Below are 58499 nucleotides of genomic sequence, written 5' to 3' on the forward strand. Positions count from 1 at the left end.
TCATCCTAATAGCTTTAGTTTTCGAATTATTTCAAATGATAAGATTTAGTAACTAACAAAGGAGATATAAATGATTTTACTCTTATGATATGTTTGGGTAATGATAAAATTGATGGAAATCTAAATTCCTTGAGAAAGTAATGATTTTCTTTTATTTGGATATTTATTATGAGGTGAAAAAGTATAGACTCAGGGAATTAGATTCCCATTAATGTAAAAAAATATATGTAAAGTTATTCTCATATATAAATGTTTCATTTTAAAAATCCCAAAAAAATAGTTTTAATTTTTTAAGAATACGTATTTACCTTTAGTTTGTTATATAATATTAAATTTAGTTACTTATAAGTTCCAACTGTATTACTCACTAAATATATCAATAGAAAAATTAATTCTCATGAAACTAAATTATAGAAGACTAAATCTCGGAAATCAATTTTTTTTTTAATTTTTGATACTTTCCAAACGGAACCTTAGAATGTTTTAATAGAAGAATGATTGTATACAGCTGGTGCCAAAATATTACTATTCATTTTTTACCTACCTAAAACTATGAAAGCCTCCATTGTTTAAAACGTTAACATGATATCATTTATTTATTATATAGACGAAATATCACAGCAAGAACCTAACCAAAATTGGAAGACTTTAAAAGAAGTAAGTGTTGACTATTACCTTTTAGGATAAAGAAATTGACCAGGAAAAAACACATAAAAATCTACTACTGGAAATATTTAAAAGGAAAAGACAAGGAAGGGTAGTGAACCAATGTGCGCATGTTAGAAGTCCACAAAGCCTTTTAAATTAACAATGAACACCACGTGAATTAGGGAAGAAGGAAACATCCTTGACGCTAGGGGTGCGCAATACACCTTTTTATTAGATAGGGAGAGGAGGGTCTTAAAAAAAGTTTCACGTGGAGAGGTTATTTTATTGCATGGAATGGACTTTTTGACTCCAAAACGTGAGGCAACAAAATTTAAAAGCTAAGTGCTGGTTCTCACTTTCCTTGTACCTTCCCTTTACTTCCACGTTTGCTCCACTTTTAAACACCTTTGATGTTCTATTATTTAATTCTCTCCACCCAAACACACCTTCCATTTTTGGGACACTATAAATTCTTCCGTTGGGCTCCATCCCTCACTTTTCTCTCACTTGATATATAGGACAAATGGTGTATAATAGTATCGATTTTTTTATTAAAAAAAAAATACTGATTAACTCAATTTGTAGTGAATTAGGAATATATATATATATATATTCATTTTAGTGAATTTTATACAAGAATTTTGAGAAAATCGAGATTAGCAAGTAAAGGTTCGACTTGGTAGTACGGACACTAAATTATGTACGGCCAGCTATGCCAACACCGAAAATATGTACGGGTTTGATTTATATATGTTTTAATGATTATACACATAATAAGTTTTTTTTTTTGGCTTAACATACATATAATAAGTCTTTTATCATATTAACATGATAATTGATATTAAATTAATTATTATTATTATTTTTTTTTAATCACAACCGTTGTATTTATTTAAATTTGTTTAATTAGTTTGGATTTGTATTTTTAAAATTATTTTTGAATGCTGATTTAATAGATCTTTTGAATAATAGTAATAGTGGATCCATAAGAAACCAACTTTATATATTAATCTAAAATTTTGTTTTGAACTATGTTTTAGATATATTATTATAGAAGACATTGTAATGTAATAAGTGTTATAGCTTACTACTTTACTATATATGTACTTTATCATGTACTTATTGCAGTGAAATTCATATAAAAACTATATGTATATATTTATACTGTGATAACATTTGAATTTTAATTTTACCATTTATAGAAAATCATTACACCAGTATCGAGCCCTTCATTGTTTTTAAAAAATAAGATGTTATGTATGTTTATTATTGTTTAATTATGTGATATGAAAATTGTTTGTCTTAGTATGCGTATGTATATGGGGTAGGTTTTCTTTTTACCAAGATTTTTTATCAATATTTATAACAAGTAATCATAGTTATTAAAATGATCGAATTCAATGGTGGATAAAACATGGAAGTTTGGTCAAATTATATATATATATATATATATATAGATATGATTAAGAATAGTTTTTAATTTCTTTGGAAAGCAGGAATTCTGACCAACTTGCAGTTTGTACCTTGTGAATACAAGATCAACAAAAGAAGGAGGTCAAACGCATTATAGGTAAGCAAGCTTCCTAGTCAGGAACACCTCAATAACTTTGTGCCAGAATATTGACTAACCTCAACTTCCCAATGAGCTTGCTAGCTTTACGAATCACGGACAAATTATTAATTTATTAAAATTACTCTACTTTGAATATTCATGTGCTTTCCATTTTGCAATAAGAAAATACTTCTTCACAACACAAATCAAGAATAATTCTTATATAATCACCTCTTATTTATATATTAGTTTTTTATTAATGATGAAGCTGTACATGAAACTATACATTTTTTCTTTGGTTAGACAGGTGTACGTTTTATATATAATGTAATGCTAATTTTGTCTTCTTTGTAAAAGTAATAAATTTCTTCTATTCGTATACATCTTTAATAAGTAACACTATATTGTGAAAATTAGATCGATCCAAATGGTGTTTAATTCGAATTGTTATTTCCATAATAAAGATAAAAACCAAACTATATATAATATTTTATCAATTTTTTTATTAATTTCTTCAGTTTGTGAAACATAAAAGGTTAGTCAGTCTACTTCGGATTATTTGATCAATTCAAAACAAGACAGTAGTCAGAGCAATCTATGATGGTGATAGTGATATAAGCTTAACTCAACCTAATTATGCAACATATTCAGTGGACCCCATAACCCAATTTGTTTCAACAAACAAAAAGCAAAACCCCTTTCTCTTTTAACAATGTCTCTTTGCTCTTCCTAAAGGATGACTGGATGAGCTGTGTTGATAAGTCATAAGTCAATGTCTTCAACCCATTTACTTCAATTCCATAAAAAAAAACCTAACCAACAATGCAAAACACAAATTCTCTCTATTCTCCCAAATTAATTAAATAATAATGCTTTTCTTTTGAAATTAAAGATGTAAGAATTAAACTTTTAGATTACTTCTTTGAAAACAATGTACATTGCCACTGGATTATTTCCATGGAGATTTACAAGTAATGTTAGGACTACTAAATTTGTATCAAATTTTGTTTAGAAAATGATGCAGTAAAAAATTAGTTAATAAAAAAATATATCCCATATTTACAAAAAAAATACGAACTCATTTACATCATGTTCAAATTTAGTGACCATAGCATTATTGTAAATTTAAACATTTTCACCTATGTTGAAAAACAAAAACCCAAAAGGTGGTAGCCAGCTAGGTTTGGAAAATCTGAATAGGATATGCCTCCAAAGATTTTGACATTAGAGATAGAGCTCTTCAAAACCGGCAAGAAATCGACCCAGGTGCAGCTGTTGGTACGTGCACGCCACAGCAATTACATAATTTCTGCACCGGGTGTGCACCAAAAAAGTAGGTTAGAAATAATAAAAATAATAATAATACTAATAAAAAGTCTATAAAAATTAGTTATCCGGATGACAATTTTTGGAGTTTTTCACCCAACTTTTTTCAAATATATATAAAATATATTTTTTGGATCTTCCGTGTATTTCTTTTATATGGAAATTCATACGCATATTTTGGATACGTACAAGCATTTTCCACAATTTCGTGAACAATTAAATCTTTCCATGCGGCATTCGTTACACAAAGTCATCCAAAACTTAGAAAACAAAAACTAAAATTGGTATAAATTAATTAATTAATTGATTTATTTACATATATAATATTTATACACACAAAACTCAAGGAAAGAGAAAATGAAATTATTAAAGAGGGGGAGTTGGGAGTGAGGTCACATGGAAGGACTAGAGGGATAATGTAATGTCGGTTGAACAATGTTATAAATTATACGTTAGATTCTTCATTTTGTTACCTAACAGGAAAATAAAAAATAAAAAAAATAAAGATTCTTATTTATAATATATATATATATATAGTCTTATTAAACGATATTATTATATGATAGCGACGGTTGCTATACTAATAGTCTGTGCTATTATAATCAACTGTATTGTCCCGTGTACTTTTATTCTTTTCTCTCGTTTCTTTTTTATTTTCTGGGGCATAAGCCATAAAGTCCCTTTTAATTACATAAACGTGATGGGTGAACAGTTTTAAGCTTTAATTGTATCTGTTGGAATATAATATTTCGTGTAAATACATATTTTATGGGACACGTCTCGATAGTTTGAACTTTTAGATAATAATTTATTATGTATGTTGGTTGTATGGTAGAAAATCTATATTTTGTAAAAAAGTACAGTGTTTTTCTTTATATATATATATATATACATATATAAATATATATAATATGATTGGCCTGGGAAAACAACAAATATTTCCATTCCAATATAGTATTTTTTTTTTAAAACAATAATTTCTAAACTGCAATATAATAATATAAACTATAAAGTTTTATAAAAAAAAAAGTATTTTTGCCATTAAACCTTTTTTATGCACGAATTTGTAATATTATTATGAAAAATTAATCATTAATTGTTTAAAATATGATACAAATCTAAGCAAATTTAAATTTAATATATACGTCTTTGAATCTTAATTAATCTTCTAATGAATTTATCACGAGATCCCAAAAGATAAAAAATAAATAAATAAATAAATAAATGAAGAAGCAACTTCCCAAATGGAAGGAAGTAGTATATATATTGTCACACATCTCTTTTTCTTGATAATTAGTTTCCAGTTTTGGACAAAAATTAAAATTAAAATTAAAATTAAAGAAAACGGATATTTTCATTTGTTTTCAAATTTTGATGTTCCTTAATAAAAGCCTGCTTTTAATTTTGGCTTCAATAAATAAGATTGAAAAGATCAGGTGATTGATTTATATCATATAGAATGATTGCTTAGAATTTTAGCACATAATTATTGTACCGCAAAACAAACAACAGGTCAAACACTGAAGGAACCATGGAGGAACTAACCCACACGTGGTTCTCCTATCATACAACAACTTGCGAATCCTGTGAGTCCTATGGCGGTTCTTTTCCAACTCACTCTCTCTATATATATATATATATAATTGAACTAATAAAGATATTAACATAATATTTAAAAAATAAAAATAAACCCCCCTCCCCACCCAAAAAAAAAAGAAGTAAAAATACAGAAGATTATAAAGAGTATATAAAAAATCTAAAAAGTTGAAGCTCAATTAATAGTATGCAAAATGTTGGTCACCTAAAATAAATGCATACTGCTCAGTGGTCCTTCCTCTTTTAAAACACATATACCGACATTTTTTTTATTACAAAAATTAACTTGTACAAGTTGTTCCCAAACGACATTTTTTATCATTGCTAAAATGCCATAAAAATAAAGATATTTTTCTAATATAAATTGAAACAAAAAGGCAATTTTGTTTTTGGCAGCTCTGAAATCATTTTCAAAACCATATTTGAGTGAGATACCATTTCTAGAAAAGTTAGAATTGATTTTGGAAGAGCTAGAATTTGGATTACTTTTATCTTCAAATTGTTTTAGACAACGTATGACCAAAAAAAACAAAAACAAAAAGAAGTTTGCCAAATTTAATTAGTTGGTATAAGCTTTCATGACAGAGTTGAAACAATCACTTTTTGTAATTGTTTACTTATTTAGTGCTTGTTTTTTTAATAAGAAAAATTAAAATAAATAAAGTTAAAACAGCTGGGAAGGTACGGTGAAGTGAGAGAGAGAGAGAGAGAGATAGAGGAGGCACAGGCACCAATTGAAGCAAATGGCTCACGTGGAAGGGCTGCGAATACAAAAACAAGAGGTGCCTGGTACGCCGGCATGCCATCGCTGTCGAAACCCAACACTTTTACCAGAAAAGTGACGCGTGGTTGGGGCTGACGCGTAACACCCTTACAAAATTTCCCGCTTGTAATCCCTTTTGCTCCGCTGACATGGCGGTCATCTTGACCCCACATGCCTTCCTCATTTCAGGCCCTGTCTACGTGTTGTGGACCCCACTTTGTCCCCTTTCTTCCCTGCACCTTTGGTCTTTATGTTTTTTTACTCTCCCTCCTACCCCTACCCCTACCCCTACCCCTACCCCTACCCCTACCTCCAATCCAAAATTTCAATCATCCTTTTGCTCCTCCTAAATGGAAACCCCCCCATTTACGTGGCGACACATGACGTGGCACTTCTCACACGCCCTGCTCCCTTATTTCTCCCCCTATTAATACTCCCTCCCACCCCCACCCACTTCCTCATCAACCTAACTTTTCAACTCTCTCTTCCAATTTCAATTTCTCTCTCTCTCTCTCTCTCTCTCTCTGAAACACTCTCTTTCTCTCTCCCTCTCTGTTCTTTAGATATTACACGCATTCTCTTTTTCTCATAAAAGAAACCTTGCAGTACTCGTTACAAATGGCTGTTGACTCTGCTCTTTCTTCACCTCTCGGCCCACCGGCCTGCGAGAAAGACGCGAAAGCTCTTCAATTCATCGAGGAAATGACTCGCAATGCCGACGCCGTCCAAGAGACGGTGTTGGCCGAAATCTTGAGCCGTAACGCCAAGACTGAGTACCTGAAAAGGTTCAAACTCGACGGTGCTAACGACCGCGAAACTTACAAATCCAAACTGCCTGTGATTACCTATGAGGATCTTCAGCCTGAAATTCAGCGAATTGCAAATGGAGATCGCTCTGCTATTTTGTCGGCTCACCCTGTATCCGAATTCCTCACCAGGTGAGAATATATATATATAACATTGACTCAGTCATATTGCTCAGATTTCTTTATTTAATTTTGATTCTGATTTTTTATTGAATTATTTTTCACACAGTTCGGGGACTTCGGCTGGTGAAAGAAAGCTCATGCCAACAATTCAGGAAGAGCTGGATCGTCGTCAACTTCTGTACAGCTTGCTCATGCCAGTGATGAACCTGTAAGTTAAAGAAAACTTTTTTCAGCGCATTTAACGGATTTTTTTATTTTATTTTATTATTTCTTTGCTGTTTATTCAATTTTTCTCCTTTTTAATTATTTTTAAAAAATAAATGTTTGACCGCGTAATTTTTTAATGGAACAGTTACGTGCCGGGTTTGGACAAAGGCAAAGGGCTATACTTCTTGTTCGTGAAGTCCGAAACAAAGACACCGGGAGGGCTCTTGGCCCGACCCGTCCTCACCAGCTACTACAAGAGCGAACATTTCAAGACCCGACCATACGACCCGTACAATGTCTACACAAGCCCAAATGAAGCCATCCTCTGCGCCGACTCTTTCCAGAGCATGTACACCCAGATGCTCTGCGGCCTCTTGGAGCGCCAACAAGTCCTTCGACTCGGCGCCGTTTTCGCTTCTGGTCTCCTCCGAGCCATCCGGTTCCTCCAGCTCAACTGGCGGCTACTCGCCGACGACATAAGAACTGGAACACTGAACCCCAAAATAACCGACCCGGCCATAAAGGACTGCATGGTCCGGATCCTTAAACCCGACCCGGAACTTGCGGAGTTCGTTTCCAGCGAGTGTTCCAAGGAAAATTGGGAGGGAATCATAACCAGAATCTGGCCGAACACCAAATATCTAGACGTGATCGTCACCGGAGCAATGGCTCAGTACATTCCGACCCTGGATTACTACAGCGGCGGATTGCCGATGGCGTGTACGATGTACGCGTCGTCGGAGTGCTATTTCGGACTCAATCTGAACCCGATGTGCAAACCCTCCGAAGTCTCATACACCATAATGCCAAACATGGCCTACTTCGAGTTCCTCCCCCACGAGCCTACTAACTCGTCCGGGGACTCGTCGCCGAAACTCGTCGACATGGTGGACGTCGAGATGGGAAAGGAATACGAGCTGGTTATCACCACCTACGCCGGACTCTACCGGTACCGGGTCGGCGACATACTCCGGGTCACCGGATTCCACAATTCGGCGCCGCAATTCCACTTCGTGAGGAGGAAGAACGTCTTGCTCAGCATCGATTCCGACAAGACCGACGAGGCCGAATTGCAGAAGGCCGTCGAGAACGCTTCCAAACTCCTCACCGAATTCAACACCAGCGTCGTCGAGTACACGAGCTACGCCGACACGGGGACGATTCCGGGGCACTACGTGATCTACTGGGAATTGCTGGTGAAAGACCAAGCCAACTCGCCGAGCGGCGAGTTGCTGAACCGGTGCTGTTTAGCTATGGAGGAATCGCTGAACTCGGTGTACAGACAAGGCCGAGTGGCGGACAACTCGATCGGACCGCTGGAGATACGTGTGGTGAAAAACGGCACGTTTGAGGAGCTGATGGACTACGCGATCTCAAGAGGGGCGTCTATCAACCAGTATAAGGTGCCGAGGTGTGTGAATTTTACTCCCATCATGGAGCTTTTGGATTCTAGAGTAGTCTCGGCGCATTTTAGCCCCGCCTTGCCACATTGGACTCCAGAAAGGAGACGGTAAAAATATATAATAATAATAAATTTCACTCGAAACTAATTAACTGTTATGTGTCTTAAGTCAACAAGGTGGTCAATTGTCATACAGGTTTTATTTTTCTATAAATTTAATTTTTAGGAAAACAAAATTTACATTTTAGGTCTTTTTTTTTTTTTTTCTTTTTTCTTTTTAATGGGTAGGAGTATTATTGTGGAAAAAAGTAGAGTATAAAAATGTAAGTTTGATTAGGACGTTTGTTGTTCAGGTTTTGTATTTTGGGTTCAATTAAACTGTGGAAAAGAAGTTGTGGGTTTTATCCTTTGTCAATTGTTACTTTTCACGTAATGGAAAGTTTGTAATTGAATGAAAGAGGATAAACCTTTGCTTTTGGTTCTTTTTCACATGCTTATCCCCATCATATATGCACCACAATTATTATTATTTTTTTTCACCTGCTTTTCCCTCTATTATTGTTGTTGGCTTTATTTATGATTCCCTTTTCCAACTTCCCAAAATATATATATATATATATATATATACAAAGATATGGATTTCAAAATTTAAATGGAGCTTTATTTTTCCATTAAATTTCTATATAAATAAACAAACAGTCTGTTTTTTTATGCAAATGTAATAAAATATGAATATAATTTTAGATGATGGTATTTTAAAAAAAATCATAATTAATAATAGTAAATAATAGAAATTTATATGATGGTTTTTTAAAAATCAATTTTTTTAAGCGGACGTCTGCATTAGAAAATTATTGAATAAACAAATAATGTATGTATAAATGAAGATTTCAATTGTCAACTACTAATTATGAAATAATGCCTCATCATATGCGATGGAGAGGCATTTTTGTGTAGAGAGGTGTTTTGTGAGATGAAAGTGTTCTGAATGGCAACAAAAAACTGACAACATATGTGTTATATATGGACTGATGATGAGCCGGTTCTTCAGTTCTAATGGATTAACATCCATTATCTCGTTATTTAAAACAAAAGTTTCTTAGCTTTGAAACAACTAAGTAAGAAATTTCAGAAAAAGAAGTAGTTACATTTCATATCAGCTTTTTATGTTACTAATTCATATTATCTAATTTTATTTAATAGTCTTCCATTTTGTTTGCTTTTTGTCTTTTATTTAGTAAATCAATCCCATAATGTAATTATTTATTTATTTATTTTTATAACTTTATGGGTGAAAGTTCACTGCAAAGCTAAATGCTATATGTTTAACTATAACCATTGACATTTTATATATTTTTCGTTCAAATTTAAACATCTTTTGCTCCCAATAGAAAGTTCATCGTCTTCCATAAGAAAAGGCTGAGTTTAAATCTCCTACTCCAACATGGAAAAACCGAATAAAACTATATAAAAAATAAATTCAAACTTCTTTGTCATATGGCTATATAGAAAGACAAAGATAATTCTGTCCTGAAAATATATACGGCCTTAAATTAAATTTTTTTTTTTAAATGAAGAAAAAAAAGTTTTCTTAATCAAGATAATTTACACTTTTTATTTAGGATATCGTATAATTAATGATAAGCTACTGATAGGATGAAAATTTGTGATGGTTTATGAATATATATGTATAGAAAAATCTTCTTTCCTGAAACAATATTAGAGAAACAAAATAAGAGAAAGATAAAAAAAAAAAAAAAAGAAAACCATAATAGACGGGTAAAGTTACAATATTGTAGTGATTTTTGGTCCCAAATTCTTCATTCAATATTCTCATGATTTCACCTCTTTAATCACCATCATTAATATTCCCATTACTTGCCTTTTAAACTTTCAAGATTCTTTGTATAAGAAAGTAGCCGACGATGAAATAGAAAAAATTGAAAAGAGGAGGCCTACTCACCCATACATATCTCAAATTGGGTGGTGAAAACCAAAGAAAACCATACGTGAAACGTGCACTATTATCTTTATTTTTATTACATGTGGTGGTGGGAGCCTCACCTCTCTTTCCATCCTCATCATTTTCTCTTTGAGATTAGTCTTTCTTTCTCGCTACTTTCCACAATTATATATCAATATATATAAATATGTATACAAACTTTTTGACTAAATTCAAGTGCTTGTCCCTACAAAAGTAAAACCCTCCAATAGACCAAGGCCATCACCTGGAAAAAAAAAGTTTCAGGTGCTTCCAATTATCACAAAATTGAAATTTGCATAAATATCAGTGGATAATGAATTCACCACTAATGAATTGGATTTCAATAACAATATTCTGACAATGTGTTCTTTAAGGTGTTAGTTGTAATTTAATATTGACTAGTTTGAGTTAATTACACTTTGCATCCTCAAATTTAAAACCAATTTAATATGTTTTAATGTGTTAATTTTATGGGATTTATTATATTTCAATCTAATTTTGGAAAATTGTATTTCCAATCCAATCTAAAATCTTGCAATTTAAGTCATCAAGTTTCAATTTACATAATTGGAATTTTTGCTAAAGGTAAACAACTCTATCTCATTTGACTAGTATTACAATGCAATTTGGTTCTATTTATAGAATTTAGGCTATCTAGTTTCAAATTTGTGTGATTTGAACCTTCTACTTTTAAATATTTGCATTTTAGAGTGGTTCAATCATTAATTGCCGTTAGCCCCAAAAAAAAAAAAAAAAAAACACAAATTGGATCAAGATGCGATAAATTAAAATTTGAAAGTAAAAAATGTAACATCTCCAAATTAGAGGATATTAAAATGCAATAAACCATTTATTATATTTTTGTCCAATAAGATTTTTGATAAATGGCATTAAATGCAAGGCCAAAAATATATGATAAGAAGATGCAAATGTTTTTAAAAATAATTGTTTAAATTGAAAGAATTGGACGAAATTGCATTTAATCTCATTTACTAAAGTGGGATTGAGTGGTTAACCACCCCTAATCAAAGAATCCAATCTAAATCTAATTGAAACATTTTAAACTTTGGAATTTAAAATGCAACTACGTCAAATTAAGAGTATGCTAAAGTACAATTAATCATCTTTTTAAAATTAAGCAAAAACTTTTCTTAATTTCGTGCTTCTTTTTTAATATATTAGATGCTTTTTTTTTTTTTCCTTTTTTTTTTAAACCCTCATAGAATGACATGCAAAATACACTAGTCCTACATAAAAGCAACATATGTTTGATAAAGTAGGATTGAGGGAAAACTTAATTATTTTTTAAAAAAAAAAAAAAGAAAAAAAAAAACACTGAAAAGGAGAAGGAAATGGCTTGTTTGTGTATTAGTAAGAGAAGGGACCACGGGCATCGACCCATTTCCAACATCAATTAAAGGTGTAAAGCAAAAGCAGCATGTGTGAGCACTGACCCATTTTTCGTAAACTCACCAAATGTAATTATCTATTTGCAAATTGCCCCAAATAAGTCCAATAAGGAGGTGATGAATCATTTATGGCTTTTCTGAATCATCAAATAACAAAACCAAAAGCTTACTAGCATATATGTCTGCGATGTGCTGGAATTTTAGTAAAAAGTGTAAGCTTTATAGATTCCCTTTCTCTAAGTGTTTGGGATAATTGGTTATTTGGGTTATTCATTTAATAGCTCTCCTAGTTGGCGGTGTCACGCTTGATGTAGATTGCCAGTTCCATCCTTTATTTTCCCTATCCAATTGCTTTTCTGATTTTGGAAAAGACAAAAAAAAAAAAAAAAAAAATCTCTATCAATATACTGATATTTTTTTTTATTTTCCTATATGCATTATTAGTATTCTTTCTTTGTTTTTGTTGTGTTTGTTTATCTACGTGGCTTAATCCCAATTGCGCATTGTTAGAGAGTTTCCAACCTATTCTTTATTTATATGTTTGTTTACTTGCTTTTATTATAAGGAGCATATTTTTCATAATAAAGAAGATCTTTCAAATATAATGTGTGAAATTAATTTTATTGGTTTTCCAACAACACTCTTTAATTACAGGAAGTTGATAATTAGTAAACTACTTTTCTTTGTCTTTTGCATCCAACTTTCTATATATCTTGTGTGATATGTAAATTGAAATCTTTGAAGTGGAAAAATGATTATGCAAATGACAATGCTTGGAATGATGCTGAATATTGGTGTTGTGATTCACAAGTGCTAATCAAAAGCATCAACTCAGATGAGGATCCTGGTGGATGGGATAATCACAATGAAGTTCTTCTTAGACAAAGGTTTTGTGTACCTTCTTGGACACTAAAATGAACTGCTAGATAAGCCAATCAATTAGCAGATGTAGTGGCAAAGACACTCGGCTATGAATACAAGTTCATCTATATAAAAAAATTTCTTGTCATCTGTATATTCTTTTGGCTATGAATATTAATATATTTAATGTATGGGTAAAATAATTTAATACGAAAATGTCGCAAGACAAATCAGTAAAGTTCATCTAATAAGCAGCAACGTCAGCAGTAATATCCTAATGACTACCATATCTCGGTTAAGAAAGGGACGACACGGATCAAAAGTTCGATATATCCAAAATAATTAACTTCGGACATATTAGTCGAGACAAATTGTCTGAAGGTAAGACATGATATTGTGGGATTCGATATAAAAAAAAAAAAACAAACAAACAAACAAAACTACCTAAAACCCGAAAAAAGCACAGAAACAAAACAATACATGAGTAAATATCAAGATCTCTGAATTCTAAAAGAAAGAAGAATCCAATCAAGATGGGTCAAGATCTCGCAGAATCATTTCAAACAGAATTCAGATGGAGTTCAAAGCAGGTCAATAGAATCCTCAAAATCCTCCTGAAAATACGCTTCAAATTGGTTCAAAACATATTAAAACTGTTATAAAGGTAACAAGGGCACCCCCATTCAAGGTACGCTAAAAAAAATACAATCAACTACAGTTATTTTAGCATCAACTGTGAGTTCGTAATTTGACTTGAGCGTTAGAGTGCTTTTGGTTGGAACCACACCATATCGGTGCCAAGGTTACTTTTGCTCTTCTGTCCCTTGTTTTGCAGTTTCATATCCTACATTCCAATTGCCACTTCAGCATTTTGCCTGGCTGGAAGCTATCCAAATTTCAATATCAACAGTTTGGCGCGCCAGGTAGGGGGAGAAAACAGCAAACAAAAAGATCCATTGAGGATTTTGGCATTGGCTTCCCAAGATAATCTCACCCAAGGCAAGCAAATTTTTGCTTTATAGACCGAAGTGCAATCACTCCAATCAAAAGTCCAAGAAATGGCAACTATGTACGAACAAACTTGGAAAGTGAACCAAGAGTTCATGCAACAACTACAACAATTACTTCCCCTTACAGGAGTAAGGAGAGAAGAAGTACTAGCAGAACAATAGCGAGAGGTAAGCCGAGACAAGTCACATGAAGACAGGCTGTCTAAATCTCAACCACTTCGCAGCATCGCCATAAAGAGTCATAACGACAAAGAACAAAAAAGGAGACATGACCATAATGAAGGGACTTCAAAAATGAAGAAACCAACTCAGGAAGACAAAGAAGATTTGAGAGAAATAGTGCAGGAATAAGTCAAGAGATAGAAAGGTGTGGCCCAGTTTGACCAACGATGGGTTTCAAATCTGGTACATACTCCATTTGTCAGATGGATAGCCAAGACAAATCTGCCATCTCGATTCGTTCTCCTAAAATTCGATCTTTATTATGATACGTCTGACCCATTGGAATATTTGATACAATGTTGTCACGCTATGTTCCTGCTCAGGTTACCCCATGATAGAAAAGAAGCCATAATGTGCAAAATTTTTGCTACAAGTCTTAAGGAGCTGCGCTGACTTGGTTTGACAGTCTCAAACTAGAATTGATTCATTCTTTCAAAGAACTCATCAACCATTTCAAAAAGCGATTTGCTTCGAGCATGAAGGTAAAGAAAGAAGCAAACCATCTTTTCACAATAACCCAAGGAAGAAATGTGTGCTTGAAGGCTTACACATAAAGATTCAACAAAGAAAAGGTCGGTATATTAGATTGTAATGAATCAATTGCAATAGAAGCTTTCAGGAATTTTTTTGAGAGAAATTCATTTATACGAATCGCTTACAGAAAGGGTACCCAAAACAATGATCGAAGCAATTTCTCGAGCAACGAAGTACGTTAACTGATGTGTAAAATCAACTCGCAAGTGCACGAATCGTTTTCAAGTAATAAAGTGGAAAAATAGGATTGTCGTACCCAAGGGATTAAGTATTAAGTACCAAAGATAATTAGGTTTTGATAATATTTGAACTAAAATTTAAGATGGCAATTGAAAACTAAATAAACTAAATTAAACAAAAGCAATCAATTAAAATTAGATCAATTTCAAGTATGAGAGAGAATTGAATAATTATAAATACTAGGACATTTGATTTCACCACTAACTATTCCAATTTAATTACTTAAATATGTGAATTTAATTAACTAGTAATTTTGTTAACCACACTTAATCACAAAATTAATCAAAAGTAGTTTCCACTCACAATTGATAATATTCACATAACCTAATTTATTCCTTCCGGCCTATAAATTAAATCATGCAAATTCATCAAGCATAGATTAAGCAAATAATATGGCATGAGACATAACTATTTTCCAATCAATTATGCATTCATGTAAATCATTGGAGATCCATAATATTATCCTTTTCCAAGCTCAAATATTATTAAAATCATTCATTCCTTCCGGCCTATGAAAGCTTTAAATATACCAATGATTTATTAACAAAACATATTACTAATTAAATAAAACTCAACATATATTAAAATAATTAAACCTTCATAGTTAGGGCTACATCATAGCCCTAGCTATGAAAATTAGTTCATGGTAAAAATAATTTCAACATCCATAATTATTAAAAATAATAAGATTCACAATTAAAGAGAAAGGAAAAGAGAATAAAAACTATTAAAGAAATTCTCCTCCAAGAGCTCTCAAAGTCGTAGCCTTCTTCTCCAAGCAAGCCCACGTCTCTCTGCCTCCTCCCAGCTCTCCAATTGATCTTCTAAAACTCTAAAACTTTAAAACTCTAGAACCCTTAACAGAATCTTAGAAACTCCCAAAATTTGGTTTGTTTCTATTTAAGGGTCCTAAAAGCTCTTAAATAACTCTCTAAACTTGTATATCTTCCTTCAATGTGGTGGGGGCTATATATATAGGGCCTTGAGAATCTTTTTCTCTCTTTATTTTCAATGTGGGAGTCTTTGAAGATACCTTTTTTGGGCCATAAAAGGGGTTGGACGAATTTCATTTGTAAAAAGGAAACTGTATATTACTTGGTCTCTACTACTTTCCTTTTATCTAATTCCTCCTAAAAAATAGTTAATTAGTCTAATTTACCCTTAATGAAGCATGTGACATGACATGTGCCTCATTAATGATGAATTAACCAATTATTGCCACTTGTTTTTATCTTGGCCCTCAAATTGCCTTGATTCCCTCTTTTGATCAATGGTGGAGATTTAACTAGCATATTCCTTTTTATAAATTCCAAACTTTAAATGATGATAACTCTTTTTAATGCTTAGTTTGTTCGAGCTCAAATCTTGCTTCCCACCATAATTCGACCCAAAGAATCCATTTTTATGGTTGTTTTCTTAAAATTCTTCCTCTTTTACCTAGATTAAGAAAAATACATAATTAAGTATCTTTTCATAACAAATTAACACAAACTAACAAATATTAAGCTATAAATATGGTATAAAATCATCAATATTTTAGACCTAACATTAACCTGGAAGGAGACCGAAAGATAGAGAAAAGAGGTAGGACTCGAAATCTTAAGAAAGAAGAATCTATGATGGAGGTAGATCAGACTTTGTCTCAGGAGAAACAAACTCGACCCCCTCGACTCCAAATAAAGGCAACAAGAGTCGAAAGAAGAAGGCAAGACAAAGATAGCGATCCTTTCAAATACTACTCTTTGACAGTCACTCCAGAACAACTGGTTGAACAATTAGAAGAAAAGAAGTACGTGAAATGGCCAAAGAAAATGACAGCAAATCCTCGACTCCGAGACATTGGAAAGTTCTGTGCTTTTCACAATGACTACGGTCATCTTACTATAGAGTACAGACAGCTGAAGTAGGAAATTGAAGCCCTCATCAAGAGAGGATACTTGAAAGAATTCATGTCAAAAGGAAAGAAGCTGGACACAAAGGATGAAGAACCTTAGAAAAAATATGATAACATCATCAATACCATAAACGGCGGCTTTGCATGTGGAGGAACTTCCATGAAAGAAAGAGAGTAGCATATCAAGCTGGCAGAAGTGGCATTGGTGAGCTCACCTAGCTTAAAAACCCCCAAATTGGAATCATCACCCTTGATCGTTTTCTCGAATCACGACATGCAAGGTTGTGATTGGTTTTATATAAGTATTATACTATCTATATACAACATACTTTCTTCATGTTGTGATTGGTTTTTTTTTATATAATTCATTATTGTTATAGATATTAATATCTGCAGGTGATTTTGGTTTTTATTCAATTCTCATATATATATATATATATATATATATATTTGTATATTGATTTGGGTCTTTGATCAGTCTTTATATTTATATATAACTATAGTTTCTGGTTACTTAGTCCCTATACTTATTACATTTAGTTAATTCAATTGTATATGTGGATTGAGTTATTTTATTCTTGTTTAGCTTTCATATTGTCAACGTGAAGATATGCATGTAAATTTTGGAATAATTTCTTTGCTTGCTCTAGTTTTGATATTTTTATGTATGTGTATGCTATTTATGCAAAGACCGATATTATTTTTTATTTTGTTTCCTTTAATTTTGTTTATGACAGTGCTTGTTTTAAACTTTGTTTAATAAACAAAGTTTGATTAAAGATTATTTTTTGATAGTAATTGGTCTATGACTTAAAGTTAACAGACAAATGGTGAATACAGGCCAAAATTCTATCTCTACTCAGTGAATCATGGAGAAAAGTTTGAAAAGTTCAATGATACTGATTTTAAAAGAGGCAACAAAAGATACTCTTTTTTCTCACAACTCTGAATTTAGCAAAGGTTTGAATGAGAAGACTCCTGATCTTAATGAAAGTGAAACAAATCGGACAACTGTAGCAATTGTGAATGCATGGAAACATGGACATTTTCTATGCAAGAACTACATCCTCAATGTTTTGGATAATGTTTATAGTCCAATTGGGACTTCTAAAAAACTTTAGGAGTGCTTGGATAAAAAGCATAAAACTGAGGATGCTTGCATGAAGAAATTTGTGGTTGGAAGGTTTCTTGATTTCAAAATGGTAATTCTAAAATTGTTATGAATCAAGTACAAGAACTCCAATTGATTCTTCATAAAATACATGTTGAAAATATGACTTTGAGTGAATCGTTTCACGCTGCTACTGTTATACAAAAGTTGCTACCTTCTTAGAAATATTTGAAGAACTATTTGAAGCATAAGCATAAGAAAATAAGGTCTGATTGTTCATCTTAGAATTGAGGAAGACAATCGAACCTCTGACAAGAACACTAAAGCTCATTAGCTGGAGGCTGAATTCAATGTGATTGAGAGTGGATAGAAAAATGGGAAAAAGAAAAAGTATTTTGGGCAAAATAATAGCTAAAAAATGCAAAATAGTTCAAAGAGAAATGTTTTGTATGCAATAAGCAAGGTCATCATGCAAATAATATAGAAATTAGAAAGCAAGAAGTGATAACAAGAAGATTAAATCTCAAGTACACATGACAAAAGAAGACAAGTTATTAATTGACATAGAAGAAATGAACCTTGCAGCTATGATTTTTAAAATGAATTTGGTTTGTAATAACAAAAAGTGGCTGGTAGACATTAGTGCTACTAGACACATATATTCTAATAGGAATATGTTTACCACTTAATATGGTGTGTATACGGGAGAACATCTTTCTATGGAAAATTCCTCAACATTTAAGGTTGAAAGCGAAGGGAAAATAGTTCTAAGGATGACATCCAACAAGGAACTTACTCTTAACAATATTCTTCATATACCTAAAATAAAAAAGAATTTAATATATGGATCTGTGCTTAGCAAAAATGAATTTAAGTTAGTTTTGAGGCTGACAAATTTATATTCATTAAAAATGGGATGTATGTAGGAAAATGATATTTATCTGATGGTTTATTTAAAATGAAATTATTGATGATTGTACCTCCTATTAATAATAATAAAGTTAATTCTTCTACTTATATTATGGAGTCATTAATTTATAGCATGGTAGGTTTGGACATGTAATTATGATATACTATGCAAATTAATTAACACAGACTTATCACTTAAATTTGAGATTGACTTTGATTATAAATGTGAAGCATGTGTAGAAGCTAAATTAATTAGAACTCTATTCCAAAATGTGCAAAAGGGTATAGATGCTCTAGAATTAGTTCATAATGACACATATGGTTTAAAATATATATAAACTAGAGGTGGAAAAAAGTATTTTATTACTTTTATAGATGATTTACAAGATTTTGTTATTCTGATTTATGGTAAAGTAAAAATTAAGCAATTGGAATGTTTAAATGTTATAAAAATGAGATAGAAAACCAACTAAGCAAGAAAATAAAAATTTTGAGCAGTGATAGAGGAGGTGATTATAAAGCACCTTTTGAGGAATTCTGTTTAGAACATTATATTATACACCAAACATTTACTTCTTATTCACGACAACAAAATAGTATAGCTAAACGCAAAAATCGTATGTTAAAAGAAATAATGAATTCCTTATTAAGATTTGTAGGGAGAAGCTTTATATTGACTTGTAATCTAATTATAAATAAATTACCTTATAAGAAATTAGATAAAACACCATATAAGTTATAAAAATGTCGAAAACTTATATATAAGTATATGAAAATTTGGGAATGTCTTACCAAAATTGCAGTATGTTTTTCCAAAAAAGTCAAAATGGGACCTTAGTAACATATATTGATTTTTGTTGTATAAATCTAATATTCTTGACATATATGTGAACACCATTATAGAATCAAGAATTGCATTTTACTTTGAAGATATTTTTCCTTACAAAATAGGAAAAAAGCGATAGTTCACTAAAAGGTCTCATGTGGATACCAAAAACACAATATCAACTAGCAGCTGGACCTGGATGAAAATACAATCAAACACTACCTCCTGAAGCCTTGCTTCTATTCTAGACAATCCTATAAAGCCAAAATGAGTTTTATTTTTATTTATTATATATATATATATATACATATCTATTTATGAATTCACATTTTGAGGATTTACCCTAAGCTTTGATTGGTAGATTGGTAGCCCTTTTTTACATGTTTGGCCAACTTGAATGTGAAATGCAAAATTGTCTCAGTTTTTATAATGAAATGCAAAATTGTCTCAGCTTTTATAAAATTAGTATCCAAGTCTGTATTTTGTAGTACTACATTTCCCTGTTTCACATTCGCGACGGTGTTGGAGAAGCGTCGCGCATGTGTAGGGGCTGAGAGACTGTTGTACCAAATGGATCAGGCCAAAACTTCAGCCACCAAGTGCTTGTCAGCTCCACTCACCCTTTAAAAAAAAAAAAAAAAAAAAAAGAGTGGTTGATCAAGGGAAAATTATAATTTGTCTATATTCTTAATTTTTTTGAGCAGATATAATTTACCTGTATTCTTATTTTTTTGAGCGGATTGTAATTTTCCCTTTGCTTAATAAAGATCAACCACTCTTCTTCTCCTTTTTTTTTTTTTTTTTTTTTCCTTCCTTTTTTTGTGAATTCAATAAAGATCAAACAGTTACAAAAAGTTTATTATTGGTGCAGTCTACAAATTTATAAATGTAAAGTTTTTAATTATGTACTAGTCTATATACTCTTATAAAGTTACAGTATCCTCGAACTGCTCGAATTAATGCTCCCTTATATCTAAAGGAAAAAATTGTCACTTTAGAGATTTCAATATGTTTTAATTAAAACCAAAGCAGTGTTTAACCGTTAAAACATGTTTTTATTTTTATAAATTAAGAAGCATTCGTTCTTGATCAAGTATTCACTTATTTCTCAGACAAAGATAATGATTATGAGTTTGAATTTATTAACTTTCCAAAATAATAAACAAATAACTTCTCAATTGGTAACCTTTTATGTTTTTGGTTTGTTGTTTTCGTGTTTTTTTCGTTTAATAAATGTTTTACTTAAATTGTAAGCACCATTCATGTGCTTCATTCAACTGGATTTCATGTCAAATTTTGTAGAAAGATTACAAAAAGCAAAGTATGTTTGCTGGTTTTCTTTTCAATTTTTTTTTTTTTTTGATGTTCTTGCAAGGCAAATAAATATTTTAATATAAAAATATCAATGTTAGTGCTAACAAAGTTTATTACCAGATAATATGGTTATTGAAGTGCTTCATAATTTCATAAGTATGAGCATACCACTTAATAATCTCATCTGTCTTACCGTCATATGATTTGCTATTCAAATTTATTGGTGGCTGTAGCAATGCTCCAAAAGAATTTGTTATTTTATTTGTTTATTTATTTATTTATTTTGGGTAATATGCTCCGAAGAAATTATTAAAATGTACACAAACCAGGCCTTAAAAAATTGGTCGCAGACCATTCAATGGGCTTCAAGAAGAATATGTGTTCGCTAAGGTGATTCTATTTACCAAATTATTTTAACTCTATACACTCTCCATTTTGTCAATTCTAGTGGCCGTACGGGAGGGAAAGACCACTTACTAGCGAATGCCGGCAAATATGTATCTGTCGTTTGTGTCTTGTGATGCCTGGACTGAAGAATACTTGTAATATTATTTTAAATTTTAAATTTATATAATGGTGTGATAGTAATTTTCTTTTGAAAAATAAATATTATAAAATAATAAATTAATTGATAAACATATACTAATAAAATAGTATAACAAAAGTGTTAGAGAAAAATTAAGCATGTGATAAAGAAATGCATGCACGTGTAAGATATACCATCCTTAGAAGTCATAGGGTTCTCCTCTGATATGGTTTTTTTAAGTTTCTCTATGATTCTAAGATATAAACTCATTTTATAAGCATGGCTTCGGTCATTTCATGGTTCAAACTTTTTATAGAAAAAAAAAAAAGTCTATTATTTTATTTTATGGTATACAACACCTATTATTTATAGAAAACATCAAAATAAAAAGTTATACAACACCTATTATTTATAGAAAACATCAAAATAAAAAGTAATAAAAAAATATTATTGAAAGAGCTTATAAAATTTTTAGTATTTATGCTCTCTAAACTTGGAAATATATTCTTCTTTTTTCTTCTATTTTTATTATATTATTATACACAGCCGTTGCGGCGCGTTTAGTTAGAGCGACGTCGTTTTGTTATGTTTATATGGGCAAAAGTTGCGACGTCGTTTTCATTCGTTTTTGTTGTTCCTGCTAGGAATTGTGGCTGCAGATAGAAGAGGGGCTACGGAGGACAGAGACAGAAACCGTAGCGACACAGAGAGCGAGAGAGAGAGAGAGAGAGAGAGAGAAGGTTGGTGGTGGTGGAGGAGGAGGTTTGTTGGTGGTTTTTGTTTAAGAATTTATTGAAATGGCAACCATTCCCTCCTCCTTCCTCTCCTCCTCTTCTCTTCCTCTCACCCGCTCCCTTCATCGTCATCTTCGTCGACCTTCGCTATACTTCCCTCTTCCCTCCTTCACTAACCCTTCAAGGATTCAAACCCTCGTTCGCTCTTCCTCTGCTCCTTCTTTCGACGATCTCAGCTCCAGGAATCGCTCCCGTTTCGATTCCTCTAAGGTTCATCTATTTTCAATCTCAATTCCTCTCTCAAGCTTTTAGCTTTCTTTTTTTCTTTGTTTTTCATTTCAATTCTATTGTCTTGGAGTTGTGAAAAATTGGGTGTGAATTTTGTACTATTTGTTACACAATTACAAATATCACTGTCTCAGTTTAAATACTGAACCTTTTCGTTAAGCAAATTCATAAAGATAACATTGATGGTAAATAGTTTAGAGTTTCATTGAGATTGGCCAAACTGGTATATATGTAGGCAGTCTATTTAAACATCAAATTTTTTTTTTTTAAATTAATTTTTTTAATAATAAAATTGATAAAAACAATGAAAAAAAAAATGTTTACTTTTTCAAACAAATCTTGTTGCATAAAAATCCACCGTTCATGTCGTCTGTTTATGTAAGTGTCTTGTGGTCAATTACTTCGAAGAACCTGTTTTTGAGAGTCGAGAGTAGTGGTGACATCGTTGAGAAAAAGAAATTTGGAGACCAAACTGGAATCCAACCGACATATGGGGTGAATTTGTTAATAACCCACAAAATCATATGGTATAATGACATATTTTGTACGCAAATGTGGAAGCGAAAAGATACCATGGAAGTCCAACATTATGGATGCAACCTTTACACCTGTGTTTTATATATATTGATGCGGTTTGTTGTCTACTTCACAACTGGATTGTTGAAATTCTTGTAACCGGGTAGACACTGTTTTTCCGTCTATGTGATGACTGAAATTATTTGTCAATATGTTTATTCATAATGATGATAAAAATCATTTTCCTATTTCTTCCCTTTGTCTGATGAGGATTATTTGTCTGTTGTTCTAGAAATCAATTCTCTCAAATTTGATACATGAGATAGAGCCTTTGGATGTGAGCCTTATCCAGAAAGACGTCCCCCCTGCTACTGTAGATGCCATGAAAAGGACCATTTCAGGCATGTTGGGCCTGTTGCCGTCTGACCAATTTCAAGTTCTTATCGAGGCCTTATGGGAGCCACTCTCCAAGTTGTTAGTTTCTTCAATGATGACAGGGTATGTTAATGTTCTTGAGGGTGAAATGTATCTACATTTTTTTCTGTTTTTCCCTTTAGTTGCTGAGCAGATGGAGTAGAAGTGAGGGTGAAGTCTTGCAACCTTTTGGTGTGGTTGTGCCCTTATGTAACCCCCAGGTTTATTTTTCCTTTCTTCCGTGCCCTTAGTTTCTCCTAGTTTTAGTCATTCATAAGTTTGATATTCACGTCCATTTCTGCAACAAATTCAGCCTACAAGCTGTTAAGATTCCTGACGCTACAGTAGACTTGCTTGGTTGGATTAACCTTTTTGGTCTATTATCTATTTTCTTATTCTATGGCGACTAACAGCTATCATATTAGAAGATCATATGAGATGTGTTTTTTCTTCTATTTTAGGTATACTTTACGGAATGCTGAATATCGGCTTTGCCTTGAAAGAAACCTTGATATATATGAAGAAAATCTTGACAAAGAAAAGTTTGATGTTCCTAGACATGATATACAAGGGATGTTGCTTGAAGCTGCAAATATAATCAAATTATCCGCAAAAGATGAGTTATCATCCAATTGTGAAAAAACCATTGAGGATCCACCTGAGATTGTTGATATTCAAGGCTTTGGTGATACATCTCCTGAAGCCCAGCAATATATTCGTCATTTGCAATCACAGTTATCTTCTGTTAAAAAGGTATGTAATAAAGGAATCAGACTCAACTTTTTGTCATAGCCATGCAAATCCTTGTCTTGTGTATAAATTGCTAGTCATGCCCCCCAAAAGGTTATATTAATGCACAATGGTGAAGGATTGGGAGTGTCAAGTGAAAGTCTGGCTAACATGTACCAATGATGCATAGTCCTTCATGCAATTGAAAATTTAATAAAATGGAGAATCTCCTGGAGAAATACTATCTTGCCAATTGTCATGAAATTATCTTAAATATATATTCTTAATTAGTAATCTTTATAAATTCCTTTAAACTTATGGCTTAATTAACACTTGTTGGTACAGTTATTTGTTAATTGCTAGCATTTAATGAGGTGATGGACCATTTTTCTTCCTATTATTTCTTTCATCCTTTATTTTGAGATTTGCCTCATTTTCTGATAGGTCGTTATTTCTTTGTACCAAACTGTTTCTTATCTAACCATCTTTTGCAGTTTAAGTTATTTTAATTTTATTATCAAGTAATGAAATATATTTCTACATTTCTGTAAGTCTACTCAACCTATTTTTACCAATTAATTTAAGAGAATTTTTTTTTTTTAAATGAAATGATAAGAATTTTAAAACTCCCACATAACCGTAGTTGTTAATAGAGGAAGTTATGGTGTTTCTCTGGAAATTAATTTTAACATGATAATGTTAGCTAATTCTTGCATGAAATGAACTGAACGTAATTGTGCAAGTTGCATATCTGTGGGGATGACTTTGGGGTTCTTGTTGATCATCTTTGTGGAGTCATGTTATATGCATATATATTTGGAATACGTTTGAGAAAAGAATATTAATTTTCATGAGCATGAGAAGCTTAATCAGTAAACCAGGGGGTGTTATTCATTTGAACTGAAGACCACTTCTCTTGGAATTGAATGCGAATTTGGTTCTTCTTTTTTTTATTTATTTATTTATTTTATTCTTGAATCTGTTTTGTCCATTCATTTCTTTGATAACAAGATACAGCATGCCTTTCATGCATTATTGCATTGTTATGTTTTCTTTTTTGCTCTTTTGAAGGAACTCCATGAAGTCAAGAGGCGAAGTGCTGCCCTACAAATGCAACAGTTTGTTGGCGAAGAAAAAAATGATTTACTGGACTATTTGAGATCACTGCTACCAGAAAAGGTATCTGGAAAAGTGCTGCACTTCAGAATCTCTTCATGTTTTATGCTCTTCCATTTTAAAAATAAATTCAGCATCATAGATTGTATAGCTTTTGATCAATACCTATCTGCTAGCACTAGATTAGGTTGTTACAGGCCTCACATCTACTGGAGATTGTTGGCTTTTCAGTGCTAGTACTTTTACACCATTACGAAACTGCAAGAAATAGCTTTTCTATCTTCTGGAGAATGAAATGAAGACTTCAAATCTGGGTGTTATAATGTTATATGAGAAGCCTTTTGATACATGAAGTTTCCCTGCAATAACTTTTTTGATCCGTGAAGATTTACCGTACTCACATCTTCTTTTAAGATGATAAGACAGAAAAGAAAACTGGGACTTTTGAAGATTACAAATCTAACAAATTTCTTTACCTTCCACGCTGCAGCCAAAATTTGCGTGATGCTATCTGTTTCTGTCTAACATGAGGGTTTACTACCATGGTGGAAAAAATGCCTTCTAACAAAATTATAGTCCATTTTGTGTTTGTTTTCCTACAAAGAAAATTAGATGCTTATGGATAGGTTAAGCATCCTTACCTTTATATTCACATTCCAAAAAGCATGTTTTCTACTTTGGATGTTGCACAGGTGTGCCCAATTTATTTATATTACTTTCTCTACTAGCAATGACTTTCATACTGCAGATGGAATATATTGTAATTATTGAACCTTTAGCTTGGTTTAAGCTCCTTAGGCTGGATAACATTAAGAAAGTGAATGTGGTGGTTCACTTCGAGCACCTGCTATGTACATATGTTGACATGTATGTGCTGATAACTGTTTTTTAGTCTAATTCATGTCCATGATTTATAGGGATGAGGTGTGGCTTTTGGTTAACTGTTGGGCTCCTTAGTGCAAATTATCAGGTTACAGCAACTTCTACTTGTCTTTATGAGTTTGTTGTATACTTGACTATTTTATACAAAATTGATCCCTTCACATGATATGTTTGGCATAGTTTCCTATAATCATTGGGAGTGAGTTTGCAACTTTGTTTAGCACCTGGAATTTTTTAGATATCCTTGATGTTTATCCTTTGTTCTTCTTCCACTTTCCTTTGACTAACAAACAGTTCCGTTAACAGGTAGCTGAGCTGTCGGAAACATCTCCTGAATTGAAAGAAACAATTCACTCAGTTGTCCATGGTCTTCTTGCAACACTTTCTCCTAAAATGCATTCGAAGGTGCCTCCGCTCTCAGAGAATACCTCAACTGGAGCAGCAAGTATGGGGAATGGAGATTTTGCAGAAGTTGTCGAAGACACTTCACTTCAATTTCAGCCCCTTATTTCGTTGACTCGAGACTATTTGGCACGTCTACTCTTCTGGTTAGGCTTGCCCAGTCCATATATCTTATTTTATTTATGTTTGTTTTGTAGGATGTTTCATAACTCAGAGATTATGTTATATTCTGAGTTTGAAAGTTATTTCAGGCAATCAATAGTTGTGTCCCTAGAAAAACTAATATTGGTACAAGTGAATGAACATTTGATAGATACAGCTCATGCAATTCTGATTCTTATCTTTCTTTGACACTAAGGTGCATGCTGTTGGGGCACTATCTTAAGGGCCTCGAGTATCGAATGGAGCTAATGGAACTTCTTACCCTTACAAGAGATGATGGTGATGATGAACCTGTTGGCAAACAAGTTGCTTGAAAGTTTCAGAGTTGTTTCCATCTGTATATAGATGTGCTCATCGGTTTATGTGAAATTTGATGTTCAAGAGGTTAGGAGTCAGATATGTGTAGTCTTTCTTACACTTTTGCGGGTGGGATTTGTAATGTCCAGAAAACGTACATCTATCTTTGGTTTTTTCTTGTAAGCATACATCATTATTACCGTCTTTCCTCATAAAAGAAAGAATATTTATTTCTCAACAAATGGATGTTTGGATATGAATATAATACAAAAATAACTATTCACAAAAACGGAAGGGAAAAATTGGTGATATAGGTTCCATTTTGGTTTCCAATTCAAATATTTCTCTTTCTTATTTTATTTTTATGTTTTTGTTTTCAGAAACAAAGAAATACAAATACATCAGTGGGATTCATCAATTTTAGAAGGTAATTGATGAACTGGAATTGAAAACTAGGAATTGTCGGAATTGTGTATCAAATATTATCCAAAACTGATAATGCAGCCACACACACAAAAAAAAGACAAACTGAAAAATACAGGTGTATAGGTTCTGGCCTTATGGAGGAAGCTCTGTTTTACTGAAACAACAACATTATTCAGAACCACTATTATGATTTTTTTTTTTTTTGGCTCAGAAGGGGTGTTATACTAACCAAAAGGAGGCAACATACAAGAGAAGGTATGTTGCCACAGATTTAGGATGTAGTTCGCATGCCACCTTTATTAATCATCACTTCTACAAACTGATTGGAAATTAAAAAATGATTGGAAATTAAAAAAGGGGAAATATGACCATGATGGTCATTCAGAGGCCCCATCTAGCTGCTAAATGAGCCAATTTCTGACCAGTGAGCAAAATGATTCTTCGGATCTTTAATGCTCTGTATAAGGCCTTCGGCATCACTCTCGCACCTGATGTTGAGATGGCCATCTGTAAGAGGCAGAGACATAGCCTTTAAAATGCTGCAGCTTCTCTTTTAGAAATGTCAACAGGACAGGACAGGACGAGATCGGTTTTTAAAATTCCGTCTTAGTCTCCATAAGGAATTTTTTATCCCGTTCTCGTGGTTTTTTCCGTTTCTTTAAAAGTGGGGCGAAGACGTGGATTACCCAATCGAGGATGGGACAGGACGGGTTTTCCCACTTTTTTTTTTTTTTTTTTTTTTTTATAATTGATATAAATTTTTCAAAAAATTTCTATAAAAAAATTTCTTTTATAAATAAAATGACTAAAATTCAACAGAAAATACAGTAAAATACACAAAATAATACACCAAAATTGAAAGTTTAGTGTTAGGGTTTGTAAAAAAAACAAAAAATTGATATTTTACATGAATAAAATTATAAAAAATAATAAATAAATAAATATATATACCGGATCGGATTCCGGCTGAGGTTTTTATTCCTCCACCCCGATCCGTCCCCTATTCGAGTTTTAAATCTTTGCTTCAAGTCCGTCCCGCAATCTCGATTTCTTGAGAAGATGGGGAGGTGCACCGCGGATATCAGATCGTTCGGGACAAATTGCCATTCCTATTCTGTCCTATTCTGCTGCTTCAGAAATATCTATCTTCTCCTGTGTCACTTGAACTTTTAGGACTCTTACCATTATGGTTCCTCACAATAATTCCGAGACTAGCAAATCCCTTCCCTACCGATGCATCAGAGTTCAATTTTATGACCCCATTCGGGGGAGGGGACAAAGAGGAGGCTGAAGCTTCAATGCAAGCTGGCAGGTTACTAGTTGGAAGACTGCTGCTTGAAAATTCTCCAAATCTTCTATATAAAAGTCTGACTTCTTCCTCCAGCAAGCTTCTTTTCCCTTCGATGACCACCTTGTTCTAGACTTTCCAAATAGTATCAGGAGCTAGCACCGCAAATAGGAAAAAATTCAAATCGTCACTCTCGTGAATTGGAATCTTTCCAAATGGTTTTGTTAACCAACCAAGGTAGGTTTCCAAGCTAGAATGTTGGTCATCTTCCCACTTAATATGCCAAGGGGAAGCTAGCCAAATTGCTCTAGCAATAGTACAGTGGAAGAACAAATGAACCTTGTCCTCTAAACATGCGCACTCATGGGGAAAACTAGGACTCTCCAACTTCCAATTGAGATGAATCAGAACAGATCTCACGGGTAGGCAATGTGAAGAGAGCCTCCACATGAAGAATTTAAGCCTTTCGTGGATGTTACTGGACCAAAGAAAATGCTACCACTTTGTGTTCTTTCCTACCGCTGGACAAAGAAACTTGTAAACGATTTAACTTGAAACCTACCCGAAGTGCTTCCAGTCCAGATCAATTTGTCTTCCAGGGAACCATTTGTCCAAAAAATTTTGGAAATGTTAGTCACTGAATCCTTATCAAAAAGCTGATTCAAAAGAGGGAGGTTCCATTTACCATTAGGGAGAAGCAGGAACTCTACCATTCCACATTGCATGGTTAGTAAATTCGGGTTTGGTGGAGGCCAAAAGTTGGGGCAGTTTGGAACCCACGGGTCCTCCCAATAGTCAATGCTATTCCCCTTCCCTACTCTGTAACATAATCCTTTGGCTAAAATAGGCCTAGTGCTTAGTAAACCTTTCCACTGCCAAGAGCAAGAATGTCTTTGGAGACAGCGTAACAAAAAAAAAAAAAAAAAAAAAAAAAGACAAGTAGTGGGGAAGTATTTAGCTTTAAGAGCCTTGGCCCAAGGTAAGTCCAAACTGTTTTCCAACAACCAAGCAAGCTTGTAGAGCATAGCTAAATTAACATCTTCTAATTTCCGAATCCCCAACCCACCTACAGTTTTAGGTCTGCACACTTTGTTCCACGAGACAGGGGTGAAGGACACCTTATGCGACACATCTCATTTCCAAAGAAATCTGCTAGCTAATTTATCAATATTCCTGCACCATTCTCGAGGAAGCTTGCACGCAAACATAGTATAAATGGGCATCAAGGAGACCACGGTCTTGACCAGAACTAATCTACCCGCTTGCAAAAGGAACTTAGCTTTCCAATCCTGAAGTCTCGCTTCCACACGGTTTCACAGCTCTTCATGGTTCCTCAATTTGCTATTGCCTTATGAAAAGAAGATTTCCCAAATATTTTGCATCGTTGGCCAACTCTTTAATGCTGAGGATATTCTTAACACTCGCCTTCAAACTTCCCGTTACATTCTTTGAAAAGAAGCAGCCAGATTTCACCTTGTTGACTAGCTGTCCGATCCAATCACAATATTGTTGCATGCACTTGGCCACTGCTTTGACTTTCTCTCTATTTGCTGTACAGAAGATCAGAATGTCGTCTGCGAAAAAGAGATGGGAAATAGGTAGGCTTGAACTGCCAATTTTTATTCCATGAATTTTCCCTTTGCTCTTTAATTTATGGAGCATTCTAGACAGAATTTCCACAAAGAGAATGTACAAGTAGGGAGATAGTAAAATGGATGCCTGCCCTCTCAAAATGGAGTAACATTGACTAAAGAGAGAAACCACTCTAGTCAAGAACCAAAATCTGATGAGAACTTCCAAATTTATTCGATAATATGCTTTGTGCATGTAGAATTTGAATCCTACGAAACCTGTGGCGCCTTTTTTCCTTTTCATTGTATGAACTATTTCATTGACGAGGATCGTGTTCTCACCAATCCATCTACCTGCTGTAAATGCTGCCTGGTTTGGTGAAATAAGCTCTGACAACAAAGGGCGTATTCGATTGGCCAAAATATTGCACAAGCTTATCGGACGAATGAACCACTATTATGAATTTATGATTACCTCTGTTTCTCTGAATGTTTATAGGTTTGTTTATGTTGATCCTTTTATAAAATGAAAATTCCTACATTTAGAAATTTGCCAAAGTATGCTCCCACTCTTTAGACATTTTCCCTCCCCACAAAAGCTTGGAAAATCCTACTCTTGTCCCTTCGTACTACGCTTTATGCACACACTCCTTACCAATCCAAGTCCCAGAAAATCCACCGAGTTGTCTGCTCTCCTGCAGGCCCGCCTTCCACCTTCCCAAGTCCTTCAAATCCATGCTCAAATTTTTCAAGCTGGTGCACACCAAGATAACCTCATAACCACCCGTCTCATTGGCCATTACCCTTCTGTCGTCGCTCTCAGAGTTTTTCATCAGCTCCAAACTCCCAATATATTTCCCTTCAATGCTATTATCAGGGTCTTGGCTGAGGAGGGTAACACCTCCCTTGCATTTTCCCTTTTCCGAAATCTAAAACGGTTCTCACTTTCGCCTAATGATTTCACATTTTCTTTCCTTCTCAAGGCCTGTTTTCGTTCGAACGACGCCGGTTGTGTCAAACAAGTTCATTCCCATGTTGTAAAAGTGGGTTTTCTGGATGATTCTTTTGTTTGTAGTGGCCTCCTTATGGTGTATGCTAAAGGTCTTAAAAACATGGCTTCAGCACATAGGGTGTTTGATGAAATGATCGACAGAAGCATGGTTTCTTGTTGGACATCTTTGATTGCTGGTTATGCTCAGTTAGGTGAGATTGAGGAAGTTTTGCGGCTTTTCATAAAAATGGTTAATAAAAATTTGCAACCGACCGATGATACCCTTGTTAGTGTTTTGTCAGCATGTTCAAACCTTGAAATGATTAAAATTGAGAATTGGGTGACTATTCTGTTGGAACTTATCGACAATCTTGACTTGCAGAATTTAGGTCGTGACTCAGTTAATACTGTCCTTGTTTATTTGTATGGGAAATGGGGAATGGTAGAGAATGGCAAGGAAATATTTGATAGAATATCTGATAAGGGAAAAAGAAGTGTACTTCCTTGGAATGCCATGGTAGGTGCATATGCTCAGAATGGCTGTCCCATGGACGCTTTGAGTTTGTTCCGCCTCATGATTAAACATCCCAATCATAGGCCTAACCATGTCACAATGGTAAGCGTGCTGTCAGCTTGTGCTCAAATTGGTGATTTAGATCTTGGTAAGTGGGTTCATGAGTACTTGGAATCTCAAGGACGCAATGGCATAATTAGTTCAAACAAAATCCTTGCCACTGCATTAATCGACATGTATTCTAAATGTGGGAATTTCGAGAGGGCAAAGGAGGTTTTCAACCAGATAGTCTCCAAAGATGTCGTTTCATTTAATGTCATGATTATGGGACTGGCAATGAACAGTGAAGGAAGGGAGGCATTGCGGCTGTTTTTCAATATGCAAGAGTTCGGTTTACAACCCAATGCTGGAACTTTCCTTGGTCTTTTATGTGCGTGCAATCACTCAGGTTTGACAGAGGAAGGACGTCAGATATTTATGGAAATGACTTCAAGGTTTTACATTTCCCCTAAACTGGAACACTACGCTTGCTATATTGACCTCCTTGCACGAGTTGGCCTTGTTGAAGAAGCTCATGAGGTTGCTAATTCCATGCCTTTCGACCCAAATAATTTTATATGGGGAGCTCTGCTTGGGGGCTGCCTGCTCCATTCTAAAGTAGAGTTGGCCAAGGATATTTCCAAAAGGCTAGTTCAAGTGGACCCTGAAAGTTCTTCTGGCTATGTGATGTTCGCTAATGCGTTGGCATTTGATCATCGCTGGGCTGATGTGACTATGCTAAGGTGGATTATGAAGGAAAAAGGGGTTGTAAAGCAGCCTGGTTGTAGTTGGATCAGCATTGATGGAGTTGTGCATGAATTTCTTGTGGGTTGCCCATCAAATCCTCAAATAGAAAGCATATGTCAAACATTGAAAGGATTGACAATGCAAATGAAGGCAATAAGTCCTCAGAGAACTTGCTACTGAGCTAGAAGTGATACAATTATGAGATTAGTAAGGCTATGATCTTCTACTTGTTTGGGAAGAAGAAGCAAGCGGGCTAATTTCCGACAAAATGACAGCCCTTTGGTTTTACATGTGGGTATTAGTTGTTTGTATCCAAAACCTTCAAAATGTATTCTTTCTCTGCGCTCCTCTTTTTTGTTTTTTTTTTTTTTTGGTCAATTTGGGTATTAGTTGTTTGTATCCAAAACCTTCAAAATGTATTCTTTCTCTGTGCTCCTCTTTTTTGTTTTTTTTTGGTCAATGTGGGTATTAGTTGTTTGTATCCAAAACCTTCAAAATGTATTCTTTCTCTGTGCTCATCTTTTTTGTTTTTTTTTTTTTTTTTTTGGTCATAGTAGTCTGATCTCTATCGCCATTATTGATGGTATAGAATTTGTAATGAATGAGTTCAAACTGCATTAACTACATTTATACATGCATTCCTTTTTCCTGGAAAAGCTTTAGCTAATTTTAGTGGATTGACATACCCTGAACAGGCTTGTAATTCAGTTTGTACTTTGTTTGGTTCTGATTTTAAATTTTAAGTTGGTAGATTATAGGCTTCGAATATGCGTAGATATGTGTGAGTTCCCTTCACTTTACTTCTTATGCCACTGAATTTCTAATAATTCATTCAGAATCTTCTTGGCTATTTGCAACTGTGCAAGTCCTGCTTTTGCCACGAATAAAAAAACATTGTGCCAAGTGTAGACATCTTTGCCTCTATACTATATTATTTTGTACTTTCTTGATAATAGTCGCCTTAGTTGGCATTAAGTTGACCAATCTTGTAAAATTGATTTTTCATGAAGTAATTTGAACTTTTGCCTGATCCCATGTCTCAACCAAACAGATCTTTTTGGTGGTATTCTGCACTTGAAAAGAATTCCTGGAATCCTGGATAGCAATTTGAGGGCAAGGATTTTGATGCTTGAAGATCGAGATGATCATGAAGATTATGTTCATAATTATAATAGAAATTCATGAATCATAACCATGCCTTACATTTGGTAAGTTAGTTTTTAAGTTTCAACTACTTATTATTATTTGTTATTGTTGATAATTATTTTCATTGGCTTAATCTTAGTTACTACAAAAGCGGAGCATGTTAGTGCCGGTTTAAGGGGTAAGGCAGGTGGTGCCCCAAAAGAAATCTATTATATGTATTTTTGTTTTTGTTTTTATTTTGTTTTATTTATTTATTTATTTATTTATTTATATATTATGATATATAGTAATTTCGATTTTTCAAAAACACCTGTGTTGGAATCAATCAAGCTTTTATATCAGATATCTCTAATTAGTTAATTTTTCTTATGGTAAATAACCAAGCTAATTAAGTTGACATTATCCTCTCACATTCAACATGCACACTTTTACATTAAATTGTTCTTTCTACATGTGATAAACAGAATTCTTTCTTTCAAAAAAGAAAAAAGAAAAACAGTATTCTAAGTAATATTTTAATGTCAAAATAATATATTTATATATATATATATATATATAAATTGAATATTTGTTATTATTTAAAAAAAAATTAGGGCCTTCTCAATTCTTACCTTAGTGTCACGGGCCTAACTTTTCCAATGCTTCCGTGAGGTACTTAGCACCTCTCTTACTAAGTAAGCCTTGCTCACAATCTATCACAATGCGAAAACTAAGAGTGATAGAGTAGAAAGTAGGAGAGTTTGAGAAAATGTGGAGAATACTTGTAGCGCTAGAATACTTGGATAAGGTTTCAAGAGACTCACATGGAAATCAGGATGAATCTTCAACTTAGGAGGAAGTTGTAGTTGATAGGAAACTTTACCTACCTTCTTCACAATAGGAAATGGTCCCTTAATAGTGTCGTACCAACCCCTTATGTACCTTCCGTAGGGACTTGAATTGTTGGGGTAGTAGCTTCACCATGTCCAAATCCCCTTCTTCGAATGCTACATGCCTTCTCTTGGTGTCTGTCCACTTCTTCATCTTCTTGGATGCCTTGTCCAAGTACGCTCTAGCCAAATCGGCTTGTTCCTCCCAAGACTTAGCAAATTTGTAGGCAGCAGGGCTTTTACCTCCATAGCTCAAGGTTAAGGCATTAGGAGTCATAGGTTGTCTCCCTGTCACGATCTCAAATGGACTCCTATTAATTGATTCACTTCTTTGTAGGTTGTAGGAGAATTGAGCCACATCAAGCAACTAAGCCCAATCTCTTTGGTTGGCACTCACATAGTGCCTCAAGTAGAGCTCCAATAAGCATTAGTGTGCTCCGTTTGCCCATCACTTTACGGGTGGAAGCTAGTGGAGAAGTTTAAATCCGAACCAAGGAGTTTGAAGAGTTCGGTCCAAAACCTTCCGGTGAATCGAGGGTCTCGATCACTCACTATGTCGCTGGGTACTTCCCATAGCTTCACCACATGCCTTAGAAATAGTTGGGCCGTCTCTTTTGCTGTGTAATCCGTAGGTGCAGGGATAAAGGTAGCATACTTGTTAAATCGATCCACCACGACGATAATGCTACCATATCCTTCCCATTTAGGTAAACAAGTGATGAAATCCATCGAAACGTTCTCCCATGGTCCATTCGAAATGGGCAACGGATCTAGCAACCCTCCTTGTTGCTTTTGCTCTATCTTGTCTTGTTGGCACACAAGATATGTCTTCACATAGACCTCCACATCATCCTTCATATGGGGCCAATAATATGTGGCTCCTATTAAGGCTAGGGTGCGTCGAGTGCCAAGGTGGCCAACCCACTTGGTGTCATGGCACTCCTTGGTCAATTCCTTTCTTAGGTTATCCTTCTTTGGCACGAATATGCGGTCCCCCGTAGTGTAAAGCAAGTCGTCTCTTACCCAAAACCACCTAGTCTTTCCCTTGTTGACTAAGGCCATGATGTTCTTTGCCATGAGGTCTTGTGGGAGTCCTTCCTTGATGCGATCCAACAAGGTGCACTCAAGCCGACTTATGGATGCAAGTTCGGCCTTCCTACTAAGTGTGTCCGCCACCACATTCCCCTTTCCCGACTTGTACTCCATCTTGTAATGGAACTCCACCAAGAAGTCTTGCCATCGAGCTTGCTTGGGGGTGAGCTTCTTTTGGATTTGGAAGTAACTGGTGGCGATGTTATCCGTCATAATGGTAAGGAGCTCCCTAAAAGGTAATGCCTCCACATGCGCAGGCAATGGACGACTGTCGTCATCTCCTTTTCTTACACTGTATAACGCCGCTCCGTGTCATTGAGCTGTCTACTTTCGAATGCAATTGGGTGCCCATATTGCATTAGCAACCCACCTATGGCATAATCCGATGCATCCGTATGCACCTCGAATGGCCTAGAGTGGTCGGGCAAGCACAACACCAGTTCCTCCATGATTGCTTTTTTTAGATCTTCAAAAGCTTGTTGGCACTTCTCCGTTCAACTCCAAGCTTGGTTTTTCTTCAACATGTTGGTCAATGGAGTAGCCATCACCGAGTATCCTTTGATAAACCATCGGTAGTAGTTGACAAGGCTTAAGAAGGATCTTAATTCATGTACTTTGGTTGGTGGTTCCCACTCTTGTATAGCTTACACCTTTGCTTCATCCATCATAAGTTTCCCATCCTTGATCTTGTACCTCAAGAACATAACTTCTTCTTGTGCGAATGAGCACTTCTCTAGCTTGATATATAACTCGTTGTCTCGTAGCACTTGGAAGACTTGTCTAAGGTGTTGTAAGTGTTCTTCCATAGTGTTGCTATATATGACAATATCATTTAGGTATACTACTACGAAGCGATCAAGATATGGGTGGAATAGCTTATTCATCAAGGTGCAAAACGTTGCAGGAGCATTTGTCAAACCAAAAGGCATCACTAGAAATTCATAGGAACCATACCTCGTAATGCATGTGGTCTTGGCCTCATCACCTTTGGCTATGCGCACTTGATAGTACCCGGAGCGAAGGTCAAGCTTGGTGAAGTACTTGGCCTTGCCAAGTTGATCGAAGAGATCCGTAATGAGAGGGATGGGGTACTTGTTCTCGATGGTGATCTTGTTTAATGCTTGATAGTTGATACACATCCGCAACGACCCATCCTTCTTCTTTTGGAATAATACCGGTGCACCATATGGAGCTTTCGAAGGTCTTATGTAACCCGCATCGACAAGGTCTTTGAGTTGCCTTCTAAGCTCTTCCAATTTTGGCGGTACCATGCGATAGGGGCTCATGGCGGGTGGTTTGGACCTCGGTTCCAGCTCGATCTTGTGATCCACCTCCCTCCTAAGTGGTAGTTTCTTGGGCAGCTCCTTAGGCATCACGCCCTTAAACTCCTTTAGCCCCTCTTGTATTTTGGAAGATATTGGGACATCCTTATGGCCATCAAGCTCTTGAATAACAGCTAGATAGCTTTGCTCCTTCTTCTTAATGTCCTTTTTAAATTGCATGGCCGACAAAGCTTTGACCTCCATCTTACTAGTCCTTTCCGTAGGCACCATGCAAGTCATCCCTCCATCCATGATGCACAGAGAGTTTGCAAATGGAAGTGGGAAGGCCTTCACTTGGTCTAGGAACTCCATGCCTAGAACAACCTTGAAGTCATCCATGGGAACTACCAATAGGTTTAGTTGGCCCACCTATTCTCCAATGGTGGCTTGTACACCTCTAGCAACCCCATGGATGGGCTTCGCAGTCGAGTTTACCGCCTTCATTGATCCACCCTCTTTCAAGGCCTTGACCCCAAGTCGTTGTGCCTCTTCTACCGATAAGAAGTTGTGTGTAGCCCCCGTGTCCACCAACGCTTTGGTGAGCACTCCATTGATCTTTGCTTCTTCAAACATTAGGCCACCTTTCTTTGAATCCTTAGGAGCGGCCTTGGTGGCATTCAACACTTGCAAGGAGTCCATGTTGGCTTCTTCCTCTTGTCTCTCCTCATATTGAGTGGTCATGGCATTCAAGGCCTTCCTCTTTGGGAAATCTCTAACCCAATGTGGACCATCACACAAGAAACAAGAGTTCTTAGGTTTGGAAGTGTCCTTACCTTCTCTCGGCGGCTTCCATTTTGAGCTTTGAGGTTTGTGTGCACCTTCCTTTCTTTTGTTTTCTTTGGTCTTGCTTGATTCTCTCCCACCTTTTCCATAGTTGGTCTTCTTCTCCATTGGCTTCGAGGAGTCCCTTTGAATGGTGTAGTCAATAAAGCTTTTGGCATTTGCGATGGTACTAGCTAGATCTTGTACTCCACACATCTTCAACTCCATCTTTGCCCAAGGTTGTAGTCCATCCATGAAGTAGAAAAGGGAGTCTTTATCCGATAGGTCCGGGATCTCCAACACTAAGTTGGTGAACTCCTTGATGTATTCCCGGATATGGCCCACTTGCTTGAGTCGTCGAAGGTGACTCCTTGCCTCATCTTCGGCATTCTCCAGATAAAATTGCCTTTTTAGATCCTTTTTAAAGTCATCAAAGGTATGGAAAGTGCATGTACCTTTGCTCTATGTCACTATGCCTCCTCCTCCACCATAACATGGCCGTGTCATTAAGGTAGAGAGTGGCAGTTCTAATATTTGAAGAATCGTCCACAATGTCCATCGCTTCAAAGTATTGCTCCAAGCCCCAAAGGAAATTCTCTAGCTCCCTCGCATTCTTTGCCCCAGAGTAGGACTTGGGCTTTGGCACATCGATTTGTGGCCCTTCGCGTATGGTGGTTGTTCCCGATGCCACCGTCCTCTTGCAAAGAGTCCAATCACCCCGCATTTCCTCCATTTGTGTGCAGATAGCATCCAATTCTCTCTCCAACATTGCACGAAGGTCTGGTACCTCCCCCATACATTGGTCGTGTGTTGAGCGGAGCTCTCTCCTTAAGGTATCATCCAACCCATTGAGTAACCCTTTTACGGCTTGATTGAAGGCGATGTCCTCCGACTCTAGCCCATCTAGGCGACATGCTCCTTCAGGCGTAACTCTACGCCTGTCATCACATCCTTGGACTTGGACTTATGCCTCTGCCTCCCTGCATTGGGGTTGCGTTGCTCTTCACGACCTCGCACTTCAGTAGCTCCCTCCACATTGATGGTAACCTCCGAACTAGCCATCTTGCCTACTTCCACATTACGCCAATGGTATGCTTGAGTAGCAATTGGCTCTGATACCAACTGTCACAGACCTAACTTTTCAACGCTCCCGTGCGGCACTTATATCACAATGTGGAAGCTAAAAGTAGTAGAGTAGGAAGTAGGAGAGTTTGAGAGAATGTGGAGAATACTTGTATTGCTAGAATATTTGGATATGTTACAAATGAGAGTCCAACCCTTTATATAGAGGGCGTGGTACGTATCACAAGAATACAATGTTCTAGATATGTACACATGGCATACATCTAAATGAGGTTCTAGAGTATTCTACTAGATATTTACAAGGATTATTCTAGAGAGATTCTCATCTATATTAGTCTAAGTTTTTCTTGAATCTTCTAAAATCTTCCGGGCTTCTCTTGAATCTTCATGGAGAGTGTAGAACCTTTTAGCCAAATCTCAAGGTTTTCACCTCTTTTGCATGGAACGTGATATTAGACTCCTAAACAGATTGAGCCAATAAGACGATAAATTGTTTTTAAATTTTTTTTTTTTCACTGCCTACAGACAAGTCGTGAAAGCTTTTTGAAGTTTATATGAAAAAGCTAGGATAGTTTTATTATAATAGCATCCTTTATATTTGGTTTAATGATGACTAAATGGTAGTAGGTTTATCTTTTATTCATTAAGCATTGAGAGGGGATTGTTTAATGGAACTGTTTTTTCGATTTTCTCTCAAAAAAGGTTTTTCTTCCTTAAACTAGTTTAGGATACAAAAATGGAAAAGGTTTTGAGTTGAAGTCAAATACATTTAAGGCTATATATAATTTAGTTTAAAAATATAATTAAATTGATCATCAAATTTAATTAATTAAAGTACGTAAAAAAAAAGTTATTAATTAATTAAGATTAGTAGGATAATAATAATAATAATAATAATAATTAGATGGCCAATTCTTGTGGAAGCTGATACAAATGAAATTTTCTCCATATTTCTCAATCTCTAATGCGATCTTCCATGTAAGGTTCGGTTCAAACTTTGATAAGGAATTTGTATCGAAGCTCATACAAATGAAATTCTTCTCCATATTTCTTAATCACCTACAATAGAGGCCATTTGTAAAAACCATAAAACTACACCTCACTCAAAAAAATAAAAAAAAAATAAAAAACATTTTCCATTTGTTCAATAATTAGAAAAAAAAAATTTATATTAAACACTATTTTTTCATTTTTTTTTTTTTAAAAATGAATTCAGATATTTGAGCTTTTCTTGAAATAGAAAGGTGGTGAGAGGAGAAGTTGAAAAACTGAAAAAAAAAAAAAGTATATATATATATGGGGTATATTTCTTTGAACTTTTGATAATGTGATATATATTTTTAAATTTTCATCCTACCGTTTTTGGACATAAAAAAATCGTTAAGTTATTATTAATAATTTTAATATTAGATAGAAATAATAACAAATGATGATTATCATTTTAATGGTAGGTTTTTTTTTTTAATATAATTATGATAATAAAGAAGATAAACAGTATCTATCAACAAAAATACAAGATATTTATCTTAACGATAAAAGGTCTCATCAAAACAATATTACATTCTATTGTATTCAAAATAAAAAAAAACAGTTATTCTGAAAAATAAATATTGAAACACGAATACTTATTAACAAAAATTTTAAAGAACGTTTTGTTAATATAATAAAAATAAAGAATATTTTCGAGGAAGGTAATTAATATCACTAACTTATTCTTTTTTGTTTCACAATTAAAAAGTGATCAATTTTGGAAAGCTCTTTATTATCTTTTTTCTTTCCAAAAACTTATTAATGTTGAAATTTCAACCCCTTTTTTTTGTTTCTTGGGTAAGACATAACACCAACAAGAAAAACAGAAGAATTTCCCCAGTAAATACTAATCAAATTTGCAGAACAACTAAATAAAGAAAGTTTCCAAACTTCCCAATATTTCCTCTCTTTTTTTCCTTTTTTTTTTTTCTTTTTTTTTTTTTTTCCTTCTCCAAAAGCCTAAAAAATACGAGTGATTGTATTACACGCGTTTAGAATGAGAGTGGGAAAAGAATAATATCTTCTATGTTTTGTTTTTTGGGTTTAATAATATCATCTATTTGGTGCATAATATTTCATGCAGGAAATACACACAGAGACACGCTCTCTCTCTCTCTCTCTCTTTCTCCCCAAAACCCTAAAACTTTGTGGTGTTGTTGAATCCAAACATAATTCCTTGTACAACAAAACACTGGTTTTGTTTCCAACTCTAACTCTATAAATGTAATTTCTCAATAAATTAATAGAGATTGAAAAACTAAAACACAAAAAAGAAAAAAAGGAAAACACTCTCCTCCGTTACTCTATAAGACCTTTATAGTTTCCCACCGAGAAACTCTCTCTTTTTCCTCCATATGGATTCCTTATTTATATAATTTCCAATCAACTCGCTAAACCCCTTTTTCAAACCCATCCCACTTCTCCTTCAGAAAAAGAAGAAAAACCCTTTTTCTTTCTTTTCTTTCTTTTTGATCAAGAAGATGATAGAAAACGATTACAACGTCAATTGGCATATGGAAGAAAGCCCCTTCTACCCTTCTTCTTCTTCTTCTTCTTCAGGCAGCATTATCAATATTCCGGTGATCAACAACTTCTCTGCCGGCAATGGCGGCGGTGGCAGTGGCGCTGTTTCTCTCTCGCCGGAAATCCAAGCTTCACAGTATGCTGTTGGAAACAACCATCCCATGTTGGAAAACAACCCTAGTTTCCAAAACCCTAGACCACCCCAAAGTCGTTTCTGTCAATACCCAACAACAGCTTCTTCAAGAAACAATCAGATTGATATGTTTGATATATTTTCTCTCCGGAACAACAACAACAACAACAATGTGATTGATCCGAATCTTCTCCAGCAGTATCAACAACAAATAATGAGGAGTAGTAACAATGGGTTAGGTTTGCACCATGAGACTGATCTTGAATCTGCTATGTCCAGGCTTACCTTATCCACTCATCGTCAATCTCAGTTTCAATTTCAACCGGCTGATTATCAGTTTCTCAATAATATTCGTGGATTGACCAACAACAGTAACCCAGCAGCTGGTGCTGCTTATGACTATTTTGGTAATTCTTCCACTAGTACTAATAGTACTGATTTATCTCCCGAGGCACTGTACCGATTGAGAATTCAATATGCTTCGATGGGACTTCAATTGCCTTATTATAATGGTGGAATCCCATTGACAACAGCAGGCTATGAATCTCTCTATTTTCCTGCTGGTTTAAATCACTACAGAAGTCGATCTCGACTAGATAATGGAAGAATTACTACTACTGGGTTGTACCAAACAAGGCCTTCTTCTATGGTTAATAATAATGATTATGATCATGGACTTGTTGTTGGGTCTGGTATTAGTGGTAGTGGTGGTGGTTTACAATATCGTACTAGGGAAATTTCTTCTTCTAATAATGGGTTTGGATCAGGATTGTCTGAAGATTGGAAGAGCATGTATAACAATCATAGGTGTTTTCACCCTCGGTCTTCTTCTTCTTCTCGTCAGAATATGGCTTACTCTTCGCTTGAACAAGTGAGGGGGAGAATGTTTTATGTGGCTAAAGATCAAGAGGGTTGCCGTTTCTTGCAAACCAGGCTTGTTAAAGACAAGCCTGAGGAGATCAACATGATTTTCTCCGAGGTGAAGGATAATTTGCATGATCTGATGGTTCAGCAGTTTGGTAATTATCTTATTCAGAAGCTGATTGAAGTTGTCAATGCGAATCAACTGTCTGAAATCCTTGTCTCAGTCATCAGCAATGAGCAAAGATTCAAGGAAGTCTGCATTGATGAACATGGGTATATTTGTCATATAATATACATATATATATGACTAATTTATATGATAATGCCATGGAGATTTTTTAGTTCTTTGTTATATGTGTTTGCAGAACTAGGGTTGTGCAGAAACTGCTAGGCTATCTGAAAGTCCCAGAGCAACAGTTCTTGGCTATGTCGGCTGTGAGTCGTATCACTGTTGCCTTGACCAAAAGCTCCAATGGTAACCATGTCATTCAAAAATGCTTTGCAGAATTATCTCCAGAAGTTAATAAGGTATATATGCTGCTCCACATCTTGAGTTTTGTGATTGATGTTCTACTGTTGATCATAAACTGATATGCTCAAAGTAAGTAGAGCTTAGTAGCAATTTAAATGGTTAGGATATTAATTTGATTCTATGCCTACGAATTTACGGAAGCACCAAAATAGTGAGCGAACTAGTAAATTAGAAATTGATAAAATAGAAACAATGAATAATAAATGATAATCAAATTCTCGTTATTATTATTGTCTTTTTTTTTTTTTTTTTTTTTTTTTTTTTCTATTGCAGCCTCTTTTGGATGAAGTAGCAGCAAATTGCCTGGAGATAGCAACAGATAAAAGTGGGTGTTGTATATTACAAACTTGTGTATCTTATGCCTGTGCAGCTCATCATGCTCCACAGACAGGAGAAGCTAAGAAGAGACTTTTGGCCGAAATTATATCAAATGCACAAATCCTCTCAGAACATCCTTATGGGTATCTTTCTCATCCTTTTTCTACTTTTTGACACTCGAATAATATTATTTTTATCCACCATTAAACTTACTCTTTGTATACATGCATGAAAGCTTTGGCTATTTGAAAATTGCAAAGAAAAAGATAAAAAAGAAAAGAAAAAGCCATTTTTCTCTGTTTTTTAGATTTGTTTATTTAGTAGAATCAACTATTTTTTTTTATTATTATTATTTTGCAGGAACTATGTTGTGCAGCTTATAATAGCACCAGGGACATTGCCTGACATACTGACACAGCTCAGAGGGAAATATGTGAGTCTGTCTATGAACAAGCATGGCAGCAATGTGGTGGAAAAGTGCCTGAAAGAGAGTAAAACAGAGCAATATACTTCTATAATTGTTGATGAGATCATTAATAGTCCACATTTTCTTGATGTTCTTCAAGACCCATATGGGAATTATGTTGCTCAGTCTGCTTTAGAAGTATCAATGGTAAGATTTATCATTATGTTCTACTCGAAAACATTCATAAAAATTTGTTAGCTAACCCTTATTCTTTTTCTTTTTTTCCTCTCTTCCAAACAGGGTCGTACTCACAGTGATCTTGTTAGACTCATTCTAATGCATGAGAAATCTCTGCACAGCCATCCACATGGGAAAAGGGTTCTGCAACAAGCTCGTGCTTCCAAGCATCAGCGTGTATGAGTAGTACATGTCGCGAAGTATCATATATACATTAATTTGACATTGTTTTCTAGTTAGGTTAATGTTTTCTTGTCTGTTTGTTGTTGCTTAGGAAATTTAGCTTGTTAACTTAGAGCAAGCTAATAGTACTGTGAATGTTGTCCTATTGTTCCTGTTATGTTGTCCTATTGTCCTGTTATGTTGTCCTACCGTTCTTGTTATAAAATAAGTTTCAGGTTAGTTGTTGTGAGAACTTGATGCCTTATCAAAATTGAATAAATTTTCAAACTAGTTTGGTTGATATGTACAATCTTTCAAATTTGTTCAGTTGCTTTACAATATTAGCCACAAACAAATTCAAAGTGGGAGACATAATTTAGTTGCTGAAGTCAGATAAACAGATCAAACAATAAATTGATGAGCCACAAGATGATTTCCAAATTTCTATAACAAATTAGGGAAGATAATTTCCAAATTTCTATAACTAATTAGGGATTTTTATATCCTTGGAAGCTTGCAAAACCATTTGAATACAAAAGTTGTACCATCTAAATACCATCAAGGCAATGATTTGAATGGTATTACCATGTAGACAACAATGCATCTGAAATTTTACTAAAGCACAAACTAGACCACTAAATGATAGCAGGTGGATACGCCTCTACTTCCTCAACATATGATGAAAGATGATGGAAAGGAATCCACTCTCCATCACCAAGCCAAAAATATTTGCTACAATTTATAATGCAGTTTTACTCTGAGTCTGATGAATCTGACTTTGCGCTTTGTCGCACACTCCTGGCATGCACACTAGACTTCGATAGGGAGGATGATTCACCCTCAAAAATGATGACCTGCGCTTTAGCCAACCTCTCCTCCAACTCCTCTGTGCTGAACTCATCTGTCCCACCAAGTTGATCAAAGCCCACCTAATAGCCATAAAGCAGATTGTATGCGTTAAATACACTAGCTTTGAAAGATAATAGTTTCACCCCAAATAAGTCTGTAAATTAGAAACTTCCATATAACATACCACATAATCATCCACTTTGGCATTCTTTATAAGCGCAAGGGTTGGTAGAACAACGATCTTTAGTTTCTCTGCTAAAAATGGACTTTTCTCAGCATGGATCTTTACAAAACGTGTTTCTAGGTGCCGCTTAGCCAATATATTTAGATGCTTGTCCACTACCTGCAAGTGAAGTGTAAATATGGATTGTTTCTCCCATTCTCATTAATTGAGAATTAAACTAAAAAGATAAAAAGACTGGAAGTTATTTGACAGTATAACAATTCGCAAATCTCTAAATTTCTAGAGACAGCTGCCAAGGAACTTTAGCAGGCCAGATTCCAAGAAGATGAATAAAGATTTGAAAATATTTTCAACATGACAGAATGCTTACATGTTAATAGTGATAAAATCAGACATAAGCAATTAAAAAATTGAGATAGTTCATGCTGTCCGCAAACATAGGCTTGTGAAATGTGCTATCATAGTAACTGAGAACATAAACTCTAACTACTGTTGGACAAGAGAAAAGAAACAAATAATACAAACTTATAACCAAGTAACAAGCAAGGAACCAATGTAACGAAACCCATAGTAGTTAAAACAATGTAATTCAGCGGAAATCAGCACACAAATATCAGTTGAAGCCCTTGATTGATCAATTCTGTTTTATCTTCGTAAATTCTGAAGAGGAAACAAAAAGAGGAATCTTTATATTTCTTCCATACTCCTAGTAACTGGGCAACGCTAGAAAAGGGAATTGTCACTTTTTTTTTTTAATCCTCTTATAATTATACACTTCTCCTTCTCTTAGCAAAACCACACCATTAAATTATGTGAATTGCATTCCTATTAATCACCATTAGCATATAAATATTTGCTTTATGCCAATTAAACTGTAGTACAAAAAACGACAGCAAAAGTAAATTACTGAAGAGTCATTCCTGCTAAACCACACCATATAATATTTCTTTGGGCTCTTCGCACCCAAACAAATTCAGAAGCTACTGACTTTCTATCTCCTGGATAATCGAGCATTCCACGATTTCAGACTCCCATTTTTCCCTTTAATAAAGCGAAGAAGAAAATACACCATTCCTTGCCCACTATGCCAAACAAAATTCCCAAATTGCTTTTGCAAGCGAACGATAGCATTAGAATTCAAAATCCAAAATTCTACAACAGATAATTGAAAAGTTGGGTTAGCTTCAATTTCAACTTTTTGATTCCCATGCCTTAATAATTAACTAAAATTTTATTTCCATTAACACCACAAACATTAAAAAAATAAAAAATAAAATAAAAATAAATAAAAATAAAGATAAAAATAAAAATCACAGGAAATCCCAAAAAACCAACAGCATTGACCAAAAAACATAGATTGGAAAAGACAAGAGCAAAAAATACCTTGCAGGGCCAATTATCGCGGTAGAAATGGCAGACAACACGGTCACTGGCCTTGACGACAGAGAAGAAATCTTTCTCGGATGGAATCTCCGAGTACTCACCATGGCCGAGGGAGATCCATCGGCTACGCTTCTCCGCCATTTTCTTCATCTGCTGGAGCCTCCGCTCCCTGAGAACCTCCAGATCGTCGATATCGAGCCGATCCATGGCGGCGATCTCATCGTCAAGCTTCTCCTCCACCACCTTCGCCACCGTCAGCACCTGCTTCTCTATTATCTGCGCCACCACCACCAAATCACCATCCAAAATTCCAAAAAAAAAAAAAAAAAAAAAAAGGGAAAAAATACAGTGAAGAATTTATCTAAACTAAAAATACAAAACAATGAGAGAAAAAAATATAAAAAATAAAAATAAAAAATTTACCTCTTGGACTTTTGAGTTCTCCATTACTGAGCTCGAAATTTTTAGTTGCACAAAGATTTTGTTTCAAAATGCAAAATATCGGACATGGATTCCGCTCTCTTCCTTTTTGGTCTATAGCAGTAGGCGAGGACGAGAGCCAATACGACGGCGTTAGCATTTGGGTCCTGTAGTTGATTATCTGGCTTAACATGTTGGGTCAGCTCATGCATACTAATGGGCGGATATATTCTCCGTGGCCCAGCTCAACAAGCTATAGATGTGCGCCTTATTAGGCCCGTTTGTCCAAGGCTTTAAAACTGTTTTTTGCATTTGTCTAAAGCTACATTTTATTTTTTTTTCGAAGAACAATTGTTTAAAGCTAGAATTGTTTTTCGAAAGTCTTTCGAGTGGTTTGGCTGGCCATTGTTTTATAAATAGGTTTCAAAATACAAAATAAAAAAGAACCAACAAAAAGTAGAAAACAATATATATATATATATATATATATATATATATATATATATATATATATATATATATATATATATATATATATATATATATATATGTGTACACATGTCAAGGATCTACCCGAATTGATCCCAACTTCATCTAAATTTAGAGTCCGTTTAAATTGGACCCTTGGATCCGAGGTCTATCTAGAGTTTGTTTGAATGGGGAATTTGGCCCAATGCCCCCATAGGGATGAGTTTCACGATTTTTACCCCTTCATTTGCTATCTTTTTTTTTTTCTACCCTTTCAATTTTTAATAATCCCAAAATACCTTTATATCCAAATTAAATATTTTTACTTTTTTTTTATTTTATGTTATTTCTTTCTTTTCTTCACCCGACTGTTCTCTTCTCCTTCATCACGCTTCCCTAAAACTGGCTCATCTCTTCTCATTCATCCATCAAGCTTTCTTCACCTAGTTGCCGTTCTGCCAAACAGCCCCGTTTTGTTTCTCCGGTCACCAAAATTCCATACAAAGAAAGAAATTGATGGTTTGGAATTCGAAATTAGGGTATTGTGAAGAAGGAGGACGTGGATTTATATACGAAGCTCAAGGGTGGTACTGCATGGCGAAAGCAGATGCGTAAGCTTGCTGTTTCACTTGGCCTCTCTGATAAAATGTCTGGTCTGTTTGCTTCATTTTTCCTTTGACTTTTCGATTTGAGTGGTTTCAAAGGTTTATTTGAAACATTTGTGGGATGTTTTTTTTTTTTTTTTTTTTGATTGCTTTTGGGATAAGTGAGAATCGAAATTAGGGTTATGTTTTTTTGTTTTTGCTATTTCTGTAATTTTTTTCCTTATGCTTTTGTAATTTTTGTTTTAGGTAGTGTTCGGTGTGCGATTTGACAGTCTGATAATGGAAATCATCAAGGATTCGGGAATGGAGGACGGGGATTTTGTGGTGGAGACTTGCATTACACATACTCTACCCCCGGCATTGACGATTGAGAAGGGATTAGAGAGTATCAAAGATGTTGTGGGGAAGTTGAAGCTGAATCCTCCTTCTACCTCCAATGGGTTCTTTCAATTTCAGGTACTGGAAAATTCCATATGTGATTTTCATTTCACATACCATGTCTTTTCACTTTGTTGTTTTGATACTATGTCGTTTTGTTTGGTTTTCATTTCATATGTGATTCTATGAGGATTTCTAAAGGTCGCTGTGCCTTCCAGTGCGAAAGCTTTGGATTGGTTTGCCTGTCAGTCAGAGTCTTGTGAGGTTTTCCCTCTGTTTTTATGTCGAAGGAAACAGAAAATCGTGATTATATGTGAATGAAACCGTTGGAGTTTTTGGAATTGGGTCTGCTGTTCACTTTACACGGAGTTTTTCTTCTATCTCAGGAGAGAAGACAACGAGCAAAAGGTTTAGATTCTCGTATCTCTTATCTCTCCCTCATCAAAAGCGTCTCATATGATGATTTAGGGGTTGCATTTGGTTTTTGTTGTTCGTTGTCTGTTGTTCATTATATATATATATATATATATATATATATGTAAAAGTAATTTTAACTTTATTAGGACAAGAGTTCCTTTTTTCCTATTGAGCTTGATGGCTGAACTGGTTAAAGTTGAGGTTTGTAATACTGTTCCCCAACTCCATAAAAGAAAAGGTTGCCCTTTGAATAGTTATTCTGAAAGATGGATGTTTCAAACTTCTATTTGGAGGGTCATGGACAATTTTGGAGCTATTGAGACTTACGGCTTACCCTATTCCATTGACATCAAGGTGCAGGAGGTTATGTAATCATTTTTTTAAGTGGCTTTAGGCTAACGAGCAGAATATGTGTTGAATAAGAACCCAAGATTTGTTAGTTATTTTGTTGAAAGGTCTATTTGGAAAATGACAAGGCAGAAATGAAATTAAATATTAACGTGAACTCTTCATTGGCAATTATGTAAGGAATGTTTCAACATATTTGCTAAAGGCTCTAAAACATTTTATAAAATTTAGAATAATTTTGTCCATTTATTGGAAATTTGTGGTTGGTATGAAAAATTGATTAAGTAATGATGGTTAGTTGCTTATGGTTATGCATCTAATTATGATGCAAAATCTGTTGCCTTTAAGGTTCCTGCGTGTTTGATAATTTACATTTGGTATTGCAAATATGATGCATACTGTAGTGGCAATTTTTTTATCTGCATTTAGGTGTACGTTGTTTTGCATGGATACTTGGGTCTTTTAGATTTGTATGAATCTTTTCCTTGACAGCTCTAAAAATTGTAGCTAGATGCTATAAATTTAAGTAATGTTTGTGGTTTCTCCATAGATTTAACAAATGAGCTCTTGCAAAACAAGGGTAAAACTTCGACTGTTCATTAGTCACGGTTTTGCATGTGATAGTTATTTAATTTATTGCTTTATGTAGTTGCATGTGATACTTATTTAATGTATGTCTTTGCTGTACTTAGTTGCCTGGTGCCATTGCTTATCTTTTTATTACCGTAGTTGTGTTGTGTAATGATATGCTTTTTCTTATTCTTCTACTGTTTGTTATTTATTTATTTTTATTAATTTTTGGTTATTGGCATTCCAAAGCATTGTTGAATGTTGATCATGTTGATGTTTTGTTTGATTTGTTGCATCTATGATGTGTAGTTTGTTCTCTGCTACATGTTTTGTACTTGTTAGATTACTGGTGGATGAATTTGATGCTGCACTTTGGAAGGTTGGCAGAGGTTGACAAGGAAGTAGCAAAAGAATTTGATGGAAAACATTTTCACATTCTTCCTTTTTTTGCTGTTTTGGAGATTTTGGCATCCTTTAGCAAATCAGTCTATGAGATTGGATTTTGGTTCTATACAATTCATAGAGAGCAAGGGATATTACTGGGTATGAGTTATTGCCTCAATTGTTAGATTTGAACCTTTATACTTCTTTATGGATACTCTAGGTATTTAATTATTTTCTTTGAAACTTGTATGCTAAATATTGTAACTAACTGCAGATATTTCATTTAATTTCATCCAGGTATCAAATCGGTCTCCATTTTAGTGGAGGTGCCATGTATGCTTTTAATGCTGTCACTAAAGTTTGGCATTATACCAATTGTGGTGCCAGTTGGTGTTCGAGATTTTGACATTGATGGGGAACATTGGGTCAATTCGGGATTGATACCAACAGAGGCTTTTGTAGAAGATGATTAAATCCACCCATCCACCCAAATAGGAGCAAGATGATCAAGGGCACTTTCGAAGAGGACCAAAAGCGATTCAAGCTCACCCTAGGAGGACCAAAATGATCAACGAAGATAATGAAAAAAATAAGACAAAAACCCTTGAGAAAAAGAATAAATAATTTTTCAAAAAAATTAAAAGAAAGATGATGAAAATGGAGAAAGTATAAAACATAAGATAAAGTTTGACAAGGACTTTTTAGAGTTGATATTTGACTGAATAGGTTGCTCAAGATTAAAGCATGCACATGCATACATACATGCATGTGTACGTGCTTACACATATACATGTGCACATATAGTTAGTAGAAAATGCATTTTTTGTTATCGAAGAGATCAATGAAAGTTCTATTTCGGTTTAGAAACTTTGACCTTCTAATCAAATTTTGCTGTCATCGAAATTTGTGATAATCGATAAAGGAAGTGTCTCATCATTGCCACCCTTTATATAAACTTTTTAAAATTATAGTTTTTATTGAAATAAACTGTGTATAGATGAAAGTAGATAAGAACAAATAAATAAATATGGATAAAATTAAAACATTTATTAGCTTTTAAAACCCTTCTTTATTTAGAATTCGGCTCCATGAAAATCTTATTGTAGAAACCAAATATGTTGTTACTGTCATTTATGTGGGAATATACATTTTAAGGAAATGCATTCAATTTATAGTTTAATAAATTTAAAATAAAATATAAATTTTAAAGAATTTGATGGATTATTATGGAATTCTATAAATTTTATAAAAAATTTATAAGAATCCAATGAAATCTTTAGAATTAAGACTGGATTTCATATTGACAGTTTTTTTCCACAATTTCATTTTTAAAATCATTTTAAATCCATTAAAATCTATCATTTTTTAAAATATTTTAAAATCAATAACTTTTTGAATATCTCTAGATTTCAAAAGAAATTCTAATAAGTTCTAATTTAATACATCTAAATTTTAATAAACTTTTATAAAATCCATTAAAATTTGAATTGAATATTATTGAATTTGGATAGACTCCTTTAAAATTTAAATTGAATACCTTTAAGCTTTTAAATAATTTTAAAATTTTAAAATTATTTAAACTCTAAATTGCATACAACCTTAAAATTTTAAAGAAGAGATCTACATATTTATTCTAATAAAAGATGGAAAAATGCAATCGAGTACCAATTATACTATACATCTCAATTTACATATGGTAATGTCTATTTCTTACTCAAAAACAAAATTATTTATGGATATTATCAAAGGTTTATGCTCATCTAGTGTAGCTCCTCTTCAACTGAAATTTATATTTTTTTACGTTCATGAAAAGTATGATTTAAACAGCATATTCTAAAATATAAACTTTCTTTGGGAAAAATAAAAAATTAACAAAAAGTTACTCCATATCCTTTTAAACTCTTCATAATTTAATTAGTTTGATCAGGATATTATTAATAGATTTCTGATCAGATCTCTGCTATTTATGCCATGGTCCACTTTGTTAGGATAATATTGGACTATGTCACTAAAATTGTCCCAATTGTTAGGTTTGTTCATATATCTGTATTCCATTGGAATCTCAATCATATACAAGATTTAAAATTTTGATATAGATGGCAATATTGAATTAAAATATAAAAATTTCTATAGAAATATCAAAAAGTATCCAATATCGATAAAAATTCACAAAAAAAAATGATGAAAATTTATTTTAAAAAATAAAAATTTTTGTTGAAATTTTAGCATTAGCTTATTTAAACAATCAATTATCAAATTGATTATAAAAATTACAAAATTATTGAATAGATATTATACTTTTCATAATCAATTTAATTTATAGTAAACGGCAACGATCATAAATAAATTTTATTAATAAAAATGTACAAATATATATTTATATATATATATATATATATATATTTAATAAATTATTTATTAATTAAGATAAAACAATCATTATAATTACATTATAGTTCATAAGTATCATATCAATATTCATAGATATTATATATCAACCATAAGGATATTGTATTAAATATGGTGGTTGTTGATGTTTAGTATAATATATTCTACTATTTTTTTAATTTTTATTTGCTTAATATTATTAATTCAAATGATATCAATATTAATTTTACATAATATTATATTTTCATATTATTATTTTATATTATTATTTTTTATTCTAATATAATCAATTATTAACTTGTAATTATAAGATTCTAATAAATTGATCTTATGTAAAATGTATAGCAACTATATATGTATATTATCAATGAATAGAACTTATTAAGATTATTGAATTCAATTTACTTCGTTTTATTTATATCATCAAATATTTAAAAAATAATTAAAATATAAAAAAAATATCACTAAAATTAATTTAGTAAAATAATTTATTAAACATTAATAATATTTTTAAACTTTTATAAAAAAATTTAAAAAATTTACAAATATTTTCAAAATGAAAATTTTAAAATTTGAATAGATATTATAAATTTTTTAATCAAATTGTTAAAAACTTACATATTTTAATAGAAATCTCCAAAAATTTAAAAAATTTACAAATATTTTCAAAAATTTTCAAAATGAAAATTTTAAAATTTGAATAGATATTATAAATTTTTTAATCAAATTGTTAAAAACTTACATATTTTAATAGAAATCTCCAAAAATTTAAAAAATTTACAAATATTTTCAAAAATTTTCAAAATGAAAATTTTAAAATTTGAATAGATATTATAAATTTTTTAATCAAATTGTTAAAAACTTACATATTTTAATAGAAATCTCCGTAAAAATTTTGATAAATATTATAAAAATTCTACCTATTTTTATTTAAAATTTAAATTTTATTTTAATCTTTTAAAAAAATTAAAAAATTTCAGATATATTAACCTTAATCCGGTATACAGATCTACTAAAAAAAAAAAAAAACAGAGTATTTAATTTCACTGGCTCCTATAAAAACTCAAATAGTAACAAACTGGCATAATCATTATTCATTAACCATAATTTTCACATAATTTTCACACACATGAGAAATGAAGACAAGGTCTCAATTTTGAATAAGAGAACTCTCTACTTCTTTTTTTTTTTTTTTTTTCTTTTTTTCAATAGAAGAAAGGTAAGAACCATTTTAACTCTTATTGAACAAGCATATGCACTAGCCTTCAAAAACACCATTCATCTTCAACTTCTCAAAACCAAACACATTATACAAAAAGCACCCAACTGATATCTCTTTCTGCGTCATATCTCTGATCTTTCTAATGTTGTGTGTGATAAGAAAGATAGAGAGTGAGGGTAGTTTAAGGGCATTTTGGTTTGCCTTTGGAGTTCTTCTTGTCTCTATAACAAGGACATTCGTGTTTGTTCCCGTAAGTTCCCGAAGGGACACAATTGCACTGCTTACAGCATATACCGCAGTACCTCATGCACCTATCGATCATTCCTGCTCTTCCACACCTTTCTGAGCACTTATTGCTGCAAAAAGCTTTTTTTTTTTTTTTTCAAACATTTCGAAAACAAAGATTGTCAAAATATATATATATATCCAAAAGAAAACATAACAAATTCTATAATAATAATAATAATGGTTATATATCTTACGAGACAAAGCCATTGCAGGATCCAAGAAGGAGCTGAGGAGAAGAGAACACACAAGAAAAACAGCAAAGCAGAGCTTCATCTTTCTGGGCTTTGCCTGTTTAAGTTTATGAGGTGGTTTAAGTGGGAGTGAGAAGCGGTGGGTATTAATAGAGGGAAGAAAGAAAGGAAGTAGGTATACAAAAACCTTTTTTTTTTATATATATTTAATTAATATATGAATAAAGTATTTATAATCACACATTTAATAATTTTGTAGAATTCACATCCCTTATATTATTTGATACAGTAATGATATTTGATTAGGAGGGATCCATATTAAAATATCAAATGTTAATTAAATATATTTAATTATATATTAATTAAAATGTTACATGGGAAACTAAATCCATACTTAAATTGCCATATTTTCACAAGATTATTAATAATTTTGTATACATTAACAAAGTTGTTTTAAGTTGATGGGCTCTTCCTAGTTCGTGATTCAAAACATTACATTTCTTTTCTTTTCACATAAATATTATAAATAAGTTAGATATTATTGTAATGAAAAAAATTAGAAAAAGGATTTGTATACAATACATGTAATAATTATTTTTCTGGTAGCTTCTCCTAGGTATAGAGGTGAAAAAGTGAGCAGAGAAAGAGTATTAATAATGGCAATAAATACAAAGAGAGCACAGCTGGAATGTCGGTGTGTATTTTGGCAGATTATATTTGAGTCGGTCAGTGTGAGTGACACTGATCGGTGGTTCAGGCACTCTGGCTCACGCGGTTTCTGCAGCACTCTGCTCGTGGCTTTTATAAGAGAGATCGTAATGTCATTGTTTTGGCCTTACGTGCCAACAAAGCCCCAACCATACTGCTTACATATTTTCATGTACTAACAGCACAAACTCCAACACTTTTTTTTTTTATTATTATTATTTTTTTACCTTAAATCCTAAATATAGAAGATAATGTTTTGTAATTTCCAAAAGCTCCTACCATCTTACACGAAGCGCTGACATGCAAAGTTAGACATTAATACATAGCCCTTCATCACTTGCCAGTAATAAAATCTTCTTATATGTACCGTGGAAAAGCACTTTGGAGAGGAATTAATATCACTTTTGTGAGTGTACTTTGTATAGTCTGTCTCTCTACCCTCATAGCTTCCTTCTAATGTTAAAGAACATGTAATTGTCATGTCGACCTGTCGATCGACCTACCAAAAAAGCACAAATCGTACCCACTCTTTGATATTTTTGTTCAACTCATCCTATCATCTATTTTATTTTTGTTTTTCTTTTTGATATATATATATATATATATATTTCTTGTACGAAGCATTGATGAGATATTATATCATAAATTTATTTATTATTTCTATGGCAGTATGTTTGTGTTTTTATGATATTCTTTCAAATATGGGTAATTAGAATCATCAAATTTATTTTCTCAATGAGCTAATGAATATATTATTATATAATTTTTCTCAAGCTAACCATTATAATTTTGAAAGAGTATTCCAGAAAATATTTATATTATCAGAAGCAGTGATTCTCTTTATTAACAGCTGTTTCAAACTAAACTTATATATTATTCTTCTGTGAATAGCTTAAATATCTCTCGTTTGATTGTTGAAGGATTCTGTTGACATTGTTTTGGATTTATAATTGCTGAAGGGTTTCTCTTATTTGGTTTTATTTTGGATTTCTAATGGATACTTTTTGATACATTCCGTATGTATACATATATATATATATATATATTATTAAATTAATTATCGAAGTGAAATTGGATTGAAGCTTTAGAAAATATAATCACTACAATTGACACCAACTTTATGATTGTAGATCCCATAAAAAAAAAAATCAATACGTAAAAACAAAGCTGATTATATGGAGCACTGAATTTTATTAAAGAGTATTTCTTGGCTCTATTTTTATGGTAATAAGTGCTTATAAATGTGACGGTTATGGAATGGTTTAACTCTGAATAGGACCAAGGCATGTATGTTTTGCAAGATGTTGATCACAAAATTATCCGGAGGTTTTACATAAGTAAATGTAGTATTGAGGTCACTAATGTAGGAAATTAAACTATTTCCTAAAAGCACTTTTAAAACAAAATACATGCACATGACCGTTAAAGAGTAAATCAGACTAAACCTGATAAAATTATTTGTACAATGTGTGTTGTGAGTAGCAATCTAGCTTAAAGAATCTCATTCAAAACTAAGTTCACTATGTTTCCTTCGGATAGAAACTTAATATGCTTCAAAAATAGAAGTTACCTACAACTATTGCACAATAAAAGATATTCAAGTATATTAAAATTATTTTATAATTTTTAAATAAAATGGGGAATTATTAGAAATTTATTTAAAATTATAATTTTAAATAAATTTCTAATAATAATTTTAATGTTATTAATTATTTTACTATTATATATTTAATAGTTTATAACAGTTTTATATTTATATTGTCAATTTGTACTTAATAAGTTTTAATAGTTTTTTTTATATTTATTATATATATTAAAACTATTTTATTAGTATTAAAGTCGGTTTATAGTTCTAATTACAATTGTTTTTGTAACGTTTTTTTCTATTGCTATATGTCTGTTGTTGTTTTCATAGGAAAAAACATGATTTGATGTTCTGATTTATGTTTTAGTTTCTATTTTCTTCTTCTTTATATCTATATATTTATTTGCTTTTAAACATATACTAGAATATTATGGATGATTGAAGGGTTATGGAAAATTTTTAGCTACATCCTAGAATTCTTAAAGGATCATTGTACATCTAAAAAAGAACGCACTAAAAATTCTAAGTCAAAAGGAAACATACCTTTTCTAAAAGACATGCATTATGCCTGCCTCGGTCCAATTTAATAGGATACATTTGTTTAATTGTTTATGTTTTTTTTTTTTACTTTATTTATTTATATATTTTAACATATATTTGTACCGTTTTCCTATTTGCTTTTTATATATATTTTTGCCCTTGTGAAATTAATATTTTCCAACACTAGCACCTTTCCCTCAATTTTTTTTCATTCATAAAAAAATATATTCATATTTATTTTTATTATATGTAATTGCCCCTCCCAAAGAATTAAATGGTGTCCACTTTGTCTTCATTTTAGAAAAATTTTGGGTCAAATGAACGTTGTCCCCTTGTACTATAATACTTTTTGTATTTTATTACCTATATTTTATAAAGGGATATTATCACCGTTAGTCCCTAAACTATATAAGAAATATCATTTCAGTTCTTAAATTTTTTTTGATAATTTCATTCTCAAACTAACTTCAATAATTTATCTTTAATTCATATGTCATTTTCCATCCATTGGAGAACATGAAACTCACATGCTTTAAATATGAGCCAATTATGAAAAACATTTAAGGTCTTCTCTTATCTCTCCCTCCCCCCGATGCACCAACTTCCCTTTCCCTTGTATGCACCATCTCTTTTTTCTCTGCAAATTTGTAAAATAAATTGAAAATAATTATAATATTGTTGAAATTTAAACTTTTCTATTCATTGAAGAGTAGTGGCTTATCTTTATTGTTCAAACTTTCAATTTACTAGTTATAAGATAGATTTTAAATAATATGAAAAAGTGAAAATTTTATCCAAGCATAAACGCTAACCATAATTATAGACTAGGATCAACCAATCAAATCTTAATTAAATTGGCAATTTAAATAGTTTTTACATTTTTGTAAATTATGTTATTGAAATAGTGATTTTGCATTGATAATAGTTGGTTAGGTAAATTAATCAACTCCTTGATATCCATATGGAAACAAAATGGAGTAAAAAAATAATTATGAATTTTTTTGTTAGATTCAAAATTATTAAATCAGAAAAATTGAAAATTATATTCTACTTAAAAACCAAAAAAAAAATCTTTTCAAAACTGACCCTGATGCAATCTCTTTCATCTACTTTGAAGCTTTTAGAAGTCGTATATACAGATTAGTAGAACCTCCAAAATGAATTACGAGTGGTGGGTTCGTAGTGTTTGGTGAATCTTGAAGGCTAAAGGTGGAGCTCCTTTTCATGTTTCTGATTGTGAATATGATTGGTTGAGTTCAAAAATGGCAAAAACTGAATAAATTAATTGGGATATCACGAGATTAGCAGAGGGTGTTGTGCTATGAAAGAAGGAAGAAAGGAAATGGGTGAGAAAAGACTTCAAATGTCCCTTATAATTGGCTCACATGTAAAACACAAGAGTTTAACGGTTACAAATGGATGGAGAATGGCATAGGAACAAATAATGCATTGCTGAAGTTAGTTTGAGGATGAATTTGTCCCAAAAAAAAGTTTGAGGACCAAAATAAAACTGAATATATAGTTTAAGAACCAGTAGTGATAATATTCATTTTAAGAAAATCTCATAATGCTATCTAAACTTTAGTCACTTTAGTCTAATTATACCATGTTGATAGATGAATTTTATAAAATTAATCATACACAACAAATATAACTTTACTGAAAAACAATTTTATTATATTTTATTTCATTTTTTAACTAATGCTTATAGGC

General features: G+C 33.3%; 5 protein-coding genes across 5 annotated transcripts; 4 read left to right on the top strand and 1 right to left on the bottom strand.

Moving 5' to 3' along the window:
* The first annotated feature begins 6340 nt into the window (after window positions 1-6340).
* LOC107403983 (probable indole-3-acetic acid-amido synthetase GH3.1) lies at window positions 6341-8962 on the top strand. The gene is made up of 3 exons (XM_016010914.4): window positions 6341-6823; window positions 6921-7022; window positions 7167-8962. The coding sequence occupies exons 1-3, from the start codon at window positions 6504-6506 to the stop codon at window positions 8533-8535; spliced, it is 1791 nt and encodes a 596-aa protein (XP_015866400.2). The 5' UTR covers window positions 6341-6503; the 3' UTR covers window positions 8536-8962.
* Window positions 8963-21927: 12965 nt separating this feature from the next.
* Window positions 21928-27114, top strand: LOC107403979 (uncharacterized). The gene is made up of 6 exons (XM_016010910.4): window positions 21928-22267; window positions 23094-23299; window positions 23677-23968; window positions 25016-25123; window positions 26249-26490; window positions 26703-27114. Exons 1-6 carry the CDS (start codon window positions 22061-22063, stop codon window positions 26818-26820), a joined length of 1173 nt encoding a protein of 390 aa, XP_015866396.2. The 5' UTR covers window positions 21928-22060; the 3' UTR covers window positions 26821-27114.
* Window positions 27115-28060: 946 nt separating this feature from the next.
* Window positions 28061-33718, top strand: LOC107403975 (pentatricopeptide repeat-containing protein At1g08070, chloroplastic). Its single transcript, XM_060820415.1, has 2 exons — window positions 28061-32670; window positions 33431-33718. Exon 1 carries the CDS (start codon window positions 30649-30651, stop codon window positions 32557-32559), a length of 1911 nt encoding a protein of 636 aa, XP_060676398.1. The 5' UTR covers window positions 28061-30648; the 3' UTR covers window positions 32560-32670; window positions 33431-33718.
* A 7445-nt stretch (window positions 33719-41163) lies between these two features.
* On the top strand, window positions 41164-43879 carry LOC107403977 (putative pumilio homolog 8, chloroplastic). The gene is made up of 5 exons (XM_016010907.4): window positions 41164-42476; window positions 42569-42731; window positions 43009-43196; window positions 43414-43666; window positions 43760-43879. The coding sequence occupies exons 1-5, from the start codon at window positions 41164-41166 to the stop codon at window positions 43877-43879; spliced, it is 2037 nt and encodes a 678-aa protein (XP_015866393.4).
* A 445-nt stretch (window positions 43880-44324) lies between these two features.
* LOC107403980 (thioredoxin domain-containing protein 9 homolog) lies at window positions 44325-46857 on the bottom strand. The gene is made up of 4 exons (XM_016010912.4): window positions 46698-46857; window positions 46275-46550; window positions 44892-45050; window positions 44325-44787 (listed from the first exon to the last, which is right to left on the bottom strand). Exons 1-4 carry the CDS (start codon window positions 46719-46721, stop codon window positions 44611-44613), a joined length of 636 nt encoding a protein of 211 aa, XP_015866398.2. The 5' UTR covers window positions 46722-46857; the 3' UTR covers window positions 44325-44610.
* Window positions 46858-58499: the final 11642 nt, after the last annotated feature.

Source organism: Ziziphus jujuba, chromosome 9 (assembly GCF_031755915.1).
Source record: "Ziziphus jujuba cultivar Dongzao chromosome 9, ASM3175591v1".
Taxonomy (NCBI): Eukaryota; Viridiplantae; Streptophyta; class Magnoliopsida; order Rosales; family Rhamnaceae; genus Ziziphus; species Ziziphus jujuba.

What these genes read in the sequence shown, in the direction of transcription:
- LOC107403980 (XM_016010912.4), bottom strand. Translation starts at nt 46,721, where the DNA reads ATGGAGAACTCAAAAGTCCAAGAG. An exon ending in AGAACTCAAAAGTCCAAGAG is followed by an intron (nt 46,551 to 46,697) that starts GTAAATTTTTTA and finishes GTGGTGGCGCAG; the next exon opens with ATAATAGAGAAGCAGGTGCT. An exon ending in CCAAAGTGGATGATTATGTG is followed by an intron (nt 44,788 to 44,891) that starts GTATGTTATATG and finishes TATGGCTATTAG; the next exon opens with GTGGGCTTTGATCAACTTGG.
- LOC107403983 (XM_016010914.4), top strand. Translation starts at nt 6,504, where the DNA reads ATGGCTGTTGACTCTGCTCTTTCTTCACCTCTCGGCCCACCGGCCTGC. An exon ending in GTATCCGAATTCCTCACCAG is followed by an intron (nt 6,824 to 6,920) that starts GTGAGAATATAT and finishes TTTTTCACACAG; the next exon opens with TTCGGGGACTTCGGCTGGTG. An exon ending in CTCATGCCAGTGATGAACCT is followed by an intron (nt 7,023 to 7,166) that starts GTAAGTTAAAGA and finishes TTAATGGAACAG; the next exon opens with TTACGTGCCGGGTTTGGACA.
- LOC107403979 (XM_016010910.4), top strand. Translation starts at nt 22,061, where the DNA reads ATGGCAACCATTCCCTCCTCCTTCCTCTCCTCCTCTTCTCTTCCTCTC. An exon ending in GTTTCTTCAATGATGACAGG is followed by an intron (nt 23,300 to 23,676) that starts GTATGTTAATGT and finishes CTTCTATTTTAG; the next exon opens with GTATACTTTACGGAATGCTG. An exon ending in AGTTATCTTCTGTTAAAAAG is followed by an intron (nt 23,969 to 25,015) that starts GTATGTAATAAA and finishes GCTCTTTTGAAG; the next exon opens with GAACTCCATGAAGTCAAGAG.
- LOC107403975 (XM_060820415.1), top strand. Translation starts at nt 30,649, where the DNA reads ATGCTCCCACTCTTTAGACATTTTCCCTCCCCACAAAAGCTTGGAAAA.
- LOC107403977 (XM_016010907.4), top strand. Translation starts at nt 41,164, where the DNA reads ATGATAGAAAACGATTACAACGTCAATTGGCATATGGAAGAAAGCCCC. An exon ending in GTCTGCATTGATGAACATGG is followed by an intron (nt 42,477 to 42,568) that starts GTATATTTGTCA and finishes ATGTGTTTGCAG; the next exon opens with AACTAGGGTTGTGCAGAAAC. An exon ending in CTGCTTTAGAAGTATCAATG is followed by an intron (nt 43,667 to 43,759) that starts GTAAGATTTATC and finishes TCTTCCAAACAG; the next exon opens with GGTCGTACTCACAGTGATCT.